This window comes from Hesperophylax consimilis, chromosome 9 (assembly GCF_061612785.1).
Source record: "Hesperophylax consimilis isolate HC1 chromosome 9, BYU_Hcon_1.0, whole genome shotgun sequence".
NCBI lineage: Eukaryota > Metazoa > Arthropoda > Insecta > Trichoptera > Limnephilidae > Hesperophylax > Hesperophylax consimilis.
The window spans coordinates 39,701,845-39,773,933 of record NC_142844.1 but is presented as its reverse complement, the minus strand read 5'-3'; the positions used below and the strand labels follow the sequence as shown (position 1 = coordinate 39,773,933).

General features: G+C 33.6%; 3 protein-coding genes across 4 annotated transcripts; 1 reads left to right on the top strand and 2 right to left on the bottom strand.

The window, feature by feature from the left end:
* The first annotated feature begins 45,368 nt into the window (after nt 1–45,368).
* Nucleotides 45,369–48,536, top strand: LOC149421344 (uncharacterized). Its single transcript, XM_089635965.1, has 2 exons — nt 45,369–46,231; nt 48,082–48,536. Exons 1-2 carry the CDS (start codon nt 45,467–45,469, stop codon nt 48,520–48,522), a joined length of 1,206 nt encoding a protein of 401 aa, XP_089492091.1. The 5' UTR covers nt 45,369–45,466; the 3' UTR covers nt 48,523–48,536.
* Nucleotides 48,537–48,556: 20 nt separating this feature from the next.
* Nucleotides 48,557–57,897, bottom strand: LOC149421343 (esterase FE4-like). 2 transcript variants are annotated; one of them, XM_089635963.1, is made up of 4 exons: nt 57,620–57,897; nt 51,617–51,751; nt 50,216–51,510; nt 48,557–49,315 (listed from the first exon to the last, which is right to left on the bottom strand). In XM_089635963.1, the coding sequence occupies exons 1-4, from the start codon at nt 57,698–57,700 to the stop codon at nt 49,156–49,158; spliced, it is 1,671 nt and encodes a 556-aa protein (XP_089492089.1). In that variant the 5' UTR covers nt 57,701–57,897; the 3' UTR covers nt 48,557–49,155. The 2 variants fall into 2 exon arrangements, with proteins under 2 accessions (XP_089492089.1, XP_089492090.1); XM_089635964.1 differs by having other exon boundaries at nt 57,616–57,723.
* Nucleotides 57,898–61,829: 3,932 nt separating this feature from the next.
* LOC149421342 (esterase FE4-like) lies at nt 61,830–67,550 on the bottom strand. The gene is made up of 4 exons (XM_089635960.1): nt 67,426–67,550; nt 65,876–66,010; nt 64,026–65,314; nt 61,830–62,980 (listed from the first exon to the last, which is right to left on the bottom strand). Exons 2-4 carry the CDS (start codon nt 66,002–66,004, stop codon nt 62,779–62,781), a joined length of 1,620 nt encoding a protein of 539 aa, XP_089492086.1. The 5' UTR covers nt 66,005–66,010; nt 67,426–67,550; the 3' UTR covers nt 61,830–62,778.
* Nucleotides 67,551–72,089: the final 4,539 nt, after the last annotated feature.

Sequence of the window (72,089 nt, the reverse complement as noted above, 5' to 3'; positions counted from 1 at the left end):
AGATCGCAAACGTTTCGTTAGAATAATAATTAGTTATTTTGCTAAGCGAATACAAACGGCAAACAATGGGCCGGTATATCCCATACGGCATTTATCATAAACGCTTTGTGCCGTAATCATAATATAATTCGCGATTGCCTTTAGTAGGAATATGGTGGCAATTCTACGTAGTTGAGCATACACCAAAGTAAAACGATCCTTTGTAATCTATAATGTAGATATTAGAAATTCATAGGTCGGGATAGAGCGGTGGATTTGTATTTTCAGTATGCATCCTGAACAAAACAAGGTAAATATGTAATTTTTAATGAGAAAATAAGATCAAACAATCGTGTTTATCACAAGGAAAATAGGGGTGGGAAAAAGAGGCCTTTACCTCATAATTGAACTTGCTTCAATTGGAATTTCTGATGTTGGTCTTGAATGTTCTGTGGGCCCTATAGTTGCTTTCTATTTTTTCAAATCTTTTTGCTTGCTTTCTTCAAAGGTAAGAATGGAAAATGTTTCAGTATTTGTTGATATTATATTAAGACATAATTGGAATTTTATTTTTAGAGAATGATATACATTGACAAATGATGTCATTATTATTACAACACTCCTGTAAGCGATCAAGATAATATGGAAGAATGTTAGAATCATTGACGGAGGTAATAGTTTTCTAAATCTTCAGAAAGCCAATGAAATCAAATCATCGGTAAACAAAAATATTTTTACTCCTTCAAATATTGTTACAATATCGTTGATAAATATTAAAAATAATATAAGTCTCAAGTGAGAATCCCGTTGAACTCCACTGAAAGCCTCAATTGCTTAGAAATGCTATCCAAAGGAATTTTGAACGACTAGCAACTTTTGAACCAGTTTCACATACTACCAGAAAAACGAATTGTTATTGAAAATTGAATTGTTAATATAGATATTCACTTTAAAACAAAGATTGGAAATAAATAATCAGGGCCTGCGAATTTGTTTTGTTTTAAATAATTTTATTTTTTACATCGGCTTCATTAAACACACAATTGTAGAAATCAATTGAATCTTCAATTTTAACTTCATTTAATGAGTAATCACTTTTTGTTATAGACTTCACCAAAGCAATCCGAGAATAAGTTTACTATGTCTTTAGAATTGTCAGCTATTCTATGTTTATAATACACTGTGGAAGGAAATCCACATACCCTACTATTATATCTAACTATCTGAGAATTTGAAAACAGTTTAGGAATTCACAATTGTTCTAATTTACTAATACAGTTCATAAAACGTATTTTTGACATGTTTTATCTTGATCTTAGGTTACGTAATTTAATATAATCACTGATATTTCTAGATGTTTTACAAATTTATGAAAAATTTTATTTTTTGAAATTTCAATAAGTTCTTAACTAAGCCATTTGGGATATTTATGAACATTACTTTTTGACGTTGGGACATATTAATCAATTGTATTATATAAAATTCCATCGAATTTATCCACTAACAAATTAACATTAGCATTTAAGCTCCATTTAATTTCCAATCTGTCGATGATAGGAACTCATTCATTTTTACAAAATTATTTACATTTATCTCCCGACTTGCAGGACTAACTTGCCAATGGTTGTATGGTATGAAAAGCTCTCTTGTTGCTAAATAGTATCACTTTGGATATAGATTTATTTAACGAAATTTATTGAAAGAAGCAGAATTTAGACGGAATGCTTTGTATATACTGATAGTATAAAATCGGCTTTTCTATATATTTACCCCCCTTACTATTGATATGAATTAACAATTAAAGGTTTTTCATGTGTAGATTATTTGCGATGCATCCATTGGTATGATAAGTATAACATATGATTATTGAAAAGAGATATTCCTCTTCATCTTTACCCCGAAGTAAATCAACCGAAAAAAAATCACACGTAAATAGTTGCGCAAAAACTCGGGGCGAAATAAGAATGATATTAGATGGCATGTATTTTTGAGTTTACACAATTTTTTTTTCACAGCAATATTTATTAGTCTCTGTATTCTATAAATCTATATCACTTGTATCTAAATCAAGCGGCAGGCCTCTTCGATTTTTGTTCCAGATTTTACTCGTATTATTTACTCCTTCAATATTGAAGTCCGAAACTCTCACACACATCACCCTTCTGTTTTTGATTAAAAAAAAATAGTGGAACATTTCACTTGCAGCCCTCACCTTACGGGAAAGCTGCGCCGACGCGAAACCGATGACTGATAATTTAAGACGAGACAAAACCCTAAAATAAAGCTAGAATCTGAACGACGTAAGTTAAGCAGCCGTGCAAAAAAATATGAGACACGCGACCATGATGTATTGGACGGACCAACGGTTGACTTTGCCCTATCAGGGCTGGAAAATCGATCCTTTCGTGGGGTTTATTTTAATTATTTTTAATGATCGTATTACTAAAATCTCAAATTTTTCTAGAGGGATCCCTTGGGAAGTTACTAATTTACCGTCTAGAAATATAAAATCTGGTGCTTATTTTATAGCTGAGAAACTAAAATAGAATAAGCTAAAATATTTTAACGATAAGGTTCTGTTTTTATTAATCTTAAATTTAAATGACTTACATCCGTAGGGATCCTTCTAGAAACATTTTAGATTTTAGTAATAAGTTCATCAGAAATAATTAACATGTGAGCGTCGAGCGATCCCGCGCTATTAGATTCATATGCCTTAATGAATCTCACCGCAACTAGGTCCGTGTTGCGAACCGGAAAATTGATCCAGATTCGTACGGACACGGGACGAGGCTATTATGATCATTGGCTCTGAATTCGGATGAACAGTGACATTTTTAAACCAAATTTTGTTTATCACGTATTAGGTCAACCATAAATGCTCAGTTATGAATGTATATATTAACAAGCATTAAGGCTCAATATGGAATATTTTTTTATGTAAAACATCTTTTGGCGGGCCTAGGGGGGGGGGTAAAACCGATTCTTGCGTAGAAAGCGTGGCAAGACGCTTTTGCACCGAACGACGCTTCATTAGGCCAGCCTCATGACTTGTTGGTACTTTCTGACGGGCCGCCAAAACTCTGTTCGGGGAGGGCTGATCGTAGAGTAACTTTAACGGATGTTTGTCCTGGAGCTGAACTCAATTTTTTTTTGATTCCAAAGTAAAGTTTGATGTTGTGCAGAAGACTTTCTTGAAAATCATTGTTTTTTTTATTTAAAACATGAATATTTTCTTAAGTTATCTGTGGTATTTCTTTATTAGAAAATAATTCGTTAAGGGGGCGACATATTTTTTTTTGTTTATTTTATTTAATTACACGAAAAGAATCACGATTCCCCAACAGTTGTAAATGGTTGTTTTAATACATAGTGATAACAAAAATGATAAATATTTCAAAAATAGTAACAAAAGTAATTAGCTAAATATGCAAAAATAGTAACAAAAGTAATTAGCTATATATGCAAAAATAGTAACAATAGTAATTAGTTAAATATGTAAAAATAGTAACAAAAGTAATTAGCTATATATGCAAAAATATTAACAATAGTAATGAGCTAAATATGTAAAATTAGTAACATGAGTAATTAACTTAATATGCAAAAATTGTAACAAAAGTAATTAGCTAAATATGCAAAAGTAAATGACAAACAAGAATGGGAAAAAGATAACCTAATTGTATTAATGAATATGTCTTTAATTTACATTATATTTCTTTGTTTATATTTTAATAATGATCAAAGAATGGTTTTATCAAAAACATAAGGATTATTTGACTTCAATCTTGACAGTATATGATTTTAATTTGTAATATATTTCTTTGTTTAAATTTTAATAATGATCATAGAATGGTTTTATCAAAAATTAAACAACTAGTTGACGTCAATATTCACTTCCTTTAACAAAAATTTATTTTGATGTTCCACATCTGCTAGGCGTCATAATTTTAGTAATTGAGATGGATTTTGTCATCGAAAAAAACCGACAAAATTGTATCCCGAACTAAGGTTAAATAATTCCTTCCTTAGCTGAAATAGTTTTTTTTTAAATGCAGAAATACTTTTTAAAACAGCTAATCATTTTCGTCTGCCTATTAAGGGCCTAGGAGTTGAAACGTATTATTTATTTCAAAGTTTGTTTCAAAGTGCTTTCACAAAAACCAACCATTGAATTCCCTGAAGTCTAAGCCAACACATTTTTTTTTTCACTTTGTGGTTTGACATATTAATGATAATACAACAATTACTTTATTCATTTATATTGTTGTTTTGACTGACCAGTTTCGCTTACAACAAGCATCTTCAGGGTAAAAAATTAAAACCCCGAGCCAAACTGTCCAATACCTATAGATTTATTTTATTTATTTAGTTAAAATACCCTCAGGACTCACTGGTTAAAGCAACTCAAGTATGTCTTTTAACAACCTCTCTATGGATAGTAATAACACAACGGTTCGTAACCTTATAATTATTTATCATCAATATATCAATTCTATAAACAAAACAAATATAAGTATTTCAAATTTTCGGTAATAATTAAATAAAATCCAACCCCAATGAATAGATAAACGTGCGTCTACGTTTTCTCTACAGGGTTCACATTAAAAATAATTTGGGGTACTTACATGTCCGGAGCGTGTTGATCTCTAGAAACAGGGCAGGAAAACCTGTTCCTAGTACAGTGGAACGTATTTACTTCGATTAAAGGGCTGTGGGTTATTCAGAACTAGGTTGAAATAAATTAATCAAATCTTGTATAACACAACGGTCTGTTTTTAGAATGATAAAAATGTTAGTCACTAAATAAACACGTGTACATCGCTTGTCGGTGCATGGGTGAATTCGAGATTCACGTGTACTCGACGTCGCTCGACTTTTCTCTACCTTCTTTGAATATAGTATGCATATATTATATATATTATCCTCCCGGGAGAAATTCTCTAAATTTAAGAGAAAATCCTATCAAAATCAGTTGCGTAGTTTGGAGGAAATAAGCGCACAAACAAACAGACGCAAAAAACGACTTTCTCTTATACTATTTATAGATGTAATAAGCCCGGAGAAGACGGAATTTAGCACGCTATATCTGCTAAAAACACTTCATATTGCATGATTTACAGTTGCTATAATTATTGATCTTATTATATTTATTAGATAATTTTTCAACAAAAAATACAATTGTGTTATGAGGAAAAATGAAATTATACAAAAATCCTACAATTGTAAAATCCCCTGATTTTTTACGGGTGTGCACTAATAAACTATAAGATATTTAGCAAAGAAGCGTTAAAGGTTTGGAAGCTAGTGTGAATGTTTAAATAATTTTGTAATGTATGACTGATGGATAGAAAAAGGAATTTCAGGAAGACGTCGCGATCAATCGAACATATTTACACGCGGTAATTTCAGGTAAAATAGAAGAATTTGTATCTGACAAAGGGTGAATTTAAAACAAAGGCTGTGTGCTAAGAGAAAGTTGTGTTCCATCCTCTCTGTTGACTTCTGCAGGGAAATAACGTTATTATTTGTTGGTCGGTCACCCAGTAACTGTAAAACGTGTTAACCAAAAACATCAGATTCTTTACTTATGGCAGGTTAGTTTCGTCTAGTGTGCCTCCCACGACAACTCCTCTGTTTTTCTTTCACAATCGGTATCTACTTAGTCTTGATGTTCAAAATCCATTCGTTACGTGGTTATGTACAACACAGTGTTTACACGTACAAATTACGCTTTAATGTCCATGTCGGAACGTGGTTTTTCCAGGGTGCTCTTATGCCTTCTCACGCGCGTTCCCTATTACATTTCACAAATACATTACGGGCGAAATTACAAAATCATCCCTTAAAATCCTTCCCCGCCCCGATCCGCTTTTAAACCCTCTTCCAGAACATCTGTTGCAGCCGGAACATGGAGCTTATTTCAAAAAGGGTTTCCTTATACGATAATTTGTAATGTAAATTGTAACATTTGCATTAATAAAAGAGATCAATCGCGTAAAGGCGTATTTTTCTCAACCTTCGGTGAATATGTTGCGAATACATTATTTTCAAAATCAATATCATTTGTCAAAGATAAATAATAATGATGTTTGTCTCTTTAAATAATTTGAAGAATACGAACTTTAACTTTTTGAATGCTTTTGTATCTATCAAATAATAATAATTAATAATCTGCCCAACGTACAAGTTTCGACGACGCCAACGTAGCTGAGCGTTAATTTCACTTCCTCTGTCCCATGACAACCATATTATAGTTTATTTTAGGTTAAACTTAGACGATAAATGAATGGGTTTTTATGGGGATCGTAAATAGATCTTGCTATCCATATTTCTCCACCGTACCACATGAAAATCATATTTATACTTTATATTTGATTGAAGGCATTCACCAAAGCAACATATTTTGATAATTCACCTTGACTAATTAACAGATCTGAAGAAAGTTTATGAAAAAGGTCGAGAAATTAACGGAATGATAAAATCTCACGTCCACTATCGAAAGGACTTAACATAAGTTTGCACCTTTCTGACCATTGAACTACATGGGTTGAGGCAACAAATGTTACGTTCATGTTAAATGCCTACAAAATGTTGTATTGTAGACCCCATGAGATCGACACTTTTCTAAAAGGTTCAGATTGCCTTTTGAAAACCCATTTATATTTTTTGTGAACCGTTCAACATAGAGTTAGAATTCTTGTAGGTTTGACTGTTAGAACTTATAATCTGTATTCGTTTGACTTTTAACATTTGTATATTTTGTAGCTAGAAGCATTTTCTATACCACTTTGAAATCTGTTTGTGATTTTGATATCGGTTTTTGGTGACAGTTAAACCTTTTATTTTCTAAACATTCAAAGTAAACTTATTCAAAATATGGTTTGATATTAAAACATAATTTATATAAAATAACTAAATACCTCCTTATAATGTGATTTGGGTATTTTATCCATTGTTTAAAATAAATTATATTTTACACGACGTCAAGGGCCAAATTTCCAAAAGCTGACACTCGTATAACATTTTAGAATAACGAAACAGTAAAAATTCTCGAAGATTACCACTTACATTGAAACAGTATTTCTATGAGATTAGTCAAAGACGAAAAATCGCAAAAAAAAAAAAAAAAATATTTACAACATCGATGAACGAAAATATTTGTGAAAGCGTGTCTTGAGGAGATCCGGATTAAATGAAGAAGATAGACAAATGGTAGCAGTTCGTTTACGAATTATTTTTCATAGTCTTAAATGCTTACTATTTAAGGCCCAGGGCCTCGATTCTCGACGAAGTCATTCCACTCGAACAACGAGTGGTACGACCCACTCGTTGTTCGAGTGGATTGACTTTTGACGTTTGGCGTATGTAATTATGATCCTTCGAAGAGACTCGAGGATAAGAATGTCGACCAATATATGTACTTTTAATGGCGATTGCGAGCGGCCTGGATTGGAGAATCGGTCCCCTGGTCCAGGTACAGGTCCTGGCCTAATCTACAAAAACTATTTCTCCAGCATTTTGAAATTTTAGTAACGTACCTTTTACCTATTTGTTTAAAGATACAATGAAATATTCCGGCGTGATATTATTTATGATCAAAGATCTTATTATGAAATTATGAAGGATCGAAACACAAATTTACTTTGTAATTTTCAAAATTGGGACTGATAGTGTGAATTCATTAAATCGATAAAGGACGGACACGGAGAAAGCTTGATATAAAATATTGCCAATTTATTAAAAATAACTTCAAATTGTTCGTAATTCTGTTAAAAACGGGACTGCAGGTACTACGATTTTTTTAGGAAACCGTATGGTTTCCCGTTTTTAACGGGATTTTAATAAATCAGCAATATTATTTTTTTTCTGTGGACCTATCTGTAATCATACAATTATTTCATTTCTATTAATTAACAATTCTGTAACTGAAATTAAAATGGTGCCACGAAATAAGTTTGCTGTGTTAGAAGAAATTCTGTAACTACTTCAAGGTGTATTTCTTTTGTTTAAATTTTAACAGATTTCACAATTTTCAAGTTTACTAATAGTGCTGTAAATTTCTGATCGAATCTGACGAAATATTACAGACAATATTAGTGTATATTGAAGCATTTTTAAATAATAGAATGTTGATTTCACTTGATTTAATAATAATAGGGACGTCGATCACTCTTCTGGGATGTTGGTTGAAATTTATTTTCTGAATTTCAGCTTCCGGGAAGTCGACCTTTGGGATATTGTCCGGCACCTATTAAAAATAACAATTATATTTAAAGTATAATTGTAAATGGTTCTACATTACAATAAAATTAGTAAATGGCGGAATGAATGGCTTCAATTATAAACGTTGCATAATTGTTTTCGCGGGCTCGGGAAGCGTGGGATCGTTAAAATTTTTCACTCGGTTACCTTTTATGCGTGGCCTATAATTCGAAACTCCAGTTACGGAAAATTTTATAGCGTCAATAAAATCATTGAATGTTTCGGAAATGTTGAATTATTGATGGGCATTAACAGAGAATGGTTTTATGTAATTTTATTCATTTTCGTAATAACCAACTAAATACATGTTTTTACGAAAGGAATGAATAGTTAATATTTAAATTTATTAATTAGAATTTGTATGAATAACATTGAATGGTAGATGTAAAATTCATGATTTTAGGAAACCGGAGAAAGGCAGCAGGAGACCAGAATAAGCGGAGGCGTTTCCTGGATTTAATGAGGACACTAGCAACAGTTGTAGCCATTATTTTTTAATAATAAACTAATGTTTATAAGACAAGTTTTTATGCAAATCGTAAAGGATAACAAATTATAATAAGCAATAATTAGTCGCCCGAAATATCAATACAAATTAAAAATATTTCCCGAGTAAAAATAAATGCCGCCGACGGGAATTAAACCCGCACCTTCTGATGTACGGTGAGGTGCTCTGGATCACTGAGCTACGTCGGCTAATTTAAAATTCAATATGTACTAGTACTTCAATCAACAAGAACTGCTTATTATAGTTGTAGTATAGTTGTAGCCATGACGATATTTCTTAGAATAATACGTTTAATTTGTGAAGGTGAAATAATGTTTTTTTTCTCTCAAACAAGTTAAAAATCTCTTTCATAAAAATTTAGTAAAGGGGGTGATATATACGTAGAAAAAAGTGTTCGATGACATCATAAAATCATAATTAAAATAGTAAATTCGTTTATGATTGATTGATAACGACAGTTAAATGAACTCTAGAATGTTTACTTTGAATTAAGGGGCCATCTTTTTCAAATTTAGAAGTGTTTGTTAAAGTAGGTACCTAACTACCTACAGTGGCCAATTTCAAAATTATTGGAACTGATTTGTCGAAAATGAAGTCTCCTTCTCTCTTTACTTTTATAATAACTTTAAACAAAAAAAAAACTTTTTCTACTTATATATATTATACTTAGGTACTTGAAATATAGTAATGGTTTTATATTACCCACAGTCAGGCAGTGCCTTAGTGGGTTTTCATTTCTTGAGTATACAATTTGGTAATATATATTATGTTATTATTTACTGTCTATTAATATGTATAATATATGTAGAGAAATGAAAATAAATAAAGTAAAAAAAATAAATTAAAGTTAATATTTTCTTACAAACCTATCACGTAAATTAGATCCTGTTGAGGATAGAACTTTTAGAATTTTTAGAAAATACCGACTAGTATCGAATATAAATGCTATCAAAATATTTGATATTTACGGCCGGCCAAAAAGCTTGTGACTTCACTGCACATACGCAGCGGCATTTTAATAATACCATTCGAATTATGATTTGTATCTCTTGTGACGTCACGAGACATCGTTGCATACGTTTTACCCAAGTTCTCTTCCTAAGCTCATAATTTGGACAAGAAAAATCGGAATCTATATTATTGAATTATCCATACAACTCATATTTTGATGGGTACCTACTAGATTTGCTGATATATTTATTTATTTTCGCGTACGGAAGACGTGTGCCCTTAACATACAAATAGGAAAAGTTAAAGTTAGTAAAAAAAATTTGTTAGTGAGATAGGCACATATAAAAAAAAATTATATAAGATGACAATTTAGTATAAAAAATCAATAAGTACATAGGGCCAAGTATGGAAATAAACTTAAATTTAGATCGCAAATGGAACGTAAATACTCGTATTACCGACTATATCACAGATTGAATTTATATTTATAAATATTTAGCATATTCTACTTTAAAAAAATATATATTCAATCCACTAAGCTTATCTATAGTTGAATATGACATGTTAACATGGGGAGACACTGAAAAATACTCTATAAAAAATAAATATCACTCAAAAAGCAAATAATCGAAACCATTTTTGAAAATACAATACAAAAAGATACTAACTACTTTTTTGTGAAATTTGACGCACTTGTCTTAAAACAATTTGCATATGACGATTAATTTAAATCATTTTAGATATCTATACTTTTCCATAAATCCAGCTAAGCCATCAAACGCATTTTTGCATCCGTGTTCTAAAATGAATTACGAAAACATGACCGCATTTTGAGGATTGAAACAAAGTGGTGCCAGTTTAAAAAAAATGAATGAATATTATTTATTTATCAATATTAAGTTTTTTTACATAAATTTTTCGACGTCTGTCTCACTAGGGTACACCTGTGTCGAGACAGACATATTCAGGTACTTAAAGATTACTTTCAAAGGGGCTATTATAGAATTATTGAATCTATTATTTTATTTTGTATGTGAATTGTTGTTACTGTTCACGTGTAATTTGGTTTACATATGTTTGTGATAGTGGGACGCCCAATACTTGTTATCCATTTCTTTATTTCATTTTTTAATTTGGTCATTGACTCTGTTTGTCTTATAGTGGCTATGGGATTGCAAGCTATGTATTTAAAATGTCTTTGCCCCAAGGTGGTTTTAGCAAAAGGAGTTTGGAAAAGTTCTTTGTTTTGGCTCGGGTATTGTGTATAGTTTGAGTTGGTTTGTATAGTGTTTTGCTGTTTTGGTGTAAATTAATCAAGAGCTGTTTTATGTCCATAACGTTGATAGTATTGAAGATAGTATCTGTGCTGGTAGAAAGAGGAAGTTTGAGAGTTATTTTTATAATTAATTTTTGTGCATTTATAATGGGGTCGAGGGCACTAGTATTACTACTAAGTATTACCCCAAGCTAAAATTCCGTATTCTGTGTGTGATTGGCATAGTGAGAAAAACACTGATTTTAAAAGTTTGGGGTCAAGGAAATTACGTATTTGTTTGAAAAAGTAAATAGATTTATGAATTTTGTGAGACAGAAAAATTTATGTAAAAAAACTTTATATTGATAAATAAATAAATAAATTATTATGAGTAAATATTAACCCGAGCAGTTTATGGCCTTTTTCATCGTATACCTATACCAACGCTGCAGCAACGTATTAGGGAATCTATATAAGTAAGATTGTATAAATCTTCCTTATAATTCCTAAGGTTTAATAATAACCCGTAAATACCATTTAATAAGAATCGGAACAGGCGAGAACCATAGATATAAAGCATGTCTATGGTGGAAAATCTTATGCTTTTAAAGGTGGAAGTTACAGTTACTCTCTGGTTGGTAATAAAAATAATACAAAATAGGATTAATTTAAAATAGAAAATATTAGATGGTAATTTAAACCATTTAACTTGTATGCAAATAAACAAGAATTTTGCTGTGGGCGTGTGCGCGTATCCGATTTAAGATGTTTGTTTCTTGCGAAATACCTATTTTTCCGTTGAACAGATAATCAGTTTTCTTAACCCCTCTGGGTCCTCAAGACAAGAGTCGAAAAGTCTTATGAAATTGGCCACTTTTTATTTCAAATCGGTATTGATCACACTTCCCATGGTTTATCTGTTCAATGGACTTCTCGCTTCTACGTCCTTCCCTTTTTACGTCTACGTTAATCCGCCTCACAAGCCTGCACAACCGGGTGGCGATGAAGTTCCCTTGTATTTGCACTTTGCAGACAGAGGCGTTATTGTGTGGTATAGAAAATATGTCTTTTTTAAAAGTGGGTAGGCAACTGCAGAAGAGAAGTGGAAAAACTAGATCTGACACCAAAATTTTGAAACTATTTTTGAAAACAGGTTTCCAAATGTATACAAGAGCTGGTCTCATTTGTACTGCACAGTAGCTTGTAAAATCAGCTTATTGAAAATTTAAACAACTTGCAAAATACAACCTTATAAATAAAATGAATTTATCCGCCGTATAAACGTTAATATTTTATGAATGAATCGTAAAGTGCACGCGTGGGGTTGTACGGCACGTTGTGTACGTGGCCGCCGCTGCCGTGATGTTTGATTTGACGTGATGAACAGAAATCACAGGAAATAGAACTCCAATATTCATATCGGTTATTTCCGGAGAAGGGGTTGAATTGCCGGCGAACTATGAATAAACAATCGTTATTGATGTCTTGCCTCTTCCACTCGCAATAAACATGTGTTCCGCTAAGGATGTAGTTCCTTATACCGGATAAGTTATGTTGTTATACGATGGTATTTAAAGGGGTAGTAATACTTGCCGTGTTTACATGATATTAAATCACGTCAGGTAATACTCGTAGGTATATCAATTTGACAAGTATATATTTACACCCGTATCTATTCACGTGTAAGACAGGATTGTAAATACAATTAAGGCAATTCATTACGGAAGTCATAAAAAATCACGCGGTTCTTTCTTAAACATTTTGAACGCTTAAAATTATTAAAGTAACTACGAGTATAATTAAATACTGCAAGTAAAATAGTACTTTTTGATAAGGCTTTTTAAAAACAAATAAATAATCTCGCCTAAAAAAATTATCTCCTCGAAACAATCCTCACCTTACCTCTTTTCGGATAAGGTTTTATTGTATAGCGTGGAAAATTAAGTTATTTACATTATGATCAGAAATATATTATGTATATTTTTTTTAAACCTGAGCGATAACTTCTACCAAATCATCATCTTAATAAATGAGCGAGTGATTTATTTTTTATTAATGTTTAAAAATGGTTGTGTCAAAAGTTTTCGTAAACATATATAAATACTTAATATTTTCTAATACACGTTTTAGTAGACAACTTCTTTCAATAGCTATTTAATTCGTATTAAATATTTATGAAAATACACTATTCACCAACGAAAACGCTAAAATTCAATCAAAAACTAACAAAATCATAATACACAAAATGCAAGTCTGTCAGACTCAGCAGAATGAAAAGAAAAAAGTCACTCAGTCTTCTCAGTGGAAGAGGGTTAAAAAAGCTGCTAGCTTTATGCATCAAGCAATATTATTTCTATATCAGTGAAGATTCTACACTAAGCACTTCTCGTTTACCGGAATGGAGGCGATAGACAATAAAGGCAAGATTTTGTATTGGGAGAGCATATCAGCAGAAGAGAAGAGCTGTCTGAGCAGTCCCAAGCTGGAAGTGGATAAGCAATCATAGTGTGATAGGTTCATTCGGTTATCTAACTGAAAACTATCTAACTGCCCGGACCAAATAAGTCTGCTATATTATCTGTTACGTCTTTATCCGTAGAGACAGTAGAAAAGGCTGACCTCAATAATGGCATTAAGTACTGACTATTATTTATTAGGGTGGAGTTGAAAGAATGATTTTTAAAAATATATATATTTTAAATATAATAAAAACATTGTTCTAGCTATTACACAATGTATTCCAGGGTGTTGAACATATTCGAGAGGTGGAAGAAATGTTTGTAAATATATATTTGTAATATCTGATAAGACGGTAATATTTACCAAAACTTCGTTTTTCAAAAATTTATTACCAAAATAGTGATTGGCATTTTACCCATGGCATTCCAAAGGTTAACTACTTACCACCGAACACATTCAAACCTATCCCTAACGCCCTAACAAACAATGAGGTTATTTTTCACAAAAAACGGCGTTGTAAAAGTTATCCAATTATTATTTAAATATAAAAATTCTCGGATTACGAATAACCTGCCAATATTTAGTTCAAATCAATTCAATTTCAATTCATTTTTGTTTATTTATTTCAAAAACATTACAAAATTGTTAATTTCACTGCGTTTTTTAAATATTTTTGTTAAAATAATTCTTAGATTAATATTAAAAGTTCGAATATAAACTATACCAGTGATAATAGAGCTTGCCTTTTAAAGGAAGCTTCATTGATGCTAAAAAAGTCGATATCTGAATTAATTCTGTTCAACAGCAAGATTGTTCTCCCCACAGGCACGACCATTGGCAAGTTAGTTCTGCAGGCCGGGAGATAAAATAGTCTATGCTGTCGGTGACGTAGATAACCATCGGGAACATAAAAATGAATGATCTTCATGATGACCGAGTTTTCAAACCATCAACGAATCAGTCTAAAGAAATGTGTAGCAATGCGCACATCCCTCCTGACCCGTAGATAGTTCATTCTGAGCATACCCAAAAGAAAGTCAGTGGGATAGAGCCATGGGTAGTAGCCATACTCCCTCATGTAGAGAAATCTCGAGAATTTCTACTTAACTCTCTCCAACATGAGAGAATACTTTACCTGGCGTGGACTCCAAATCACCGACCTACTTTCAAGTCTACTCCTTACTAAGGAATTAAATAAAATTATTGAAGACAATATTAGCGATTTCTAAACGAAAATCTGAAACAGAAAAATCAGAAAAGGATACGGTCACATCTAGGACTCGAACCCAGGACCCTTGTCTTTCCGGGACACCGCTCTACCACTGAGCTAATGAGCTAATAAAAAAATGCGCGGTATAAAAAATGTGCTGTGAAAAAATGAATACAATGTTGGTAGTTCGTATTCGAAGTATGATACAGTTAAAAGTGACCGAGGGGGATAGGTTCCCATTAGCTCAGTGGTAGAGCGGTGTCCCGGCAAGACAAGGGTCCTGGGTTCGAGTCCTAGACGTGACCGTATCCTTTTCTGATTTTTTTGTTTCAGATTTTCGTTTAGAAATCGCTAATATTGTCTTCAATAATTAAATATTACAATTTGAGGTTTTACTCAATAAAGTTATTCCGAAAAATAAAAATTAAATAAAACTATAAGCACCCGGTTATCTCTAAAATTCCTTTCAGTGCGTTACTTCCACTACCATCAATATAAGCGGAAAAGGGTAGCCTATGCGACGATTAATAACTTTTTGCTCCCAACCGTCTGAAGCCAGTGAGACTATGGCATCTCCAATTGGTAAATGTTGGGACGCTGAAGGTAGTGGAGAAATAAAGAAGGTGGGGATGCACCTGGCTATTCAGATTTGGTTATCAAAAACGGCTAAAGCCATTTAAAATAATGTTGTGAATGAAGATGAAACCCGGAATGCTGGTCTTTTCCTGCGGCTATACTGAAAGTATCTACCACAACAGAACGTGCCGCAAATGTACTATAATGTAGTATTATTTATTTATTTATTGTGAAATAACACAAATTATTAACATTTATTTGCTGACCTCCGGATTCATAGCCAAAGATCGTAACCGCACGACCATCGTGTCTCTGTGAGGATTAATTTCTCTCATGTACTACGTCGACTTTAGGGATGCTACGTGGAACGTCTTTTTAAGGAAAGGAAGAAGTGAACCTGGGTCTTGAAGAGATCTTTTTGTAGGAGGGAGGGAAGACAGAGACCGGAAAATCATCCCACAGTCGAGCTTTTGAAGACGTGAACGAGTAGTACAAGAGACTTCTCATGTGACAAAAATCAACGGTGTAGCCTGGTTAGGAATCCGACGCCAACGCTTGGAACCATTGGGAAAGAAATTTAATCAAATTGTATGTACATGTTAATATTCTCCCCTGAGGACGTTGAAGTACAAGCGAAACCCAATTTGGGAGCGGTTACGGGTACCTCCGCCCCGGAAACCATTTATTGGTTCGCTACGTTTAGTGACTTAGCAAGGGTTCCGGGTTCAAGGGGTAAGGTTTTTCCGGGTCTTGGCGATAGATACGTCTGCCCGCAACTGCGTGGTAGGCCAGATCGAGAGATACCTGTCGAGGGAATCCTTGTAATCTCTCCAGCAGGTATCTCAGAACATCGCCTTGCATTGTAGTGCGAGTGGTGGATTCGTACATCCGTCACACGAGATTCCTGGACGGAGCCCTACATTCCTACCCAACCCTCATACCTTTTTCTTCCCAGAACGTCCTCCCGACGATGGCATACACCCAGAGGGGAATTATTTTCTTCATGTGGAGCTAATATAAAAAAATAAACCGGTAAGCTTCACTTATTACAATAAAAACAGAATAATTCAGTTATGAAATTTAAGAAAATAAGTAAGAGAATGTCGTTATTTTTACGATAACGATAATTTCAAATTGCTATGTAATTACATTCAAGAAATATTCCAAAAAATATTTTGCAGTAATCTGAGACAAGCTGAAGCTATTTATATTTGTACGAAAGAAAGCTAATTTAGGGTGGATTAAAAATAAGACTCTTTTAATGCATACTCAGAATTTTAATTTAATAAAGAGCTAAAATTGGGATTTAAGTATTTTTTTGTTATTGGTGCCCTTTTTTACTCATTTAAAGTACGCTCTAGCGTGTTTAAATCGCACTTTATGGAACGCGCGTTTTTTAAAGTTACCATGGCAACATCAACAAATCAACAAAATGTGAGGTCTAAATGTCAATTGTGTTTTTCATTTCCATGACAACAAGATATTGTGATGTCACATCACGAATTCATTAATAGTTCTTATTTCCAAATTTTTAATAATAATATCAATACTTATGTTTTCAAAGTGTACCAATAAAAAAAATAGCGTAAAGTATTCGTGGATAACTGGTCTTTTAAAACACTTGCTTTATTTCGAGCACTCGGCTACGCCGTCGTGCTCGAAAAATCGCGCGTGTTTTAAAGACCTGTTTGTCCACTTTAATTAACTATTTTAGTATTGGAATAGTTATTCTCGTGGGGATTGAATTCCCAAGAGTTGAAAAAATTCTCAGTTACGTTTTGGCGAAAAACAAATATTTAGCCGAATTATGTCGCTGTCCAATTTGGGAGGCGGGTACGGGTACCGCCGCCTGGGAATCAATTATTGGATAACCAAAACCTCTGCCACCGGAAACCGCAAGTGGTTCGCTAAGTTCGGTGAATTAACAGGGGTGCCCTGATTCATAGGGTGAGGTTTTTGTTAGCCTTGGCGGCGGATGCATTTGCCCACCTACTATGTGGTGGGCCGGGTTCGGACAAACTGATTGAGGAAGACCTTTTAGATCTCTCCAGCCGGACTCTCTTGATCCTTCATTCAATTTTTCAGGGCATCCTGTGGAGCAAATGCAAAAAAAATAACTCCGTCGCATCTAGGAACCGAACCCAGTATCAAAATCAAATGGAAGGGCGTTACATATTTTCTGACTTAGAGGGGAATAATAAATTAAATGCATCATAAATTTTTTTGAATTTATCACATAAATATTATGTGACGAGTGCAGTTCTTGCCTATTTGGATATTTTGTTTATGGTGTTTTTTTGGAGTTTGGCAATTTTTTTGGGGAAGACAAATTGTTTTTTGTTTATGGTCACTTCCTTCCGGACAGCTATGGGTGTGCGGAAATTAGTCACTCACCATGAAGGTGTTTTAATCTCAGTAAATCATGTGAATCCATGTTGTTTTTATCTTTAAAAAGGGCGGGGGTGTTTTTTCCAAACACGAATAGTTCGTGTACGGTTTTATTTTTAGTGGATGTGATGTGAATCCCACTTTTTCGGTGTTGGCAGTTGGCCATTTTTGTGGAAATTGTTTTTTGGACTTGAAATTGTAAAGTGATTGGTCCTGGATGTGGCTAGAATATTATGCCTGTTTAACCCCCGCGTCGCGAAGTCACGGATTGCTGTTGGTTCTTCCGAAGTCCGTAAGTCTTGGAGACTGGTTGGACCACGTGCTTCTCGGATGGAGATTCTTGAGACGCTCCTTGGAGGTGTAGCGCCCTCCTTCCCAAAGAGAAGGATGACCTAAGTTCTCTGGATTCCACGCCGACCGCCGTTGACCCGTGGTCCCATCCCGGGTCCGTTCCCCTCTACCAGAACCAGCCTGAGGCTAGAGTCGCTCCTTGGAGGTGTAGCGCCCTACCCCCGAAAGAGAAGGATTACCTAGGATCCCTGGATTCCACGCCGTCCCCGGTTGATCCGCGGTCCCGTCCCGGGTCCGTTCCCCTCTACCAGAATCAAGTTTTCGTTCGTCATCCGTTGTTTTCCTACAATGTTCGGCTTCGTTTAGTTAGCTTAGTGTGTTCAGGAGTCCATCTGGTATGTTTATGTTTTGTATTCTTAATGTTACATTGGTATAACTTTGCACTCCCATGTTTTGTTCTTTTGATGGTTACATTATAGTTTTATAAAGTTCATCCTCTTTTATTTACTGATTTCCTACCTACTTGACAGAAAACTAATCCCATAATCCTGAGCTGTGGTCTCTGCTCTGCCGTATAAATTCCACTACTTTGATCCTGAATATATTTAACCTTTACAAATTACAAAATTTTTCTGGTATCCTGAACTTTTGTAAAAGCTCACCACTACACGACACACCACTAGCGACATTTCATTTCGTTTTAAAATAAATTGTTTTGCTGTATACTCTTCCAAACCCCTGCAGTCACACCGCGCAGACCACAGTAAACACCCGTGGCTGAGTCAGTTCACAGTCTACAAAGTTTTATGGCTGATTGTTTAAGGCCGGGGATTTGCATACTGAAAAGCCCGTGCAGAACCTGGTCAACGCGGCCGTGATATCTCTCCATTTAAATAAATACACATGTTTTTCGGATCTATTTCATGCAGGCGTCAACGGAATTTTTTTATAATACGGCATCGGATATAGGACGGCCTCCGTAGTCGATGGATATGGCTCTCGACTAGCAAGCCGAAGCTCGCGGGCTCAAATTCCGGCATGTTGATTGATTGGTTTTATTTCGCAATTTATTCAATAAAAATAATATAAAGTATACTTGTACACAGTGGAAGATACTGTCCAGCTAAGATAAGACCACATGAAAAAGGGCCTCCCGTGGAGTTGTTAAAAGAGATATTTATCATCCCACATGCCACATTTTCCGCTTATAATGATGGTAACGGAAGTAGCCAAAATGGTTCCCGGGGCGCTGGCGGTACCTATACCCGTCTCCCAAATGAATAACTAGAATGTTTTTCTTATTATTATTATTATTGTAAAATATTATAGCCCCGTTTAGTTAAAAATATTACCGAAAAGATTTATGTTTGATATTAATAATTTAATCGTTGTTCCAAATTAAAAATAATAGTATAAAACTTTTATAGCACCGTTTTGAGCTATTCCTGTTAAAATGCGTTTTACTATAATAAATTAGTATTCAGTGGTCATATTCATAAAATCACTCCTACAGTGGTTAGATATCAATAACTTGGTGTGATTAATAATTTTCGACACTGACATCTGAATTGAAACAATACAAGTCAATAAAAAGCACAGAATAAAATACTAATAATCAGCAAAAATTTCAACACTTTTGACTTATATAAATTCATACAATTATTTCACTGAAAAAGATATGTTTAAAATTCCACCATTCCATCACAATTTCCGCCAAAACCGAAAATGTATGAACATTGATAAATGTTTTTCGTAGTAACAGAGCGCATAACAACTCTTTTTCTTCTTCTTTCGTATTCTTCTTCTACTTATTGAAAGGTACCTACGTTTGTGCATTATTTCTATCCTTCAATTGTCTGTTTTTATCTACAGGTAAAAGTTATGTATACTTATGTCTTTTTGATCGCCTTTTTATTCTGGTATAAAGGAAAGCAGGACCATAAACAGAAGTGGCTTGTGGAGCATGGATTGAAAAGGGCAAATTATCTGGACGAAACGAAATCTGGATGTGGTAAGTAATATCTAATAAAATCACTCCACTAAAAAAAAACCTAAAAAACATCCGTAAATTCTATATAGCTTCCTTAATACAACCTAAGCGTCGAGGGAAATCTCACTACCTCCCGGGAAGAGTTAACAATTATCAATTTATTCCATAGGAGCTGTCAATGAAAGAATATTATAAATATTTTTAATGCTGTTACTGAAAGTACAGCTTTGATTGGACACTTTCGTGAAGCGTTTTAGAGAGCAAATCCGTGTGATGCTTGAATTGCGAGTACTCACCACGCATTGTCATGTAAAGATAACTAGAAACTGTTTTGAATTTGTTCCAGTAATTATATTTTTGCTGGTATGGGGCTCAAACAACAGAAGCGCTTTCTAGTTTTAAGAGTATAACGCAGTTAAACATCAACGTCATTGCTTGGAATATTGTTGAATGAAACAATTATAATAATATTATATTATTTAAGTCCGAGTAATAAATCTTCTTCTTCTCTAGGTGATAGGAACGTACAGTTTATACAACACTCTTCATGGTCACAGTATACAGAGGAGAGTTCTAATGAGATGTGACATAATTTATTTATTTTTTATTAGAAATGTGAATGATTCTATTAAACATAGCTGGTTGATTTTCTTAATTCGTCTAAATCGGTTCCATGATAACTCAACACAGTGACAATTCAACACACTTTTAAAAAGTGATATTAAGTCATTGGGAACGATAAAAAAAATTAAACCTAACATAACCTAACCTGATCTAACCTAGTTAACCCAGTTAATAAGGTTTTTGTTTCATCACTTGACATGACTTTATATAACTTTATAAAGATGTGATGAATTATCATTTAGATGGTTTATCCAGTCACCGTCTAAATCACATCATTGGAATTGGGACACGCATCCAAATGTGACCGGAAACAGCGGAAGTAAGAATCTCCTTTAGTAGTTTATTTATAGGCCTCTCTGGGACCCCTAAAGTGCCGCCGCCGCCGCTACTGCGAGGAGATATGACGCATGTAACTGCACGCGAAAATAACTCGTTCGGCATCGTGAACCCTGCAGCATTTTTTCCTTTTACGAAAACATTTTTTATATTAAATTTTCTGAACGTTTTTTTTATTTTATTTAGTACTTTGTAAACGTAACTACGCGTTTTCGTTCAAATTTGGTATGGAAAATGTGAAACATTCCAAACAATATACTCATAGCATCTTGTCTTACGTTTGATAGTTACGTGGGCATTTCGAAACCTATCATAGAAATGACATTACGAATTCAAAATAGCTGCGCTGACCTAGAATTTTTAGATCGTCCAACTTCATAAAGACAAAACTTACCGTTGTTGGCGTATTGAAAGTTTCAAAGTAATACCTACCCACGAAGAGTCATTCTGTTTTACGGAGATGTATTCATGAATAAGAAATATCCCTAGAATATGAGCACAGGGGTGAAATAGATAAAATAAGATTAGCCCAATAATGCATTTATTTAATCGTTATAAAGCAAGGCTTTTCTATTCATAGCCCATGATGACATAAAATATAATGTACATGTTTTCCATATTTTCACGAGCTTATGCATGAGATCATCGCCTTGAAGGTGGGGCCAATTCAGTCCTCAGATCGAGAGAGTTCATCGATAAACATGTAAGGATGGGGTGGATTATATAAAAGACACAAACAACCGCTTTACATAGCACGAAAATCAATATTAACATTTATACTTCAACCTTAAACATATTCATCAGAACTATTGATTGAAGAATTTAAAGTCAGAAAATTAAATGCTTTATACTTCTACCATTGAACATTACAAATATTTTAAACACAATTTTTTTAATTACTTTCATTTTCCAATGTACATTTCGTTTATTTTATTTTAAGCAAAATGTGAGTAACATATGTACATTGGAAAATAAAACTCAACAAAACATAAATGTCTAGAAATTGTTACATACTATGCCCAATAAATACAAATATTTTTAGTAATTTTTGGATAGGGCCTGACACGCTTATTACGAATATTTTTTAGAAAAAAACTTTATATTTGCCTTAATTACTATAAAAGAAAACTTTTTGCATTTCGGGCGGCGGAAAGTTAAATCGCGAATCGATGCGGCGGCAATCAGCTGCCATTAGGTACGTCACTGTTATGTTGGTATCCCTGATACATTGCGTAGATACGACTATGGCTAACTTCGTGGAATACAAATGGATTGGCGCGAAATTATGAAAACACAACAGAATTATAATGTTAACAAACTTTAATTTTTCTTAATTTGAGGGAGATACAGCCCTTTCTTTTGTATAACAAACCATGTTACACAAACCTAGCGTAGCCGGTAAACTACTTGAAAACTGGGATGTTTTTCTTGCCTTGACGCGAGTAGGCGTTATAAAGGGGCACTTTCTTTTGTATCACAAACCATGTTACACAAACCTAGCGTAGCCGTTAAACTACTTGAAAACTGGGATGTTTTTCTTGCCTTGACGCGAGCAGGCGTTATAAAGGGGCACTTTCTTGTGTATCACAAACCATGTTACACAAACCTCGAGTAGCCGCTAAATTACTTGAAAACTGGGATGTTTCTATTCTTCAATTATAATGACAACGAATACCAACACCTCCAACTATAACGAAGATGAAATCCAACATGATTCCAGTTCCTCAGCTTAACTCTGAAGTGATTTTGATTAGAGGTTCGTTTGCATTATATTATTAATTCTGTTTTTCATAATTAAGCGCCTTTCGTGTGTATTCCACGAAGATAGCAACGGTCGTATTTAGCTCTTGTTAATGCATCAGTGATACCAACATAACAGTGCGTTTCTAATGGCGGCGCATTGTCGCCACATCGATTCGCGAAGTGAATTTTGGTTTTACGCAATTGATAATCAAAATGCATAATTTTCCGCCGCCCGAAATGCAAAAGTTTTATTTTATAGTAATTAAGGCAAATATAAAGTTTTTTTCTAAAAATTATTCGTAATAAGCGCGTCAGGCCCTATCCAAAATTTACCACATTTTTTTAATAAACACACTAAAAAATAGGTTAATTATTTGAAAACACGACAAAAAATTATTTGATCTTGAAATGTAGAAATTAACTTATTAAAAAATTTAATTATTTTCTGTTGGTTATATAAAATATAATAATACTTAAATAATCGCTATAATAAAAACTAGGTAAGTATTTCGTAATAAAATTTTTAACCTTAAAAAAATTAAAAAACCGTGTTATCATAAAAAACAGACCCGTGAAAAATCATTGGATATTATAATTCTAGAATTTGTGAAGCTGAAAGTTTATGTAAAGAACAAATCCGAACAAGAACAATTTATTGACATGTTAATAAGCTCCGATTTCGAAAATGACAGATAAAATATTTTTTCTATGTGATATTAAAATATTAATATTGTGTGAAGGTACTTCGTCGCTTGTCTGAATTCTTAACTTTTTAGAATGACACATAAATTTAAAACAAATCCGAGTTCATTGAACCAGAGTTACAATTTCTCACAGACACACAACGGAAATTACTATGTTTGATGATGTATAAGATTTTTAATATTCATTTAGACAAAATAAGTTCTTTAGAATTTGTTATCTTTCAAAAAGATATGTGTACGTTTCCCGTTTTGGTTCAATATGTAGTGTACAGAATCCAAAACTTAAAATGTGAAAATTAAAATCATTTTGTGTTATTTATTATTCCTTTACCTGATGCAGACCTGGTTTAGCAAAAAAATGTTAGTTTGGTCACGGCTTTGTATTCAATTACAACAAAAACTCGGTAGCAAAATGAACGCTGTTCCTTGGTTTCGTTTACGAGTTTGAACGTTTGTACAAGGAGTTTAAACAGAGTTGGGTTGTTAAGTTCATCTCCATATTTGTGACGTACGCTATGTCGTGTCATTTTTAAAATGGATTTAACTAGACAGGGCTAGTCTAGTATAATACATCAATGGAAATATGAGATCGATAAAAATTGCGTATAATATTTAAGTCCTAATGGCCGGGTGGTTAGAGTTGTTCCGCTAAGACAAAAATCCTGGGTTCGATACCCAGTTGAGACCGTTACCTTTTTATTTTTTGTTTTGTTTCACGTTTCGTTGATTTTCAAAAGGAACAGTTGCGCGGCCTTTTCATACAAAACTTAAATTTGAATATGAGGTCAAAATATCCAACCAAACTGAATAAAAAATTTTTGATCAAATCATGTAGCAAAAATCTAGTACAAATATGTTCCACTTTATTTATTTGCAGTTTAAATTATTAAATATGGGCAGTTAAAGAAATCGATTTTCTCGATTTTAGATGCAAGTTACTATTGCAAAAAAAATAATTTAGCATTTTTACTGTTGTGGACATATAACATGAATTATTAAAAAAAACTATTTGATGGGTTTAAATTTAATTTTCAAACTACCGATTTACGTTTAAAAACAAATAAATCTGACACAAAAAAACGATTTTTTTTACAATGTATTTTTTTTCACTAGTGTACCTGGCGTTGCTCGGGGACTTATAAATGGTTTCAAGTAAATTTTTGAGGTTGTGAGACCTTTTAAAGATATATAATTACATTATTTTGATGTTTAGCCATAAGGTTTAGCCAGCGTTAGCATTGCAAGCGCCAGAAAATATTTTTTTACGACTTGATTACAAAACATCGACTTTTTTCTACTTTTTATAAATATAATATGCATGCATTATAAATATAAACCTTCCGGAAAAAAAATTCTAAGTGATAGTGAAAACCCTATCAAAATCTGTTGCGTAGTTATGCGCACCAACAGACTTTATACTATTTAGACAAGTTGCCTCTAAAATCGTGAATTGAATTCTTCAATGGTCTATATTTTCTAATTAAAAACAAAAAATAAAGCAGTTAATAAATGTACTAGATATTCGCTATCCCTTTTGATAAACAAAAATATTATTTCGTTAGGTCAAGTATTTTGGCCTCAAATTCATTTAAATTTCGTATGAAGAAAGCTGTGCAGCCATTCCTTTTCTTTTTGCTATTATCTTCTTCAATGATTTATTACGTTTTCAGTTTTTATATTAATAATTTTTCCTGGTGGGTAAATATCAAAGATATTAGAAGAACGAGATATGCTATGTTGGCCGCCGGACCGTAGCCGGAGTACTACCTAATTAGGGTACTTTGAACGGTATCGGGACGTGTACGCACAGAAATCTGTTCTATGTATTAGTGCGGATACCTTAGCGCAAGCGAAGGTGTGCAGTAGTATTGGTGAACAAAACCGGCGACACTCGGCAAAACAATTCCACTCAGTACGAACTGCGCATAGCACATCTCGTTCTTCTAATATCTTTGGTAAATATCATTATTGAATAGTCTTGCAAATCAATTTGCGGCCTTTCACAACTTTTGAAACTATCTGTAATTCACTTCAATATAGAATACCTCAAACGAATATCGAAAAAAAAAATCAAAAACTTTTCACGAGGAAAAGGAGTCTAAACTCTCGCCTGAATTGGACCTCGGGAGTTCCGAAGCAGGAGTTGTGGAACAGATTCGCAGCGATAACGCGACGTAAAGTCGGCCACACTTTATGGCCGGTTTATTGCGGGAGAGAAAACTGCCAATCCGGGGGAGATTGAAAAAAGGAGGCTAACCTACTGACTAGGTGTAGTGAGCAACTGAGGGACGTTATGTAGGACTGATAACGCTTTAAAACAGTTTGTTAGTTTGGTTGGAAATCGTATTACCAGCATTCTGATTTAGCCGGCTGCATCCAGTTTTTTAAAGACTTTTTATTCTTCTTTCAATAACTTTAAAGTATTCATTTTCCCATTTTTATTAATATAACATTTTGGTATGTTTTCAATTCAATTTTTATATTTAGTAGAATAGCATTAAGGTTATGTCCGTCACTGTAATGTTTAAGCATTACGATACGATTACGATTTTATCACCCCATCCAGGAGCACTCTTGTCCCGGTGAGACCAGTTCACCAGAGGGCACTGATTTTTAGGACTTCGGGAACAACTGCTCTGAGGATGATAAGGAAGTTGGATTTTAATCTACCTATATACATGGCAACCAAATAAGCCAATATTGGAATTTAGGATGTTCAGTAAATAGGAATTGATTGAGCGTTGTATTTTTTTCTTCATGTCTTCCTTCTTCTTGACTCTTCTTGTCTATTTTTGGGTATTCTTGGCTCTTCTTATTTCTTCTTGTTGTTTCTTCTTGTCTCTTCTTGGCTCTTCTTGTCTCTTCTTGCCACTCCTTATCTCTTCACGGCTTCTCTTCTTGTCTCTTATGTGTTCAATCGTCGAAGCAAAAAATTATACATAGTAATAAATTGAAATGAATCAGTATCATAGTCAAAAAATAAAAAGTGAACGGTTTCACATGCAGACCAAATCCAGAATATCTGTATTAACAGGATAACGCTTTTACCACTAAGCTATCAAGACCTGATTATTTTCCGTTATTTTTTTCGGTTTCTTTCTCAAAAAATATCTATAAATTAAAGTTTTATGTTCAAGACGCCATAGAATGTTTCACCTGAATACATTTGAAAAATAATATCAACAACTTTAGCCCTCTGACCCAAAAGTGTCGACTATATTATATAATAAAATGAAGGGTGCTGTAGTAGAGGTTTTCGTCGATAATTTATAAATAATTAAACTAAAATGTTCTGCTGTTGCCATATATATATATATATATATATTTATCCCCTCTCGTACTATGTTGATCTCGCGCGACGGTACGCCAGGTATATGTTGATCCGTTTGCATTTGTTGATCCACCCCGGATATGTTGATCCACTACCCAAGCTGGCATACATATGTAAATCCCTACAGATCAACTTGTGTCATCGAGATTTTGCTGTAAGCCACGCCCATTTTTCGGTCGCATATACATTTTACACGATTTATTTTGTTGATCTATATATTTCTGACAAACTTGACCGCTTGCATGTGTTGTAACTTGTAACCGCCAATTTCGCGCGCGTTGTGGTACTTTTTAGATTCCGTTAGAACATCCATATTCTATGAAATTGACTCTGTACTTAAAGAGGATAGACTGCCTCACGCGTATTTATATTGAAATGGAACTTTCAAAAACGTCAAATCCATGCTTAAAAAATCTTTTGAACTTGATTAAACAAAAATGTAATTTTAAAGCATCATTTACTACGTTTCGTGACTTAGCAGGGGTGCCCGGGTTCATGGGGTGAGATTTGTCTAAGTCATTTTATAAGAGAAATTTTGAACATTGATTGAATAAAATTTTATTTTAATGTATCTTTTACCATCTCTCCCGACGTAAGTTTCTTGTAATGATTAAGTTGAAACAAAGCGTAATATCCATAATATGTGCCTATTAAAATTGCGGTGATTAGATTGGTGAGAATTTAATTTTTCAAATTTTAAATTGAAATTGCTGAAAAATTTATTCCAATTTGTTTTTTACTAAACATGGCTAAAGTCATTTCAAGCACCGATTCCAACCAACGATGTTTTAGTATATGTTCGTCAATCAACAGGAGCCATAATGTCTGTACATCAGAGCCCTCGAGAATTATTACAATTATGTGTACCGCCGCCCCGGGAGCCATTTATTAGATAACCAATACACCTACCATTAGTCACCGCCAACGATTTAGCGAGATAGTTGTTTATTTTTTGTATTTTTTTACATCGTCTCCACACAGGAGGCCCTAAGGAAAATCGTAACCCTCAAGGTCTATGTCATCTTTGTGAATGCTGTGTTGGGGTATTTTGAAAGAAAGGAAGGTCAGTGAGTTCTGGGAAGGAAATAGGTATGGATGGGTGGGTAGTATTCTGGGGGTCAGTGTGTTCGAGTGATAAACATAAGATTCCAACTCTCCTACTGCGTTGTAAGGCGATGCGTTGAAAGAGGATTAATCGATCCGGCCCACCACGCATTTGGTAGGCAAGCGCATCCGCCGCCAAGAACCGAACAAACCTCACCCCATAAACCCGGGCACTCCTGCTAAGTCACCAAACATATCAAACTACTTGAGGTGGCTCTCGACTAGCAATCCTTAGGTCGCGGGTCCAAATAAATTTTATTAAAATTAATTTGCACTATTTTACAATTAGTGTTTGGTTATATCTGAAAAGCCAGGTACTCTCCCACCTTCCTCCTCGTCATCTCCTTTGAGGTCTCCTTTGAGGATGCCATAGTCTCACTGGCTCCAGACGGAAGTTTTTGTAAGTCTCCATATTCAAATTCGGCGGTATGATTTTTTTATGTGACACCTCTCACTAGAGCGCCCCTGTCTTTACACGTTAAATACATAGAAACTATGTCGCCAACCGGTTGGGCAGCGTTATGAGGCGGGTTAAAGTAGGGGCTGTAGGAATGAATTTATTAATGCGGGTCTTAAAGAGGCCCGGATTATATTGATAGCTCGTTCCACATGCGAGCCGACTTACGATAAAACGAGTCGGCGAAACGACCCGTTCATATATGTATAGATAACATCAACTTAACTGTGAACGTGTATTCCGCTCGGTCCGTCGAGTATCAAGCACGTGCACGGTGCACCGGGGATCAATGCTGCTAGCTCCTTTTAACAGGCTCTAATAAAATATCTGTAGAATAGACACAGCATACGCACATTTCGTCATACATGATTTTATCGCACATATGCCTCAGGGATCTCATTTCTACAGTATTCTGTCTACTTTCAGCCTTCTTCTGCCAATTCCATGCCTCATTTCCATATATTAGGGTAGGTACCAGCACTCCATTGTGGACTGCATTGTGATTGCCCCTTGATTGGTTCATTTAGTAAAACCATATATAGGGACACAGATCAACTTTGTCTAATAACTTCTTACCTGTATCAACATACTACGGGAATAGATCAATATATATGAGATCAACATAAGTATGCCAATTTGGGTAGATCAACATAAATTATGCATCCGATTTCCATACAAATTTTGAAAATTTTACTAACAGTATATCAAATGATTTTTCTGGCAAACTGGCAACATTGATAATTATTGTACCACTGTTGTCAATTCATTCAGATGTATTCCATAATAGCCAAGTTATATGGTGTTTAAGGTGGATCAACTTAGTCTAACAACTTCTTACTGGATCAACATAATACGGGAAGAGGACTATATATATATATATATATATATACAATTTGTATGTATATATAAGGAAAATATTTACAACATATGTACAATTTGTGAGCTTATTATAATAATAAATCTCATGTGTCTCTATTTGTGTCTCTTGTGTTCTTTGTGTCTCTCGTGTCTCTCGTGTCTCTCATGTCTCATGTGTCTCTTGTGTCTCTTATATTTCTTGTGTATCTTGTGTCTCTTTTGTCTCTTCGTATTTATTTGCCATTTGAGTGTGTTTTTAAAATATAATCGTGTTATGTTATATGTTATGTATCCTTTGACTGAGTAGGTTTTTATATACATTTTTTTAAATAAAAAAAACCAAATTTGTATCCTTCACTATTTAATCAAAAAGGATCGATATGTTTCAAAACTAATAGTTCCTTCGTCAGAATAAAGGTATAATGAAAATTAACCAATTAAGAACAGACTAACAAAGTTTTTTTAAATTTTATGTACCTTTTTGTATAAACTGGGTTTTTATAAAATAGATTTGTATCACGTGAGTGATAAATTGATCATGGAATAATTAAGTAACATCAATAAAAAAAAATTAATGATAAATTCTTCTGTCTGCATTGAATAAAACGCTGTGGCGTACTGCTTATTGCACATAGTGCTCGCTGCATATCGAGCGCAGTGTTTTGTTCAGCCAGAAATGACCACGTTGCGCTTTTCAAAAATGCATGGATACTGATATTTTAGTGCAGGACCTGAAAGGGATCTATCCAAAGTTTATGCATAACCCAGCCAGCTGTCGGCATGTAAGATTCGTAAATAATTCACTGGACATGGTGGCGCTAGTGCTCGTTCTTCGAACTAAGCTGCACCAATGTTTTGCACGTATTAACATGCACTCAGATAGTACAACATCAATGCATTTACCCATTGGCAGTTATTTTTATAGGCTAGTGATGTTAAGTAAAGCTTCGAATTCGTATCTTTTGTATACATTCATCGTCACATTAGAATTTTTACTTAGAATAGGTATATACTGAGGACGATGAATAATATTTTTTTTTTTAGAAATGAACTCACGTTTTGTCGCTTTTCAATCTTTTACGTACGATTTCCTTTTATAATTTTTGACCGAGCGTAGAAAGTCCTGTTTTAACTCAAAATTTTGGTATTCCGTCTGTCTTTCCGTTTCCGTTTTCGATTGGAAAAATTTTATCCAATTAATCCATTTTATTATTCAAGTCACCCTAACTTTGACCATTGTTCAGTAAAAAAACGTCTTTAAAATATAAAATCGTCGTGTTTATTAGGTTTTTCCTATTCGATGTTTTTTCAACAGTATGTACCTACCAATCTGAAGAAAGTTAAAAAAAACGAATAGTCATTGAGATGGTGACGTTTCTTTGGACAAATTTTAAATATATTTACAATTAAAAACATTACATTAAATATATGGTTTATATATTAATATATACTATTAAGTACCTACTTACAAAACATACGACTTCAGGGGAAATTTTGGTTTTGTTTTACTAAATAAGAAAAAAATGTTCTTTTTTTGAATTCGAGGTCTACTTAACTGTTCACAGAACTACTAGTAGTATAGGATCCCTTAAAGAACGACCGTCACCGAGATGTTCATTTGATGAAACGTATTTTATATTTAATTTAATATGTCAATTAATATATTGCATATCGGTTGCCTAACAAATTTTAGTCCAGGGTATGATAAATTAATAATTTAAAAAAATTAATTTTTTAAACATTTCACCGGTTTGATTATTATACAAATTCTATACCAATCGAAAGTATGAAACCCATAGAATATGCAAACGTTAGGTTGCTTACTCTTTTCCGGTCACAACTCTCAGGTTGCCATGTATAAACAGGTAAATCGAAAAAGCATTTTGCACCGGTCTGGTTATTGAATAAAAATTATATGAAATTAAAGATTATTTCATTATGAAGACGATGGTATAAGGTTGCCTGCTAAAAATCAGTCCCGAATTCCGGTTGTCGAATTTTGAAAACTAAAACTTTTTGAAAACATGCCGCGAATTCTCGTGTGCGACTGAGAGGTCCCAACCAACCATCCCATGCGATAGAAGAGGACAAAGCATAGCAGCTGTCCGTCCATTAAAACAAAGAGAGTGCGCATGCTATTTGTTCTTGAAAATGAAAAGGATAGCGATAGACTCGTGCACTCTGTGCACTCTAGACTAGATGGATGGTAGTATGGACGCCCTCGCTATACTTTATAATAATATTATGTCCACCTTAATACTAGAATTCACCACCTCTTAACTTCACTCCAAATCATTCATAACCCTGAGCAACCCCGGGTACACGTCAGCTCGGTGTCCAATAATAATGGATAACTATTATACTATTAAGGCGATGCACTACGTCGTGTAATATTTTAAATGGATCCGCTATCATTAACACCATCCGCCTGTTTTGATTTATGCAAGAAAAAAACATGGCCAAAAAGAGCCTTTTATTTTATTTTGTGGATGTTCAGGAATAAATATTTATTTTTTTCCGATCATTTTATAAATAACTTAATTTGCCACGTTATACAATAAAATCGTAACCGAAAAGGGGTTCGTAAGTAGGAGATTTTGAACTTTAAATCAGTTTTCATATGCCTGATACAATTTTTTTCTGGGCTTATAAAAAGACTCGATCATTTCAAAAACCAAGATGTGTTCTACTCGCAGTATTTAATTGAAGCATCTAAAAAATTTCTAGGCGATCAAAATGTCAAACCAAAAACACATGATTTTTCATTACTAAGTAGTGCATCGCCTTAACTATTCACCAAGTGCCTTGAAAAGATACAATACCCGTGCTACTTTGTCATACTGATACATTATTATTTCTACTGATTCACCACTCATCGGGTACATTGTAATATAAGTTATCGAAATGTAAAGCTTTATTTCATGTATTTTTGGCCGCAATCCCATTTCCGGCGCAATGTCGGCGTGAACAATAGAATAATATTTATGGCTGCAATTTTTGTTTATTACCATTTCTATACTAACAGGTACTTCTAAAAAGCTTATAAAGGAAGTTAAAATATAGAAAAAAATAATTAATTAAGTATTTCCTATGTTTTATTATAATGTATTATGTATCAAAACCGATAAAGTTTTGCTTGATGCCGTGCTTTGAAGATAAATTAACGATCAAAGGAGAGCATAATTAAAGTTATTAAATACTGAAATTTTATAAACTTTCAAAGAAGGACCTAAAGTTGTTTCGATATTTGACTTAATAATAATAGACCACTGCATTTGAAGTATTTTGAAATTATCGAATAATGCATTAAATCCGTTTTTCTCATGATAAATTATGGGATTGAATCAAGAAAATTGCCGTTTTTTATATTTTAAATAAGGGAAATTACCGGTGCGAATCAAAATTTAATTTTCATTCTCAATGACATAATGAATTTCTAGCTTCAGTATCTTGAATTGCCGGCGATATGTATGCATTATTTACATGTCACAACCAATATATTAATTTTGATATATTATAATAAAACAAATAAAAAACTTTATTCCACTTAATTTTATTTTGACCGTAACCGGTTTCAGCTCGGCAAAGCCATCTTCAGACTGTAAGATGGCTTTGACGGCTGGCTTTGTTACATATCGTAATTTTGTGAGTCAAGTATTTTAACTGTAATAATGATTAGAACTAGATGTCCAGTAACATCTAGCTAGCTAACACGTTCCAAAATGTCGTTACATAATGTCGTCTGGAGTTCACCCGACAATTCTTCCTAGTAGACCGCCTCCGATAGCTTCCCGTTGACAACTGGTTCGCTCCTTCACCGCGAGTCGCGCTGTTAGCTTCCCTTCCAAAATACGCGTCTATACAACCGATGGCTAGGCGATCCGTAGTTCCAACTATGGATAAGTCAACATTAAATTCCTGGGGTAAAATTGAAACTGTTCCATGTTAAGCAGCAATGAAGCAACTTAAATCCCAAATGCAATACCATTAATAATAATATTCAATAGCATTCGGAAATATTAATGCTTTGTGCATTTTATATTTTTACAGTGAAGCCTAGCAGTAACTAAAATCCATTTAAAAATAATAAACCATTAACGTTATGAACGTATGTCTACATATTGAAATAGGAGAATGTAGGCGTTGAAATGGAATAAAGCATTTTCCACACGGAGCCACATACACTGAGACAAGATTAACCGGGGCTTATTACATTTCGAGAAGAAATAATCTTTGAATGTGTTTAGTTGTAAATGTGATGTGTTGTACTTCTGTAGTACACAACCAATTTAATCTTAACTAATTCACGTTGCCATACAGATAATAATTGGGTGGTTTAAAAACTCACTTTAACTCATAAAAATCTCTATAAACTATAATGACTGTTTAAAACCTCAATAAACCATAATGAATGTATAAAACCTCAATAAACTATAATGAATGTTTAAAACCGCGATAACTATAATGAATTTGTAAAACCTCGATAAACTATAATGAATGTATAAAACCTCAATAAACTTTAATGAATGTATAAAAAATTGATAGCTATAATGAATGTGTAAAACCTCGATAAACTATAATGAATGTATAAAACCTCAATAAACCATAATGAATGTGTAAAACCTCGATAACTATAGTGAATGTTTAAAACCTCGATGAACTATAATGAATGTTTAAAACCACGATATTTATTATTGCTCAAGCCGTAGACCTTCTAATTAACAAATCAATTATTCGTTGTTGATATCGTCACTTGTGCAATGAGTTTTATAGGGTAGAAGGTACTTACTGAGGTTGAGAAACATTCACTTGTTGGGATGCTACTTTCACTATAGTTTTGGTTTAAGAACTTTTATTTATTGCGATGCGTTTGTGATGATTTTCTGATTGATATGCCATGCTTTATTGGTATAATGTTCACTTCTGATTTTGGAATGACTGCCCGGGCACAGGGGAGAGGTTTCGAGGAGAGTAGAAAGGGGGGTCGGGAACAAAATTCATTACCAGTAAACTAATTCTCTATGAATCACCAATAAGCCATTTTCAGCGTAAACTATAATGAATGTTTAAAGCCTCGACAACTATAATGTTCGAATAGAATTTTTGCTTTGAATTTTGACATCATTTTCTAAATTGAAACTGCTTATGGGAATGATTCAGACAAACGATAAAAACAGGTTTATTATTTTATTAAAAAAATATATTTTAATTGAAAAAAATAATTAATTCTGTAAAAGTTTTGTTTGAATTGTTGAGAGATGTAGTAATTTTTCATGTTTAATACGGTGGTTATTCGAAAGGTAAATTTCTAAAATTGAAAATATTTGTAAAGTAAGCATACTGGGGCAAATATTTTATTTATAAATACTTTCAGCTTTTAAAAATTTACAATTATATTATTATATACTTATATTATAATTGTAGTTTATACATTATACATGTAAGGCGTTTCTTTTGTGTGCTAAATTAGATTCAATAAATATCTCCAAGGTCGGGAAGTCGTATGGTTTCTAACGGACAATTTTAATAATTATTCTTTCAATTGTTATTATGGGCTGTACGGTACCTTTTGAGGCCCTCTGTACCTAATAATGCCATACTGCAATAGGAACTGTATTAATGCATGATAGACAATTTTGATAATTTTCTTGTTTAATATGTTTCGTATGTTATAGAAGACATAGTTACTGTAAAATAAACTATATATTAATAAACTATATATTAGGACGATTTACCCGATGTAGGTGCACAAGGAATTAAATCGAGCTGCGTCTTGTGTAGGGGATAATCTGGTAAGATTGAAGCTCGTTTTCACTGCAGTCTTCACAAATGAGTGATATATAGTCACAACCATTGAAGGCATAGATGAAAAGGAAAGTCTCCGGTTTTATGTGTACTTTGAGGAGTGGATTCTGGAATAGATTAAAATTATTAGCTTTACAGAGAAGGTTCTGGGCTCAAATTGTAGCAAATTTAGTTTGAAAACGTATACATAGCTATACTATAAAACTAGTCCTTAAAGTTTTGGATTTTTGACAATTTTGCGTTCGGCGCTTGAGGTAGGAAACTTGGATTATTCATTGGGCCAATATCATGAACAATTCACCAAAAAATCAGAACTACCGAATTTGACGCAAGGCACCCCTTCCTTTCAGGCGACAAGGTTTCTGGAAATTTAAGTACTTTCCTCCTTACGAATCTTATGATTTCAGAGAAATTTTTGTTTTGATTAATTAAAAGAGAAAATTAGAAACACGTTTTGTGAATTACTAATTACAGTAGCACGTTAACTAAGTTAGATTTTAACCCTAGCATGCGCTCAGTATCAAAAGTAGTTTCGGGTCCAGTCAAAATTTCAAGTAAATAGGTCAAGCCAAGCTTTCGTTTCAACGTTTCAACCTTAAAGCTCGGGTACGAACTGTGTACCCTATCAAGCTATTATTAGCGCCCCGATTGGGTTAACATGCACCCCGGGCTCTTCGAGGCAAGGAACCCAACACAGAAATCTATTTATATAAAGTATCGTGTCTGTGGCGGGCAGCGTGGAGTTTTATTTCGAGATTGCACAATTGAATTTCAAAACAGGAGAAAGTTCACATTGTACATGATATTTCAAACCATCCCTATCCTCTTTTCCCACCTCATAATGCAGAATGGTAATACTTTTTGTTGAAATTTTGGAAGTCTGACATCAAGTAAGAGACAAATTACTGTCTGAATCTAATTTAGAAAAATCCGAGGACTTCAGGTATATTAAACAAAGTTACAGATGAAATTTTGTACACTTGACTTTCGATAAAAGCGGAAGGTCACTGCCATAAGATTTCGAAAAACCAACAGAATCTTTTTTCCCACCCCTAAAGTAGAATTTTGAAGGTACTTACTTCTTGATGAAATTTTTGTTTCACATTAAAAATGAGAGGAAACTTACTGTCTACATCCAAACTCTGGTATATTGTAGAGATCGTTAGCAGCGCTTCCAATCCAGAAAGAATGATTCGGATGGAAATCGTCCTATTATTCACTAATGGACCCGGGACGTCTGCCACTGAAGTCGGGCTCATTCTTCTTTCAATACTGTGTTTATCAAACTGCTCTCTATTCCCGCTATACTACAAAGGCCCAATCGTTTTATTATTTCGGTTCATGTATTTTGTATAAAACACTCCATTTTTCGATGAATTCCGAGATTTTAACCATATTTTTGTCGTCTCGTCAAATAATTGATTCGCGTAAATGCCAACCTTATCAACGAAAGACGAAATCGCCAATACAATATTTTCAGAGAAAAACAACCAATAAAAATAGAATCTAAGGAAAATATATGCCCTTTTACCATTCAAATATTAACCCATCGGGCGCAACAGCTCATATGGTTTCATGAAAATCATTGTGTTTGCCTTACTGTCATGGTGTGAAATATGATCTAAACGGTGTTAGAAAGAGTAAACACCACGCTTTATATTCAAATCTAGAATTTAGGCCCAGAAGTATTAAAAGGTACACCTCTCTGAAACCAAATGTCCAACCCCGCAATTTGATAAAAAACTATGAAACATATTTTTTTTTACATGAAAAGACATACAAGACATACAGAAACAATGACTAATAATATGTGTGTTTTTATTTTTTTATTGTTGGGAGTATTTTTTGTTACAAAAAGTTTATATTTAAAAAAAATGTTTATTTCCAATTATAAAATTTAAAAGCGTCTTTCAAAAACAGTTTTTAGTTTTCGGATACGTTCAGTAATGTTACATTTATTTGAATTTTGTTCTAACAGAATATGCCAGAGGCCTGATGGGTTCACAGATTAGAAATATAGCACTGATATTATTGTAATAATGTAGAAAGGGACGCTTAGATGGTTCGGCATGTAGAGCGAATGAATGAAGAAAGGAGTGTAAGGAGAATGTATGCAGCGAATGTGAATACTAAATTAAGTAAAATAGTGTCGTCCGAAGAAGATATGCAAACCAAATCCTTGAGTCGAGTCAGGATAACAGAAGGGTGTGTATGGGACGATGTATAAATGTGAATGAAGCAAGAAGAAGACCAAGTTGTTAAGCGGGCTGTCTTATCTAAGTTAATAATTGCATTTAATTATGTAAACCTAATATTGGAATGTGATTAAAGGAGTATAAAAGGGTAAATGCTCTATGTGATGTAGATTCACCAGTTTTCGGTTCGTACTTCGTTTTTTTGTATAATGCATAATGAATTTACAATTACGATTTACTTCAACTTTTTTTAACAGTGTTAAAACTCTAAGGATGTATTATTTAAAAAACTCGTCCCCTTTCAAATGTCCAATATTGAACACGAATAATAAAAAGGAATATAGTGTGATTTGATTCTGTATCGGTGCTTAATGCATTGTATATTTTAAAAGCGATGAACCAGAATTGTCGTTGAGCGAATTTGGTTCTAGTTTTAGGGAACACGGTTTAATGAAAAGCGTTAAAATTTAAAAAAATAAACTTTAAATTGATCTCACTTCAGACACATTGGGCGTACGCCCACAATGTACTTCTATTTGTTGATCTCTTTATTGATCTGACATCTACCACATTATATAAAGTTAAAGTCTGTTTCGTAAGTCCATTAATTGGAGTCAATATGCATGGTCGACTGCCATCGCAGCCCTACAGAAATAATTAAAAAAAATTCATCCCCTGCGGATATTTACGCCGTGGACACACAAGGTTGGCCTTAATCACTACCTACGTCGTCGTATTATATCTTCCCCGGATATTGTGTGAAAGCTCGCTGCGTTCCCACCGGAAAGTGTCTTGGTATCCAACCGCGAACTGATTTACTTGCCCCAAAGTGCACCATTTGTTGGTCTGTTTATTTGAACGCGGGGTGGATTTTTAAAAATGCAGATCCTTTATCATTCGACTGGAAAGAAAACCTAGTAAAAGTGGAAGATAAACAACTTTACTCCAACTTTCGAGATTAAAATTATTATTTTAATGTATTATTATCATTGTTAAGAATTGAACGAAAATATTTTAATTTCTACCCCTCACTCTCCGGTAATAATCTCTCCGACCTAGGTACCACCCATTAAAATAAAAGCTATTCTTATGTTTCATTAAAAAGTAAATAAATTAGATATATTTTGTAGCAATTACTATATTTTGTAGCGCGCTGGCTTGCTACAATAATCGTGCTTTCCAATTCGCTTTCAGTCATTCGCCTTTGTTTTTGGTGCTTCGACGTGTAACATACGGAATCCGGTGAAATCACGCAGATTACGCAAGGGCGGAAAGATTTAAATTCGAGCCAGCCTGTTTTGATTTGTGTAAAAAAATTCATTGCCAATGTGTTCACAGCTAATATAAAAACAAAAAAAAAAGTTCCGGAACAAATATTTATAAAAAGGTTCGATGATTATCTAAAGAACTTACTTTGCCACATTACACAATACAACAATATCCAGAAAGGCGTTCGTAAGTAGGAGAAATATATATTATATATTGTACATTATTTTTTTGTTTAAGGCGTATAAAGAGACCAAAAATGCTCTATTGCAGCAAATATCAAGATGAAAAGAATCTATAATATTTTTAGGCGATTGCCAAAATACAAAATCTATTTATAAATCAAACAATCTGGAAAATAAGCGAAAGGAATATATAACACGTTTCAAAAAGGTTGCGAAAAGTATCATTGAGCAAACACAAAGAAATTTTCAAACAAAGCCGGATTTTCCATTATTCCAGAGTTGTTTAACATGTAAATTCTTTTTATTTGCGCCGTTTTCATTGGGGTGACCACTGGCCCAGTGTCTCCAGCACATTAACCCAATCATCGGCTTACAACACAACAACACCTGTAATAGATTGTTACCCCATCTGACATGGAACAGATAAAATCGACCAACAAAACAAGCAAAACGAGACACTTTTTAAAAAAATTCATAAAATACAACAAAAAGGTCTGATTTAATCATTGATCTGAAAATCCTGCTGATATGAGTCCATTGTTTTGAATTCCTACATAATTTCAAGGATTTCAACGCTCTAAAGGCGGAACTTATTCAAAATTGATACGAGCAATTTTGCATTTAGTAAAACCGTCGAGACTACAATAAGGATGCCTTATGAAGATGCTTAAAATCTTGTAACTTTTTTATGAATTTGGTCCGCTTTAGCTCGCCTTTGAAGTGATATTGTTTAGACAAAGCAAAGTGACCACAGCACGCTAACAAGTGCGTTATTTCCTGCCCAATGGCGCCAATGCTTCCGTCCCAATCATTTACACGCATCCGCTCTGCCGGAAATATATCTGTTTCCCGATGGGGAATAGTACTCCAGGATTTCCCCAAGTATAAGTACTATTTATCACCTCTTAAATTTCATTTCGCTGTGCGTACGGTGAATATTTTACAATGAAATGCTTAGAGAATGCTTTCTTGTCTGCTTGGGTACAAATTAATGATACATATATTAGATTAAGTAACCATTACTAGGGATCTGAAAATTTCGAGTTACTTTACGCCGAAATTAGTTTTATTTTTGGCAGAATTTGCGTTAAATTTTTTTGGGAAAAGTGATGGTACTTTGCAGCAAAGGTGAAAAACCGACTGTTTTATTAGTTTTGTAAAAAAAAGGAACGACATTGTTTTTTAACAGAAAAATGAAAGACAAAACCCTTTCATTTTATGGTAGCTAAAGTTTCTCAAAACCATAGACAAAGAAATATTAATTGAGAATTTATAATATTACTTTGTTCTTTTAAAATACCAGATGGTCAAAAATTGCAAATTTCGCGTTATTGTGGAAAAAATGGCAAAATGACGATGTTCTTCGTTTTCAATCTGTATGTTTCTTATTAGAGAAATGATAATGCAAAAATATATAAAACTTTGGATTGTTAAGTTTCAATAAAAATCATTGAAAGATAATGCTCTCACATAACATTTTTTTTTAAATTACAATTCGACCAATTAACATTTGTCATCATTTCGCCTCGTTTAAATTGAAATTACAATTTGTCCAATAAATTAACTATTGTCACCTTTTCGCCTTGCTTAAGTTGATATTCATATTCTGCTTCTTTTTAAAATCTTTCAACTCTCCTCCGTCCTCTTTTGTAAATTCTTAAAACTTTTCAAAACGTTGAATTTTACAATCCGCAGGATATACTTCCCTTCGTTCTTTATTCGGAAGTGGGCATTATTATAAAGGCAGAGTATAAGGGCCAACTGGTCCACAAATGAATGGGAGAAAGACTAAACTAATGAGGCGGACAAGCGGTTCTCTTTGAACCCCAACAACAGAGAACCTATTTAAGATTGCCTTCAAACTTTTTGCATGGGTACTCTATCCAACAATGTAATGGGTTGCGCACTTGACCTGGATTTTAGTGGTTGTGGGATCGATCCCGTCAAAGCACAGGGAAAATTGAACTGGTGATTGAATTGAAGGTGGAGGTTTGTACCGCAATGACTTCAAACAGTGATTTTCAAAATCAAAAAAATTCATTGGTTTGTCTGAAGCGAAGGAATCGAAAGATTTTTTGTAAAATGGTGTAAAAAAGTTTTCTTTCAAAATGGTGTAGATCGCACTTCTAAGGATAATATGTTCAGTGGCTTCTAACCTTAGATTAGGTATACATTTGCGAGCCAAACCGTTCGGATATTAATCCGGTAGTTCTCGTGATTAGGACGGGGTTTCGCAGCGTCGAATGGAATGCTCGATGCTCGTAAACCTCTAGTGGCGATCCACCTCCTGTCGTTTTTCTGACGACACACAAAGGCTTCCTCAGTTCTCACTGGGACGGCGTCGTTTGTAGTTCGTTGTTTTTCTTTCTGCTCGCGAACCTCCAGGCTTCATCCACTACTTTGTTTAGTTGCACCTTTTTATTTAATTAGTGAGTGAGGGGGGGGGGAATGCAGAAATTGAATCTTTATAAAATTAAATCTTTACTCTGAGGTCTCCAACAAAAGTACAATGAAAATTAGATGCCAGGAGGGAAATAGGTGCTCAGATTGATATATCTCCAAGAATCTAGTGTGAGAAGAAGATTAGGTATATGTTTGTTGACTTATAACTGGCGGCGTGGGAAAAACAAAATTAAAAGCAGTTTCCTCTTCTTGCACAAACTATCCGAAACAACACTAAACCGCATCACTCATCACAAAAATCGAGTAATCTCGCTCGAAGACATGATTGCAAGTATACGCACAGGTAGTTTGTACAAATCACTGCTAGTAGTTCATGGTATGATTCTGTATTCATATACCTATTGACTCGAAAATTTTATACTGAAAAATTTTGACAGGGGAAACTTTTTATACATTACTACATAAACTGATTACTGAATATTAAATACATACATAAAATGATTATTGAATAGTAGGTACAAACATACATAAACTGATTATTGAATAGTAAGTACCAACATACATAAACTGATTATTGAATAGTAAGTACCAACATACATAAACTGATTATTGAATAGTAAGTACCTACATACATAAACTGATTATCGAATAGTAAGTACCTACATACATAAACTGTTTTTTGAATAGTAAGAACCATCATTTTATACCATATCTGCGATGCCCATAACTAGGAAACCTAAAGTGCCCTCCGTCAATAAACATCAACGATAAATAAATAAAGTTTATGATAAAACCATTCCTTCATGAACCCAGTCAAAGCGTATTTTTGCTAAGATTACTTGTGTTTTATAGACTTATCCACTTGGTGAATTTACCATAAAACGACCCCACCTGTTCGATCTAATTGAATTCCATTACAATTAAACGTGCCAATTGGAAACGCGATTTTATTCGCTTCCGGAAGGACGACTGCACTTCTGATCAGCATCCGGCATGAATACTAAGGCGCCAGCTGGACATTCAAATGAGCCACCAGATTGGTGACACTGAGTAAAAAAGGCAAGAGAAGAAAGGGTTAGATAAACCCACCGTAAGGGATGTTTAATATATTTTTTGGTTGAGGCTGGTCATTTCGAACATTGGGGTTTGCGGAGGGAACGAACCTAAACTTATTCCACCCATGCAAGTATTTTCTAATAACGACTGCTGAATAGTGCTCTAAAATTCTAAGGCATTCGTTGAATTGAGAGAACTCGAGCAAGAGTAGTCTAACATTAAATTAGCAAAAATGAGGTTAGAGCCATTTAATTACACGTTTTTTAAAGTTTAATGTGTTATTTTGTGGTAAACCTAGTTTTTTTGTAGTTTTCACTAGAGAAGAAGTTAACCGATTTTAAAATAAAACTTTAAGCGTGTTTTGATGGTTAACCATTATTTCAAAGGCAGTATTTTTGACGCCAAACCTTTTCCTTGTCGAAATTAGGGTTGGTAATTTTTCTTCCTACAGTGTCATTCTTACACATAATCGATAATACGGGGGTATAAGGACGGGTTAGTAGAAAACGTTACTCATAATCAAGCGCATGCGTATTTCGTACACCTACCGGCTGTAATACAGCAGTAGCCAGATTTTTAAGCCGCCCGACCCGTATTTGTTATATTTGGTAACAATTAAAAACAGACCGGCATAATGACATTACAAATGTCATCTGAAGAAATGAAGTTAGCAAAAATACTCGAAATGCGAAAATTACCGTGTTAATGAGGTTGGAACAAAGTGATACCAGTCTAAAAAAATCTTACATGAATATTATTTTGAACAATGATTTTAACCCGAGCAGTATACGTCACTGTTCACAGTAAACGAATACCACCGCTGCACCGGCGTATTAGGGAATCTTTGTAAGTAAGAATGGATAGGATTAAATTATAGTTCAATCACTAAATTTCTCAAAAAGTTAGGGTTAGACAATTCTCGCGCTAGTGGCCTCAAATGATCTCAAAACCAATCCCCGCTGTAGAAGATACCAAAGACCATTAATACAACTTTACCAAATACATAAGCAATATCTTTCACTTGCCTTAAAAGAGGTTGCACTTTTTGCTAGTTCGAGCTTAGATGAAAGTTCGCAGAATGCATATCGAGTTTAAGCGAAGTTTTGAGTGTGATGAGAGCAGGGGAGTTTAAAGTTCCAACAAGCCCGTATCACGTACACCGCTCGCAAGAATGGTGGAGATATTGAAACGAATCTCACACGAGGTGTCGGTTTACCCGTTACAGTTTAGCGCTCTGTCGGGCTTGCTGCTTAAGTTTTAGAACAAATATAACACCTTGCATTTTGTTGAGGCTTCGAATTGTATTTGTTTGCTTTTGTAATGTAAATAATAATTCTATATAGTGAGGTAAAATCGTAGAATTTTTAATGTTTTAATTCTTTGCGACTTTGGATGTCAATTAGATTTTTTGGGAAGACAGCCTCTTCACGTCATGTATATTCTCATTACACGCCTTTCTTTGTTCATCTGCCCTCTATGTCCAAACTTGAACTTATTCATTTTTATATCAGTCTGTCTCACCACATTTGTAATACGGTCATATGTCAAAAGGCGGGGGAGTACCTGGATATTCAGATCTGGTCCACCAAACACGACTAAAGCCATTTCAAGCAACGTTTCAATTCTGAATGGTAGTCTTACACCAGGGTGATACTGAGATTGTCTTCCACACTGGAACTTTCCGCAAGTATTCTACATATTATTTCACATAAATAAATTGTGAATAAAATTTAACTTATTTACTGTTAATAAAATTTACATTCTCGCGCTGGGCATTTGAAGTTTGAACCCGTGACCTTTGAGAGCCTTACCACTCGAACACATTACAAAACTTACCTTCTTCTTATTGTTCTAGAGCCTTCTGACGTCCCGCTGCGCACATAGGCATCCCTTTATATATTTCATATTTGCCGATGCATGGCTTCTCTTTCCTCTACCAAAACCGGCAGTTGCCGTTAAATAGTCAACCCATCTCATATTCGGTCGACCTCTGCTTCTATTTCTCAACCAAGGACGCCATCCGATGATACCTACTGTGATGCCAACGGTCATCCGTAATTCGTGACACTTGCCCGGAATAGTTCCACTTGAGATTGGATGTAATAATAATAACAGCAGCCACTTAACAAATGCTCTCTTTTTTCTTGTTTCAATGCTCTCGCAAGGTGTATTCATCTCCCGGAGCGGTAAACTTTCTCAGTATCACCCTGGTGACAGACCGCCATTCAGAATCGAATCGAGGGAAATGGGGAAAAAGATAAATATTCAGATCCGGTTAGCTATTTAGTAGTGACACAAATCGAAGAATTAAGCTGTTTAAAAGTTTACTAACTAACTAACTAACCATCACGCTGTTTCCACAAAGGGGTAGACAGAGAGGACAGACCGCCAAAGAACTCTGTCTTAGAACACACTTCTTTTCTCATTTACATTCATACATCGTCTAATACATACTCTTCTTTTATTTTGACTATTTACATGGCACGACTCAAGGATTTGGATTACTCAATCTTGTCATGTCTTCCTCGGGCTTCCCCGTTTCCCCGACTATTCAAATTCGCGTCATATATTCTCCTTACACTCCTTTCTTAGTTTTGCCCTACATGCAAAAACCATCGAAGCGTCCCTTTCTTTATCTTACTGATTACGCTTACACCAGCCTTGCATTCTTTGCGAATCTCCGCATTTCTCACACAATCATTTTTAGGTTATGGTTTGGTCACATTGGTTTTACCACACACACGCCTCAGGCATCTGATTTACACAGCATTCAGCCTACTTGCATTCTTCCTCTGCCAATCTCATGCCTCACGGCCATACATCAGGATAGGTATCAGCTCATTATGGACTGCTACTTCTTTCGACTGTTTGTTAACGCGAACCTCGTTCAGTCCTCCATTAATAGAGTTACCTGCATTTACCCATCTTTCAATGTCTCTTTCAGCCAGTACATCTGTCGTAAACATATTTCCCAAATACACAAACTCGTTTTACTTTAAAAAACGTTTATCTACATAAATATTTGCCTACTGCAATATATAAGAACTTGAAATAATTATTCATGCTGCATAAATTCTTCAATTATTATTAACGGCCCTCATCACTACCGAATATGTTATTGCAAAAGTGTTACGAATTATTCTAATATTAAATCTAACTAAATGGTTTGAATATCTAAGATCTAAACACCAACACTAAAAAAATCTCTCAGATCTTCAAATTCACAAGTGAGAAGAATCAGGTCGCAAAAAATATTACAATAATGGTGTTCAAAAGCAGTACAATGCCAACGATAGAAAAAATATCACAGGGGACTAGAGAGACTGGTGCGATGTTTTTCCTCTCTTTTACTCTCCTTTACTCTAGGGGCCAAGTTCTCAGTTGTCAGATATCAGTCATATCTCATATCAGTCACTGTATAGTGTGTCGTGAGGTGCGAATCTGTTTGGTTGTGTTTGTTTTTGTTCCCGATAAGTGTGTTTTTTTATTTTTGATAAGTGTGTTTACCGTGTGCCGACATTTGCTTAACATGAATCAAGAAAAAGCAAGAATGGAAGATGTTAAAAGCACTATTGAAAAAGTCATAGACGAATACATTATAGAACAGGAATATAAAACAGCCAAGGTTTCATATGCCGCCACCGCGAGAAATTTCAGCAGCGTTGCCAAACGTATCACCATTGAAGGAATCAAAGATGGCTGCCAAGTTACAGAATTCCTGTTTGTCAAAACTTTAACAGACTCGGAGGCCAGAAATGAAAGGTTGAAATTATCAAGCAAATTTGAACGCGAAACGATTATGTACAAGTACGTATTCAAAGAATTTAAAAAATTACAAAAAGAGTTGCCCAACTACCAAAAGTTTCCGTTTATTAACTGTGTAAAGTTGGAGAGCAATTTTTTGATACTTGAAGACTTGATGAAAAGGGGTTACGAGGATGTGAGTTATAATAAAAATACTTTGGACGTAGATCTCATTTCAATGATGGTACAAGAGTTAGCCAAGTTCCACGCTTTCTCCTTTGCGTTGAAACAGAAGAATCCTAAAAGATTTGAAGAGCTTATAAAAGAGCTTGATGATATATTTGTAGCTCCGCATAGAGCTAAGATTGTATTTGAAAGGTCTCTGCAATTTGCGGTGGATGCAATGACGAACGAGGAAGTTAAGGCACAATTGATTGAAAATGGTAAAAACATAATAGAAAGTGCAATGCAACAGTCTTTGCCGCCAAAATACGGCGTTATTTGTCATGGTGATTACAATCTACGAAATGCTGTCTTCAAATATAATGAGGTTAGAACTTTTTAATTACCCGTAAATAAATTTTAACTGCTTCTAACCGTCTGGAGCCAGTGAGACTATGGCATCCCCAATTGAGGTATGTTGTAAGGTTGAAGGAAGTAGCGAGGGGTAATCTTAGAGGAAGGTGGGGAAGTGGAAGGCGGGAAGATCTGGTCACCAAATACAGCCAAACCCATTTCAAGCAATGTTTTAAATTCTGAATAGTGGTCTTACACCAGGGCGATACTGAGAATATCTTCAACTCTGGAATGTGCCGCAAGTATACTACATATTTTTTTAAATGAGTCAATTGTAAAATAACACAAATTACTCATTTGCACATCGCGATTTGAACCCGCTACCTCTAGCTTGCTAGTCGTGAGCCTTACCCCTCGACCACGGAGGCCGTCAATTATATAAAAAATATTCGTATACATTTCAATCGGGAGGCTGGTATTGGTACCGCCGGTCCCTCTCGACCCATCGCCTTGCACCACAGTGGGAGGAATGGATTCATACGTCCGTCATTCTTGGACACATTGATCCCCTGATTCATACCCATCCCTCGTTACTTTGTCCTTCCCAGAACTACATTTCCTTAAAAAGACCCTCCACACAGCATCCCCAAAGATGGCATAGACACTGAGGGAATTTTTTTCAGGGCCTCCTCTGTGGAGCTAATATACATAAAAATATGTAGCTCAGCATTGTTTGTAACAATTTATGGTAGATATGCAGAAAATAGGGACACGCTTAATACGCATATTATGTCATTATAAAATTCTTAGGACGGGTTGTTTCACAGAATTTTAACAATTCAAATTTCAAAGTTGATTTTCGGGTTTCGTGAAAGTTTTATTCAAGTTCTGTTTCATTTCAGATCTTAGACACAACTGGCCAATAATGAAATAATAACAGCACTTGATTTTTAACTTTGAAATTTGATGAATTGTTCAAATCCTTAGTAGTAGTAAGATAACAATAAGAATAAGTATTTTAGCTAGAATATCCTATCGTTTTCCATTTTCGGAAACTGAAATACTCATTTCTCAATGTTATCTAACTCTAGTCTCATACACAGTAGTTTTTTTTCTATTAAAAGTGCCCAATAACCTTGTCCGGATTTTTTGTATTATCCCAAGTTATTAAATGAAAGTTTGTTTGGATTTTTCTTTGGCTAAATTAAAAATATTTTTTAAAGTTGCAGAATTCCACTTCACGCTTAAATACCTAAATCTTTTGAATAAAAACACTTGGTTTTAGTTTAATTACTACAAGAAACTACAAACTATTTAAATCGAAGAAGACGAAAAAAGATACTAAAGATCCATTTTTTTACAATCAAAATTATAAATTGTTTCGACAGTTACGGCCAGGTTTTTTTCTTATAATTATTTGAATAGCCCAAACTAAGAACCTCATAACTTATTTTGTTCATGTTTTTCGTATATATATTTCGATTATGAGTCTGTTTGTGAGTAATAACTCTAATTTAATGACCTCGGATTTTTTTTAAATTGATGTCATTTTCGAAATTGTGTTAAGAAATTAGACAAGCGATAAAGTACCTACCTATAATTATATATTTAATATTTTAACAGAAACTTATTTCGATTATCATTTTCAAAATTGGAATCGATGTGTAAAGTACCTACCTAAAATATAATACTTTTTACCAGAACATCATTTCAATTCTGTATTTGAAATGTGTATTTATTTTGTTTAAATTTCCTAGGGTTAATTTTGAAATGCAATCAGATTTTTCCAATTTGAAAATATTTTTCGAAAATGGTATTTACTTAACTAACAAGATTTACTATCACGTGATTTTTCACTAATTATCGTCTTCGTTACCATTCCAGGTCAGAAAACCAGCTAGAATGGTCATGATAGACTTCCAGCTGTCTCATTACTCTTCACCTGTGAGGGACATCTTCTTCTTGGTGGCTTCTTCGATGTCAACTCAGCTGCGAGATCAACACTATGCCAACCTGCTGGAACTGTACTACGATTCCCTTTCTAAATATCTGGAACTTCTGCAGATTGACGTGAGTCATTGCTACCCCAAGAAAGAATTCGTGGAGGATTTCAAACACAATTTCCCAGCAGCGTTTTCACAAAGTTTAATTGTTTTACGAGTCTTATGTAGCCCAGATAAAAGCGACGATGATTTGGATAAGATGTATGAAGGTCCAAAGGGCGGAGGCTCTATCTTCGACTATAATTGCAGTGCGGCAGAAAAGGATTACAAGGAAAGGATCAACGGACTTATGAGTCATTACGTTAGTTTAAATTTAATTTAAAGAAAATACATTTTTTTAACAGGATAAATTAAATGAAATATTAAAGTAGTAATAAGGTTAACTTACACGGAGAAAAATGAGTATTTCTGATTTATTAAAATCCTGTTAAAAAGGTGAGGTCAAGCCATTTTCTAATAAACTATCAATAGGTTCTTTCATAACAAATGTTCAGCACCTGCATTTGTCCTGATAATATACAATGACAAAATGCGAAAATATTTGAATTTTTATGAACATCTGTTCCGAGATCGCCATTACTTATAGTGTATATAGAAAATCTGTCAAATCAAACGTTAAAGGCCTGCAGTCGGGAATACGAATAAGTCAAATCAAACGTTAACGGGAATATGAATAATTTGAAGACATTTAAAATAAATTAGAAATATTTTATATCAATTAGTTTTCTCCGTGTATTAATATATTTTACATCTGTAACGGATTATTATAACTGTAATACACAAAAAATAAATAAATGCAATAAATCAGCCAGTATGTTTTTATAAGTAGATAGAACCTACGAAGTCGTATTTGTTCAGCGCTTTCACAAAAATGGCGCTTTACAATTATCAAATTAAACAAAAATAATATCCATGTTTACTGATTAAATACTTCTGTTTAAATATATTTAGAAAATTATACATTTTCATGTAATTTCATCCAAAACTCGTATCGCTCTTTCTCTGGGTCCTTTCCTAGTTTGAGGTCGAAGTCAATTTGAAGGAAATTACATTCCTCTTTTGTAACAGGTTTCCAAATTATTGGAAGTTTTTCATCAACGGCAGGAGTAGGGTTTCTGGAAAAAAAGTTCACTTTAGTACTTTGTGGCGCTGACAAATTGCCATCTAAAGCCGATACCTAAAATAAATGCATTTTCTTTTTGTCAATTCGTGAGAATTTAAAAAAAAAAATTTCATTGTTGTATTTAATAAGTGGTTTTCAGCCTAATGTACAAAACTAACGCGAATCTGATTCTAACACATTTAGAAAAAAATATTAAATTCACAGAAACTAAAAACAAAATCAAGACATACTGAATTCCGTTGAAAACGGAAGCCCTAACATTGTCAGAATAAAAAGATGTACATACTAAAGAAATGAGGTCATTAAATTAATTCATTCCGTCGTCATCGTCGGAAAGAAAAAATCATCCGGTCAAACAATATATTATGTTACCTAAAAATATCGAGCACATCGGATCAAATGTTAAAAAAGTATAATGCAACAATTGGGTAGTCACAACCCGTGGAATGCTAAATAAAATAATAAAATAGCATAATTGCCACTGCTTTATACTGGACTATGGCAAAGGACAAACAGCGGAGGAAGAATGCACGCAAATGCTCACAACAGAAGTAAACTTCTAATTAATATAAAGTACTATTTTAAAATATTAAAATGGATTTCAAATGCATCAAAGTTTTGCCGCTAACAAAATAAAACCGACTTCAAAGATGGACTAAAGCAATCTTTAAAAATAAAAGTGAAATAGAAAAAAACTTTGTTTAAAATTTCAACACAGGAACCATGTTAAGTGATATGTCGATATATAAGATATACCCGTTGTTTTGAACCCACGACCTTCGAATACGCAACTAAGGATCGGAACCACTCAACCACGGAGTGAATGAATTAAGTATAAAAATAGTTATTGTTATTGTATAAAATGAATAAGTAAATAATCGTAGTAACGTACCCAAGCTTTGCAAAGTTGGTCCACATTTTAGTCATCCGTCTTAGTGCTTGCATGGCTTTGGATCCTTCTTCAACTTCATATCCAGATTTGAATAAGTAAAAAATATCATCCGCGTGACAGGCACCTTTCTGTCCAGAAAACCCTAAGGTGGCTCTCATCAAATTCAGTTCACCATCGACATCAAAACGATATAAAAACACCGGTTCAGGCGAAATCTCTGCGATTGTTTTAGCAAACCTCAAAATATCCATTGAAAAATTGTAGTCAGACTCCAAATGTAAAATGCTCGTTGCGGTTTCTTTGCTCACATCTTTTCCATTCAAATAAAACTGTTTTATTTTATCAGCGATGATAAATTGTTGCTCCTTGGATAATTTGTCGGCTATCTTCCTAGGAACTTTTCTTGTAAAATCTGTATTTAATGCATCCTTCTTTTTAATGCAGTCTTTAACGGCAAATGCTCCTTCAAGAATATTATAACCTACTATCAAAGGACGTTTTTGGAAAGAACCTTCACGCATAATTTGGTCGGGAGGTGCTGGCATAAAACATTCCTGGCCTGGGAATTTCTTTTCAACGTTTGGTACGTATCGTATGGGCAAGCCACGAACGTGTTCCTCGCCGACCTGAGTTTCCCGCGTAATAGAGGCTAATTGAGTCGCTGGAACGCTTCGAAGGAACTTGAGTAACTCATCGGTGTTGTTAAGGTCTTTCCCAAGGTGTTTTGCAAGTCTAAAAGCACGCGCCTTGGGGTCTACCGATATGGACCACTCGTTGAAAAAGGAGCCGCTTTGTGCAATGAACTTGTGACCTAGGCCTTGGCTCATGGGGGAAACCATGTGAAGCGTAGCGCAGGAGGCGCCAGCACTTTCACCAAAGATGGTCACATTATTCGGGTCTCCGCCGAATTGTAAAATGTTTTCCTTCACCCACCTGAGTGCCAAAACTTGATCCTTCATACCAGCGTTTCCGGGAACTTCTTCAGTGTCCAAGCACAGAAATCCTAAAGCCTCTAACCGATAATTCAAAGTTACGACTACAACTCCTTCCTCTACCAGGAAGTCAGGTCCGTGAAGAGTGGCATCTCCAGATCCGCAGAAAAAGGCCCCTCCGTGTAACCACACCATCACAGGTAAGAGTGGGCCCTTCTTTTTGTACGGGGAATAGACATTGAGAAACAGGCAATCTTCGCTTCCATCCAAAAGACCCCCGGAGAACAGATCAAACTGCGGGCTCACTTCTCCGTGCTCTTTGGCGCTGCGAACGCCATTCCACTTATCTGCAGGTAAGGGAGCCTAAAAAATAATCGTCATGAAAAACCTCAAAAGTACATTTTAAAGACTGAAGAATATTGTGGGTATACATAATTAAATTAAAAAATACGATTTGCAAAATGTTTACCTTGAATCGAAGATCTCCGATTGGTGGCTTGGCATAAGGTATTCCCTTGAAACTGGCGTAAGTATCACCTGACGGCAGATCCTCTATGGTACCCTCGAGTTCACCCTGCTTCACCTGGACTCGGGCATTTGAACTCTATAAAATTATCAAATTAGTTTTAATTAAAATTTTATAATCACCGACGATCACCACATTATAAATTGTAATTATTTATTATCGACCGTCATAATTAACGCACGTGCCTAGTCTAGTCTGTTGGTCGAAAGTTCCTAATATAAAGTATTAAAAATAAAAATCATACATACTCTAATATGATGTACATATAAAAGTAGTATGTATATAGGTATAAAAATATGATGTATTTTTTTCCTACATAATATTATTATTCTAGTTTACATTATAATATAACATTTACATAGAAAAGAACCTGGGTAAAATGTATGCCCACATAAGAGATGTATGGAATATATTGCTGTTACAATATAGATACTCGATGTACTCACGAACTCATAAGGAAGTTCTATCGTAAATTTATTGAACTTCTTCGACTAAAATACTATAGGGGTCGGCAACCTGCGGCTCGCGACCCACATGAGGCTCTTTGGATGTGAAGCTACGGCTCTTTAGTTCCATACGCAATCGTTCTGAATCGATGAACGACGATTAGGCGCCATTTCTATCTCTCAGCCACTTGTACTCTCTTTTCACCGCATCTCTTTCCCGTGAGGGCCTGTTCAAACTTCCGTTTTAAAAACGGAGGCGGGTCCCGTTTTAAAATCGGATGCCCTAGCGGCTGTAGGGATGTATGGAGCTGTTCACACTTGTCCGACACGATTTTAAAACGGATCCGGCATTTTTTGAGGGATGGATCGCCAGCGCAGTGTGCCCGTTTTAAAATCGTGTCGGAACTCGCTCGCTCATAGTTTTGTATGGAGCTGTTCACACTTGCCGCCTAATCGTTCCGGCAGTCCCCGCCACACCCCGACCCCTCACCGCCCGCTCCCAGTCGCAAGGAAGCAGGCACGCTGCGTGGTTGTATTTGGTTATTTTGTTAAGTAAATAAATTAAAACTATAATAATGGATAATGAAATAAATCCCGAAAATTTAATCCCACTGGTCGAAGAAAGAGTTGTGCTGTGGGATAAAACGACAGAAAGGTTTAAAAATAATTTATTAAAATTATTGGCTTGGCGAGAAGTTTGCTGTTTATTCATGCCGGATTTTGAGAAATTATAAGAAAAACAAAGAAAAGATTATGGTAAATTATCAACTTGTTTCAAAACATATATTTTTATTTTCAAAAGTTTAAATAAGATGCACGGAAGAGCGTATTAGTTTAATTAATGCAGAATAAAAAATATTTGAGTTGTTATTGTCTTCTTACCTTAAAAATATCGATAGAATTTCTTTAGGACAAAGCACTCTCTCAATTTTGTATTTTGATTTGTTAAGCTCTCTGAAACTCGTTCCAGTAGATGGTTAAAGGAAGTGATAGACATTCTAAAATAATTAACGAACTTTAGTTCATCACATCTTAACTCACCAATTAACACTTGGAAAGTTCCTACAGAAAATCTTTCAGCTATGATTGGGTGAACCCAAAATTTTCTTTTCACTTTTTTCCTTATTTTTAATAAGTACCACATGACAACAAGAGCTTCATCATCGTCCATTGCGCACGATCGTCTACTGAAGAATGAGCAAATAAAATGTTTTGGTTGAATCGAGAATTATTTTTTTTCGTAGAGTAGGATCCGATTTTAAAACGGATCCATTTTTTAAAAGGAGATGTGAAGAGGGGCCAAAGGGCATCCGATTTTAAAACGGTACCCGCCTCCGATTTGAAAACGGAAGTGGGAACGGGCCTTGACACTCGTCAAAAATGTCGTTAGTCCGTCGGAAGCTCTCAAATAACGCCGTCGTCGGATGTTTCTGTGTAGGTTTTACTTCGCTTTCGACGCAAGACAGTTTGGTGTAGATATAGCGAATGCCGTGCAAAAATTCTTCGAAGACAATAAAATCGTTTTAATAACTGATGGAGCCAGAAGTATGACAGGAAAAAATAAAGGGGCAACAACGATTCTTCAGAGCAAAATAAACCACGAAATTCTTACCTTTCACTGCATAATACACCAAGAAGCGCTTTGTGCCCAAACATTTCCGGCCGAAATAGTTGAGGTCATGAATTTGGTAATCAAGATTGTTAATAGCATCTTATCAAAAGCACTCTACCATCGTCAGTTTGTTTAAAGAATTCTTTAACGAAATGGAAACTAAGTATTCCGACCTCCTTCTTCACAATAAAGTGCGATGGCTTTCCAAAGATAAGGTGTTGAAACGTTTTGCTTTGTGCTTGAATGAAATAAATACATTCCTCAACGAAAAAGGCATTAATCACCCTGAATTAGAGAACGACAAATGGTTGCAAAAATTTTACTTTATGGTAGATATCATAGCGAAATTAAATGAGATGAATCTAAAACAGCGAGGAAAAGGAAACCCAACCTATGTTTTGGTAGAATGGTTTGTTTTGAAGAAAAATAATTATTTTTGCAGAATATATTCAGCACTCTAGCATTCATAGTAAATCTTCTCAACACAAATAGTAACGAAATCCAAATTGAGCCATTTGGAGTTGATACTGGTTCTCTACAAATGCAATTGATCGATTTGAAAAGAAAAGCTTTGTGGAGAGGAAAATTTACAGAGTTGAAAAGCAAGTTGGAAGAGTTGGAGATCCAGAAATGTATGCAAGCAACGCCTTAGACATGTTTTTCTATGCCCAAAACTAAATACGTCTTTTGCACAAACAACATTATACTTACCAGGGAAGAACTTTTTTCAATCGTCTACCAGAAGAAATCAGAAGCATTAATGATAAAACCCGAATACTGCTCTCTGTCAAGAGACACTTTAAAAATATTCGGAAAAAAAAACTACTGTCACTTAATTAATCTCACAAATATCCTTAGTTTTCCATAACTTCCTTTCTTTTTTTAAATTTATTATATTAATATATTATCCTTCACTACTATCAAAAAAATACTAGAGCAAACATACATTTATGTATTAACAATAAAATGTACAATGAATTATTTAAGTACTAACTAACAACAACATTTATGTACACTCCCCTTCCATACACAAGCAAATGCTTTCAATGGAAGAGTAGTAAAAAGACCCAAGATGTAAAATGAATTATGTACCATGTAAACATATTATTAAAAATAAAAAATATACAAAAAAAAACGCAACTTAAGTGGACTGCTTTCAAAGAACTGCCACGAGTTGAGGCACTTATATTAGACGTATGGAATTCCAGATTGCTACAGTGAGGTGAAGAAGTTGGCATTTGGAGTGCTGACTATCTTTGGATCGACATATTCGTGCGAGCAAGCGTTCTCTTGCATGAATATAATTAAAAATAAAGTGTGAAACCAACTAACAAATGAAAATTTAGAGTCGTGTTTGAAACTTAACACAACAAGTTAGGAGCCAAATTTATCCAAACCTTCAAAAACCATGCAAAGCCAACGCTCCCATTGAATTGGTTTGCTCAATTGTATGTTATTGTGTTTTTTTATTTTTAAGTACAAGTTAAATTGTTTAGTAAAGTTTAAATTTTCTACTTGAATAACCATGCAAAGACATCGCTCCCATTAAATTTGTTTGCTCAATTGTTTGTTATGGAAATTCAAGTTAGCGTTGTAAGTAAATGTTTAATTGTTTTAATTTTTTCCTTAAATAATAAGTAATTACATAAAAATACCATATACTATCAAATTTGTTGTGAAAAACACTACTTATATATGAATAAATAGATATTTTTTCTTACGAATAAATAGATTAGTTTTTTATCAAAAAACTTTATCTACGCAATGCTATGTATTATTGGCAAGAAAAATTTTTGTGGCTCTTTAAAAACTTTTAAATTTTGTAACTTGTAATTTTGGACTCTTCCGACTAAAGGTTGCCGACCCCTGCTATATGTACATTTCTCTTCCTTCAGTGATTATGTATTTTAGTTATTAAATTTATGATTAAAGAAAAAATATAATCCCGTAATATTATACATTTATTTTAATAACATTTTTAACTTTCTTCATTTTTCAAGTTCAATATTTTATACAGGTCTACCTAAGAGGCTATTCTTGCTTTGCTATTTACAGATATTCTTAAATTTATCTTTGGAATTTTACTTGTTCATAATTGTTTCATTAGAAATTAGGTTTTTTATCTTGTTATATACCCTTAAGCATTTACTATGTACCTCTTTATTTTGTTACATATTTTAAATTATACAAATATATTTTTTTTATGATTGCAATACTGTATTAATTTTAGAATAGAGAATACACTACACATATGTTTTGATATTCCAATATTCTATTTCTTAACAGGATCTCATTTTGCTTTCTTATTAACACATGTTATTAACTTCTATTTACTATCCTTTGCTATTTTACCCCCTCATAAGGGCTCTGGTTTCACGTCATTTTGTTATATTATGTAAAAGCCAAAAGGCTAATATAAATAAATAACCTATGTACCACTACCATTATAGTCGAGAGAACACAAATAAATTGTAATTCGTAAGAAATATGTATTAAATCACACAAAAAATCTCTTCTAAGTGATATCTATATTATGTAACTGAAAAAAGAAACATGAAATAAAAACAAAGAAAAGCAGTATTTTTCGATCATAAGATGCATACACGTAAGTACGTGGTTTCGCCATGTTTATCGCTATCGATATGACGTCCTCAAATAATTAGTACCGATTTAGAATATATATGTGAACGTTGCATGACTATGCACAATGTAAAACAGACTGTAACCATGACAAGCAAAAACGGGTTTTATATAATACATGGCGCCCTTGAGGTGATTTTTCACAAAAATATCTATTTTAATCGATATTAACAGCAAATGTAAAAATACAAATTATGGAATAAAGAATATTTATTATTGTACCTACACTTTATTAAACAATGAATATTTTTAATAATAATACACTATCGTTAATTTCGTAGAATTAAGTCCATTGAAATATAATTCATATTTTTCAATATAAAACACATAAATTTGTTTTTGATCACATTAATTTTATTTAAACTTCACCGATTTAGGAAGAACACTTACATCATCAGAAGAATATTAAAAACAGTTTTTAATATTCTCCCGATGAAGGAAGGCTTCTTGAGAAACCGGTAGAGTTTAAATAAAATGAAAGTGGTCAAAAACAAATTTATGTCTTTTTTTATTGTAAATTATGACGAGCCATAAAGTTAATGCTTTTTACAAATACGTATAAATCTTTTTTATTAAGTTGTCATTTTATTGTGGAGATTTAAATAAAATATTGGTTAATAATCAAAAAGATTTTCTTTCATAATACGCACAAATTATTTGTAAAAAAACTTTATTAACTAATTACAGTTAAATATAACTATTTGAATCATCGGAGAAGCAAAATAACGCATTTAAATAGATATTTCATTAAAAATATATACGGATAATTTCATTTTTATATACGTATTTTGTGCATGAAAATTTTTTTTTTAGGAAAGTGTTATTTTTAATTAAACTCAAACTAAGATCCTAAGAAGCAATTCTATAAAATAGGTAACTATTTTGAAAAATTGGTTTTTAATTTGGGATTAAAATTTTTAACACAATTTACTGTAAATAACCTTGTAAAAATGTAGGAAAACTTTAACCGCAGTTTATTTCTATAAATAAAAAAAAATATTTCACCCAAAAGCCAGTTATGCGCCAATCTTTTTCAAGCATAAAAATAATAATATATATTTTCTTCGGTTTGGCAACCCTATCTATCCAATCTACAATGATAAGGCAAGGCGGTAATACATTTACACACCAACCAGGCAATGGTTTCTATTTACACCTTATATTTTTGTAATATACTCAATGTATACAAATATATTGAGTATATTACAAAAATTATGCCACTTAAATCACAAAACAATATTTACCCACATTACGTTTTATAAGGCATTCCGTCAATTTCCGAAAACATCTCTCTTGGTAGAGTTGGGAAACTGCTCGAAGTGAATACATTCCTAACCTCTTTTCAAGCAAAACACTTAATAAATAAACGGGAATATGTTAAACGAACATAACTTGATTAATCTCAACACGCAAACACGCGTATTATTGAAAAACACTAAGGTATACACTTATATTGAAAGTTTAAAGGAAATATTTATATAAATAGCGGGTTATTATCATTAGATTGTACCAAATATTGACAAAATGACAGCTGACAGAGTTAAGCGATGTGAACTTTGTCCGGATGATATTTCACACTACTGCGCAACCTTCTGCGCACAAATGAGGATTACACTGACGTTTGCTTCGTATTATTCATTTAATAATGAACAAAAACGTTATTTACCTTAGTCATTGGGATTATTTATTTATTGATAATTATTATTTATGCCCTTCGAGCTTTTACATAAAACAAGTATTAATTACTTTACGTAGTGTATTTCAATTAGCATAATAATAAAATAAATTATCATATTTTCATTCCCAGCTGCATGAATGGGATTTGCGATTCAATTTATTCATATAAGCAGTATAGAAACAATTGAATATAAAAATAATAATAAACGAACAAAATGAATCAACATAATACACGTAAGTACCTACGACAAACACGAAGAAGAAAGAAAAGAGAAACAAGGTATTTGATACTGCCTAGGCTGCAGTGTTTCCCAGCATTCTTTATGCCATGCCCTACCGTAGTCTTTTCAAAAGTCAGATGCCCCACCGGCATCTTTTTTAATTAAACAGCAGATAATTTTTCAAATCATATTGTAATATTATATTTGTAAACATATGAATCCCCAATTAAATTAAATAAAACCTATTCTTATACACATTATAACTGAAATTAAATTCAGTTACGCTTGCTACAAAGAAATTTTATGTCCGAATCTAACTTAGTTAATTTCAGTCTTTGGTCCCCTCTATTAGTTATATCCAAAGTAAATCGCTTATGGCGCTAAATCCACATTCCACCAAATAAGTTGAGGGAAAGGGTAATAATAATTTTCTGGCATGCAAAGTAATATTAGGATATTTTGTGTAAGTTTCTTCGCAAATCCTTAGTGTAAATTTATTTTTTACACACTAAGCAAAGCTACATTGTATTGTGCTACATCCTGCACAGTTTCTGTGTTTTTAGATAATTATTGAAATTGTAACGGGTTTCATTCTATTTTAAGTATAATTTGGCGTTTATTTCAATTTTGTACATCTCAGGCATTTGTTTGTATGACCGATGAGTATTCCCCTTTATATGTGGAATGCCTACCTGTCTCATCTCTGAAGTGTGGTGCCCCACCTCTGAGGTGTTATGCCCCACCGGAAACATTGGCCTACGGGAAACACTGGCCTAGAGTAAATAACAAAAATCAACATTAAAAGAAAGCGTAAGATGTATGCTATATATTTACATAAAAAGAAACTTACATACCTACTTATAATAAATGTTAACGAAACAAATGTTAGAAATTTCTGATTTAAATTTAAGTATGGAATAAATAAAAATATAAAGGGAACTGAATTTATTTCCAAGCCTGTGAAGCCTTTGGACAGGGAAATGAATAAAATAGTTTAGATGAATAAACAAAGAACAACTCAGGAAGTCTCGTGTTACAATTTGGTACTCGGGACATTACTTAGTTAAGTCAGATGCATCCAAAGCCGTTAACTAATTTGTATAAAAGTACCAAATCGCTCTTGGTTCTTCTGCAAGATTAGTCCGTTTAATCCATTAAATTAACATCATTATTTTGGGCATAGATTGTTTTAAATTGACGAACCTTGAGAAATTGTGTTGAACTCTCTCAATTGTAATTTGGTGTGCTTTATAGTAGGTATGAGGACCAAATAGTGGAATTGTATTCCTCTTACGAAGGCATTGAAGATAATCTCAACAGAATAGAGTGACAAAAAAAAATTGCACTTGAAAATAATCCCAAATATTTCGTAGCCTTATTTGTTACTTCATTGATGTGTGGGAATGAACTATATTGTGAAGCCGCGTAGCTTTTATAGAAGAAAAACACTTTGGTCAGAAGGCACTTAGATGAAGAAATAAAAATAAAATATCACACTAAAAATAATATTTTTTAAAAAACAGTCATAAATAAAACGAAATTAAGACTTACCTCAGGTCCTGAATAATAATTATTATGCTGTAATAAATATATTCTAATGTTTTTTGCGGTCATGTGAAAACGTTGCTGCGTAAAAATGTTTTTTTCTAAATATTATTATACTTATAGTAAAATAAGGTTGTTAAATGTCATGTAGGTAATTATAAAGGTCATAAAAAATAGTTTGTGGTCAAATATTATGTTAATTTTACTTTTAATAATGTTATTGTGAATACTTCCAGTTTGGTGTTATGGGAACCTACGTAAGTGGTTTATTGCCTATTACAAAACTACTAACAGCTTGTAATGAAAATTGTTTGAATAAAATGTGGAAACTCACAATATTAAAAGTATTTCTTAAAATGGGATACCGAAGAACTTCTCTTTAAAAATCAACTCAACATATTACATATAAAGATAGAAATTGTTAGAAAATAAAATCAACCTAATATATTAAACAGTTTTTTTTTAGAAAATTTGTTTAGACATTTCCGTTTTTTTTTTCAATTTAAATATTATTGTTTGTTAATTTTATTTTAGCCATTTGTTCTTTTAAAGTTTGCAAATTTCCGATTTATTATTACTTGCATACATACATACAAGTTTTTACTATACCAATTATATTTTCTATTGATTAATATGGCTCTTACAAAATTATGTGTGTACATATTATTAATTAAGTCGACATTGTTATTATTATTACTGAAGGGATAAGGTTTTACCGGTTATAGGTAAAATGCTCGTAAATAAAATGTAAGGATACAAAATGATCGTAATCAATTGTCTTAACTCTCTAATGATCGTAAGCAAAATGATCACTAGCAAACAATAGGCAAATAATTCGATCAAATGGTAATTTAGGGTCAAATGTGTTAAAATGTGTGTTCAAATGATAACTGTGATCTTTTACATATGATTTTTTTTTTAATTTTTTTTTATTTGTGTATTACAGACTTGTGTCCATTTACAATACACATGTAACATTAACTACACAATGTAAAGAATAATAAGTAAATGATACGAAACAATAAAAGAAAAAGAATAGAAATAACAAGTTATAAATAGTGATTTTTTACATTCATATGCCTCTTGAATTCTTCAAGGCTACTATTAAAAATATCGATAGTCTTGGAGGCGTTGTTTAACAGCGCCATTCCTCGTGTCATGCTATGCCGAGCCAGTACGTCCGTTCTGCCACGTGGGATACATAGCAGATCATGGTGCCGTCCCTGGCTGTAGTATGATGTGTTTGCTTACGATCTTTTTAGTTACGATCATTTGATTACGATCAAAACATCAGTTACCGGTTTTACAGGGGGTTATGGTGAGAAAGTTAGTAATAAATAATTTTTGTTTAATGTATTTTTCCGATTTAAAAAAAATTTGTTCATCAACATTCTAATTTTCATAAAACCTAAAGAGGGTCTCTTTAAGACCCATTTTCACTCCTTCCTCTCTCAAAAAGACCTTTCCCACAGCTTCCCCGAAGATAATATAGGCTCTGAGGGAAATTATTTACTTTAGGGCCTCCTGTATGGGGTTTTATGAAAAATTAGAATGTTTTAAAAAATATATCAAACTTTTTTTTAATCGGAAAAATACGTTAAACAAAAATTATTTATTCTCAACTTTCTCACCATAAAACCCCCTGTAAAACCGGTAACCGATGTTTTGATCGTAATCAAATGATCGATTGTAGGAGGGAGGAAATACAGACAAATAAAAACAAATGGTTCCTCCGCCAAACTGTTGAACTTAAAAACGAATCGTAGAAGCAACCCGTTCTCATGTGAAAAATGTAAATATCTATAGTGTATATCGAGAATACTGTAGCTTCTACGCCCTAGGCATATAATTTTTTGTACTTTCTATGCACTAGGCATATAATTGTTTGTACTTTCTATGCACTAGGCACATATTTTTTGTACTTTCTACGCACTACGCATATAATTTGATCGGCTTAAATAGTAAGGATACAGAAAAACAAAAAAATATATCACATAATTATGTTTATTTCATACAAATTGAATTAAAAACACTCAACATGCATATAAAATTGGTACCTAATCACAAAACAAACCCACGTATAAAAAAATAAATAAAAAAATAATCGGTGCCACAATGCTCTCATAAAACAAACCAACAAACGAAGTAAATTCACTTTTTAAGATGTCTTCTTTAAAAACTAGTATTTACCTTATTGTTTGTGTTATTTTAAAACTTTTACATATTTCATGATTTATTTTCTTGTATTGCATCTCTACAGTAACTCTTTTAAAATAACTTAAATTTATATTTGATATTGTATCTCCACACCATGAAAATAAGATAAAAAATACTTATAATACCCACACTCAGGCTTCGCCTTCGTGGGATTTTTTTTTTAATTATGTTCATTTATATAAATTTTTTTTTTAATTTTTCAATATTTTATGTAACTATATCCATGTATGTATAAAAAAAACAATAATAAATAAAAAAATAATAACGGCTTGTCTCAAAAATAAAAGCAAATAAGAGGTTTTATTTTGGAATGTTTATGGCTCTCATACATATTACAATGTACTTAAACATATTATATCATTGATGTAGATTAGTCTATGCATTATATAGAACATCTATTAGTCGATTTTAAAAGTGATTTGAATTCTTTTGTATATTATTCATTTCAGTTCTCTGTAAAAAAACACACAACACTAATCACGTCAACAAATGTTTCGAAACCCTATGATTCTTGTAGATGAATAGGAAACATAAGAATTATTTTTTTATAACTGCGTTTTTGAAAAAAGATTATATATATATATATACCAAAGCGGAATGGCTAACATTTAAATTCTTTCCCCGATCTAAATATACCAGTTAGAAAATATTGTGCAAATTTCACGACGCCAGACTCAGGCTTGTGCGATGTTCTAATTAACAGGTATTTGGTTGCCATCACATTTCTACACAGTAGTGTCAATAGTTCTACAAGTTACTTTTTGCTTTTTCATTATTATTAATATTATACACTGAATCTACAATGCTCATCCACAATTCAAATCTCTCTCTGTCAGGATCTTGTCCGGGGGTTAATTTGTCTATACAAATATCCAGGAAATTAATCCTCGTCTTCGTAACTGGTTCCCAGGTGATTTGTATCAATTCGTCTGTTTTCGGAGTTGGATTGCTGAAAAAAACATGTATTTGCGTAAGATTTCTCATAAACATTAAAATATACTAGCAAACATATAAAAAATAAAAATGAAGCTCTCAGAGAAACCGGGCTATTTTTACTTTAATTGAAACAACCATTACAGCTCGGCTTCACTGATACTTAAGTATCATTACAACCCGGTTGCACCGAGATTTAAAAACTATCATTACAACCCGGCTTCACTGAGATTTAAAGACTATCATTACAACCCGGCTTTACTGAGATTTAAAGACTATCATTACAAATTACAACCCGGCTTCACTGAGATTTAAAGACTATCATTACAACCCGGCTTTACTGAGATTTAAAGACTATCATTACAAATTACAACCCGGCTTCACTGAGATTTAAAGACTATCATTACAACCCGGCTTCACTGAGATTTAAAGACTATCATTACAACCCGGCTTCACTGAGATTTAAAGACTATCATTACAACCCGGCTTCACTGAGATTTAAAGACTATCATTACAACCCGGCTTCACTGAGATTTAAAGACTATCATTACAACCCGGCTTCACTGAGATTTAAAGACTATCATTACAACCCGGCTTCACTGAGATTTAAAGACTATCATTACAACCCGGCTTCACTGAGATTTAAAGACTATCATTACAACCCGGCTTCACTGAGATTTAAAGACTATCATTACAACCCGGCTTCACTGAGATTTAAAGACTATCATTACAACCCGGCTTCACTGAGATTTAAAGACTATCATTACAACCCGGCTTCACTGAGATTTAAAAGCTATCATTGCAACTTACAACCAGTCTTCTCTGAAAGTAACAAAATGGAAACACGCAAACTGGCATATTGTCTTTAGTTTGAGTAGTTGTAAAGCTATTTAAAATCTTTATAGTTCGTTATGGAAAAGACGTAGCAAGCTAACAATAGCTGCGTTGATCTATAAATTATAAACAGAAAAGGCTATGAAAATTTCGTATAACCCGAGTTTGTTCAAGAGATACAAGTTATTTTTATTAAATATTGATAAATAATGTTAATTACGCCTTACCTATATTTCGCAAAGTTAGTCCACATTCTGACCATTTTTTTGACGGTTTTCCACTCCTTGGAACCTTCTTCAATATCTACAAATGTTTTGAAGAGATAAAATAAGTCGTCAGCGTGACAGGCCCCCTCGTACTCAGTCAGGCCCATATTATGCTTGAAAACATTTAATTCGCTAACAGCCGAAAATCTGTACAAATAAACTGGATTTGTGGAACGAAGACTCAACTTTTGAGCAAACTCCATAATTCCAACCAAAAAATTGTAATCTGTTTCCAATTCAACAATCTCTGGAATCGTCTCAGCACTCATTTCCCTATCTCCAAAATAAAATTTCTTTACTCTAGATGTTATTTCTTTTAGTTGGTCTTCTGTCACTCGTTCAACGATGTGGTTATGAACTTTTCTATGAAAATTTGCATTTATTCCTTTGGCTTTTTTTAAAGTATCTTTAATGTTAACTAAGCCCTCTTTACTTGTGTAGCCAACCAGTGTTGGAATATTGACGCAATGTCCTTCTTCCAGTAATTGATTTCCTAGCTTAGGAAGAAAGCACTCCTGCCCTTTGAAAATCTTTTCAAGAGTCGGACCAAAATGCATTGGATAACCTCGATCTTTTTCTTCTTGCGTCATGGTGATTCGAGTTACTTTGGTCAGTCTTTGGGCAGGCACGCTTTGCAAGAACTCGATCAATTCGTTTTCATCTTGAGTTTCTTTGCCTAATACTTTTGCAAGGGTGAAAGCGCGCTGCCTCGATTTGCCACAAATAGCCCATTCGTTTAAAAAGCAACCACTTTGAGCAATAACTTTATGAAAAAGTCCTTTGCTCATTGGTGAGATCATATGATAAGTAGCTGAAGCAGCTCCAGCGCTTTCACCAAATAATGTTATGTTGTTAGGATCCCCTCCAAACTGAGCGATGTTTTGTTTAACCCATTTGAGGGCGGCCACTTGATCCTTCATACCGGCGTTACCCGGGAAATCCGGAGTATCCAAACAAAGGAACCCTAGAGCCTCTAATCTGTAGTTGACCGTGACTACGATAACATTTTCTTCCATGAAATGATCCGGACCGTACAATTCAGAGTCTCCGGAGCCAGAATAGAAACCTCCTCCATGGAGCCAGACCATAACAGGAAGTGAGCCTTTTAGATTGGGTGTGTAAACGTTCAGAAAGAGACAGTCTTCGTCACCGTCTATCATAACTCCAGAAGCCATTTCCACTTGGGGGCAGATTCCTCCGTGTTCGGTTGAATCTCGGATGCCTGACCAATTTGCTGGTGGAATGGGAGCCTAAAAACATGATAATTATTTAGATCAGTTATTACCAAAGTGGGTTACCCCTTTCTAGAGAGGCATTGGAGAAGTCCAGGTGGCGGCGGTTGCCATTATTTGGCTCAAAGACGCCGTAAAAATTCAAGTATTGAATATTGAATATGCATATGATTATTGTTATATTTGAATATATGATGGTACCTATAGTTATTGGTCATGCACTGTCTTGTCACATTCGCATATTATTTACATATTATTATCTTTTTCACGGAATGCTTTGTTTTCAAAGGAATCATCCAAAATGATACATGCCTATAGTAATGCAAATTGAGGGAATGGGAATAAGAAATAGTTACAAGAGAGTGAGAAATTTTTTTAGTTTATTAAGGTTTAATTAATCATTTTATTGCTTGTGTAGTGGTGTATTAATTAGATGGATCAAATACTTGACTTTTGACACCTGTTCGATTTCGTCAAAACATACTTAGAAAAACGTAGGCATATTATTTTATACGCTTCCACTTTAACCAAACAAGAATCTCGCGATAGTAAAATATGTAAAATATGATAAGGTCTAACCTTAAACCGCAGTTTTCCAACGGGTGGCGCCGCGTAAGGAATTCCTTTGAAACTTGCGAAAGTATGTCCGGAAGTCAACTTTTCCACTTTTCCTCGCAGCTCCCCCTGTCTCACTACAACGCGAGCCATCGTACTCTGGAATCACAAAACACGGGCTTATTCATCATATTTCTTTAAATACCACCTAGCCCTTAGTTATATGTAAATTGTACCAGAAAAATCTCTAAAAAACATTCAATGAAACGAATTAGTCACACTTCACAAAAATGAACACAACATCTTGTATGAAAAATGTATTAAAATCACAATGGCTATATAAAGATTAAAAAGATAATTAAATAATATATTACAATCTAAGTAGTCGGTTACCAATTATTATAATGCGAGCAATCATTACAATCAGATTAGAGCGATTCTTGAGCATATTTTGAGTAAGAGTGTGGATATTATTTTGCTGACTGACGATATACATATTTATTTTTTTGTATTTGAAAAAAGAGTCCCAACTGCTTCCAACTGTCTGGTTCCAATGACACTATGGCCAATTGAGGTAATTGGGGTAATTAAAAAAATATTCATTATATGCAAGCCACCACTCATCACACTAGTACGCGAAAACAAAATAACGTCTTTATTTTTATTTCAAATATGCTCAGAAATCGCGGGTTAAAATCCTTCTGATATGTGCTGTTACACCTGTATACAGGTTTGACTGTCGTAAAACATCTTTTCAAACCGGTACGTATATTAGCAATATTTATAGCACTTTATTTTTAGAGAACCTGAGTCTTTTTGAGTTTTTCTCTGTATGATGTAAATTTACCGGTTTCCCGCTTGTATAATATAGTTTCTGGATACCATGTACATACATAAAATAAATATAATGTTATCGTCATTGTCGGGATTCTTACATTTTTAAAATTCTTGGTAAATAAATATTTGTTAAATAATTTATGAAAATTTATTTATGACTGTTATAAAAAGTTATTACAAAGGTAAAGTTTAATTGAAAAAAGTGTTTAATTAAAGGCAATTTAAAGAATTATCATCAATCATTAAACTGTGTAGTGATTTTGGTTTTATTTGCTGTGCGTTAGTTAATCCTCTGTGAAATCTGGTTTAATATACTCAAAATGGCTTTGAATTTATTTTTCATTTTCATGATTGGATTGTGTGAAGTTTTGATTGTTTATTCGAACTGATTAGTGAAGAATTCAGACTATCCCGTCATTTTTCACGGGTCTGCGCCGGTATTTACTAGATTGATTAAAAAAAATGTTATCTCTACCAGAAATTATTTATTATTATTATGATTTAAAAAACGTTTAAAAATAACTACTACACTGACGTCCCTACTAGCGGTAGGAGTAGTGCTGTACGAAACGAATAGCGCTCTCTAGCGACCGCGTCATAAAACTATCGGCGCTGACTTGTTTATTTGCTCAAGGTTTGTTTTAACTTATTCATTATGAACTATTTAATCGTCAAACTATGTTATTTATTAAGTTACGCAATTAAATAAGTTATGCACATAACTTATGATAGCTCACCTGCGGTCGAAGTTTTCTCTACGGTCAAAACAACGTGCACATTCCGAGGCAGACTTTAGGAGTTTGGCGTTTGGCAGATAAACCAAAGTTTCTAACCTAAATTCGACGTTCACACTGACAGTAGGTACTGGCCGATACCCGATACGAATGTTGAGTCGGTACAAAGTCCAATGTTTTAGAAAAGCACGCGAGACATCGTGCCGTCCTTGTTTTTTTCCGTCTCTTTCGCTCGAGATATTTTAGTGCGGCTGAAAAATAATGCGATTTTTAAAATACATATGCATTTTAAAAATCGCAGGCGCATTTTAGTGAACATATTACGAATTTGCGTACAAATGATGTTTCTAAAAGAGGTGATAATATTATAATAAAGTGCTTTGTACACATGTTAATATTATTATTATTTGTACATGGTATTTGGAAACTGATGGTTGGTAAGAAAACTAAAAATTATCTTTACCTACCTAATAAAATTATATTTTATTTATTTATTAAAAAAACAGTTTTGAATATTAAAAACACACTCTGCACATCTTACTAGGGCATTCCTGTATCAAGATGTGCAGCTTTACAATTACATCATTAAAAAAATACATATATGTAAACTTAAAACAATAATAACATTAAATGTAAACCCAAAAAAGAAAAGTTAATGACACGCTTGTTTCGAGAACGGTAGACAAAAGACATTTGTTACAAAAATAAACCAAATTTTAGTAACAAATGAACGAAAAATAAAACAAAAATGTCAACAAAAGAAGCATTGGTAAGTAAGTTGGCAACAATAATATTCTTCTGTTAACTAAAGTAGGTACAAGGTACCTGTGCTGGCTTATCAGACACAAGCATAGGGTAACCATACTAACAATTACAACATGGATAGTATGAATAATAAATTATAAGAAAAAATAAAATAAGTAAATAAAAGTAGGTAAATAATTACCGATAGGTAAGTAAATAATAATAATAAAGAGAAAGTAAGTAAATAAATTATAATAATTGAAATAAATGTTTAAAAATTGCGTACATATACGTTCAACCCGATACAATAATTATATAATTTTCAAATACATGTATTTGAATTTCTTTTCTCTTTTGTTTAGTTTGTTTTCCGGGAACTAATAAATGAAAGCAAATCTTGAAAGCTGAAACTAACGCACTTCCCGACAACCGATCCCGTTTTCGATGACAATTCATCCTTTCATTTTCTTTTGGAACATTACAATTACAGCATTAAACATGCGAAATAAATATCGTTCCTACCCGATCGGCATTTAGCAAGATTGGTAGAGTTTTCGACTCCAGTTCCATAGGAAAGTTCAATATAATTTTTAAAAAAATTCTTTTTTAAAGTTTAAAAAGATTACCAAGGCAAATGCAGGTGCACGAACACGTGTTCTGAATTATTTATAATTTACTAAAAGTTTATTACTAAACGGCCTACAATCCTGTCTTCAACCGGATTTCCAATAATCTGAAGAGATTCTTAATAACTCATTTTATATTTATATGTATATGTGTTACTTAATTAAATAACCATCACGCCGTTCTCCACAAGAGTAGGCAGAGAAGCTGAAGCGGCAAACGGCACTCGGTCTTTACATCTCTTTGTTTCGTTCACATTCATACATCGTCTCATACAAACCCTTCTGTTATTCTGACATAAGTTCACTCGACCCATGTATTCGGTACACTGGTAGTATCATGTATTCCTCTGGCATCCTCGACTATTTCTAACATTTACATTCGCGTCATGTATATTCTCCTTCCACTTATTTAAATACAGATAACAAATCCGGACTATCATTGAAAGACAATTCAATCAATTATTTCTAAATAATAATAATCCAACTGTGTAATTAATCACACTCTTAACAGTAAAAAAAATCCAACTAAATCAGCTTTGACGGCATACAGAAATTTAATTAATTCTCTCATAAAACGATGTTGCTAGTTCACTGTATAGATAATACACACTAGAAATGCCTTCTATGTAGATTAGAAATGAATTCGATGTCGCCACATCTTACACTTGCCTGAAATCGTATATCGCCATTACAGTACAATGCAGAATATCAGTATGACGTTGAAAGGCAGTTCTGTATTTAAAATTTAAGTCCGATTGGTCAGACTTTTAGCTCATGAAACACGACCCTATCGAATCTTTTAGGTTTTTCTTTATTCTGTGTAATCATTGAAAAAGATAATATTAACAGATAAATCTCTATGAATTATTATGAAACAGAAAAGATACACAAAATAAAAATAAAAATATGTAACGGTACAACTTGGAATCCAACCCAAAAAATCTCTCTTACCGGGACAACACTTTAATAATTGAGGTCTGCATTTTTTAGTATTGATTAGTAAAGATTCATAAAATAATAATACATAGGTTCACAATTCTCCCCGCGGACTGTAAGGTTGTTGTGTTGGTATCAATTCACATTTTTTTAATGATTTTCTCAGTGTATTTGCAGACCTCATCTTAATGTTTGCTGATTTTCTCGTCTTCGTGTTTGTAGACCTCCTCTTAATGTTTGTTGATTTCCTCATATTCGTGCTTGTGTTGACGAAGTTTGTTGATTTTGACATGTTCATGTTTAGTGACTGACTTTATTGATTTCCTCATTTTCATGTTTGTAGACATAATCTCAATGTTTTTTGATTTTCTGATCCTCATGTTTGTTGACTGTGGGTATGGGCTATTGTGATGATGTTAAATCATATATTTTATGATTTCCTCGTTTTTCGTGTTTGCAGACCTCATCTTAATGTTTGTTGATTTCCTCATATTCATGTTTGTTGATTTCATCGTCTACGGTTCCACGATAACTCCTCAAAATGACAATTCAACACACCTATAAAAAGTGCTATAAAGTTATGAAAAGTGATGAAACAAAAACTAGGTTGAATAGTTAAATATGTAACCTTTTTAACTTAGTTTTTATTTTATCACTTTTCATAACTTTATAGCACTTTTTATAGGTGTGTTGAATTGTCATTTTGATGGGTTATCCGGCCACCCAAGCCACTGTATTATGCAACTGCTTATCAATAAGAGTTATAGATACTGTCTGTTTCATCTTTGTAGAAGACCTTGAAATGGTTTTTTGCCATGTTTGGTGTTCATGTCTGAAAAATTGGATCAATACTACTTGATTAGTTTCATCTTTTTGTTTCACGTCTTGCAACACTCAGTAATTAATGATGCTATGTATAAAACGAGAATATTTATTTAGGTAGGAATAGTGTTTTGTGCATTTTTAAATTAATAAAAAGTAGGGAAGAGATGGTGAAAGCATTTTTAGTGCTCACAATAAATCAAGTAAAACATATCGTTTCAGGAAGTTCCGTTCCTTTTTTATGTGACAAAGCAATAATTAAGTATTGATTTTACATAAGGAGGAAAATGCTGTGTCATTTGATACAACTCTTATAAATATTTTGATCTATAACTACGCCTATTTAGAAGGTTTAGTAAATACGGAGGAATACGATAAGAGATTCCAAAGACAGGTGTAATCTTAGATCTTGTGATATCAAATGTCTTCGTTAGTAGAACAAAATATCGACGAAGGGGGTGTCGGAAACATAAAGATTGAGAAAAGTTTGATGTTTGCTTTCGGTTAAATGTACCTACCTCTTTAGCAAACATTAAAAACCATCCGAAAACTTATGATTACTTATGGCAATAGTGCTCCACAAAGCCCTTGAAGTTGTATTTTATATAAAAATCATTAAAACAAATGTTTTTACAAAAATTATTATTAAAAATAATACCAATGTCTTAACCAACACGTACCAAGCCTACAATATGTTTAACATTATTATAGAACCTACCGTATTTGGTGACGAAGTGATATCCAAACCGCCTTTAAAAATATGCTTACTCCGCACATAAATATTTTAAAGCTAAATTTACATTTATTATCAATGTGACCAATGTGACCATTCTGCTAAAAAAAAAGAAAATTCTTTGTGTGTCAATTCACGAAATAGGATTTTTTTGTAAATTTCTAACCGATCCTAATTTCATAAATGTATTTCAGATGGGAAACAATTATATATCATGCTGTGAAAATAACATCAAGGGGTAAAAATACGCCTTTTTACTGGCAATACAAGTAATTGCTTTATTTAAGTTCCTACCACATAATCTAATAATGTCGTGACTAGACGGTACATAGTAGGTTAAAGTGGGTAAAATTTTGTCGGCCAAAGTGGGCAGTGCGGAGGTAAATGTGTCCACCTATTTCCTGCCGTTATTCCTTGAAATATGTAGATACAATACTTTCCAATAAATCTTTTGTCGAATGACAAATGTTTTGTTCAAGATTACCAATGGACAGCAATCTTGCTATATATTATATGATCCTAAATGCGAACGAACCCGGTAGAAGTTGTGGGTATATTCTTGTGCTCAAAGTTATTTATCTTATTTCTGGGAAAGTTGATCACACATGTTCAAACATCGAAATTATTTCTCGAGTAGATAAGCAGTGCACACAACGGAGTAAAGATACGCTCAGTATCGCTCTGGTGTAATTCCACAATTCAGAATTGAACGTTGCTTGAAATGGCTTTAGCCGTGTTTAGTGACCAAATTTTGAAAAGCCAGGTACTCCCTCATCTTCCATTTACCCTTCTCAATTCCTTCTTCT

Coding starts and splice junctions, on each gene's coding strand:
- LOC149421344 (XM_089635965.1), top strand. CDS start 45,467: ATGAATCAAGAAAAAGCAAGAATGGAAGATGTTAAAAGCACTATTGAA. Junction 46,232..48,081: donor CTGTCTTCAAATATAATGAG/GTTAGAACTTTT, acceptor TTACCATTCCAG/GTCAGAAAACCAGCTAGAAT.
- LOC149421343 (XM_089635963.1), bottom strand. CDS start 57,700: ATGTATTCACTTCGAGCAGTTTCCCAACTCTACCAAGAGAGATGTTTT. Junction 51,511..51,616: donor TCGGAGATCTTCGATTCAAG/GTAAACATTTTG, acceptor ATTATTTTTTAG/GCTCCCTTACCTGCAGATAA. Junction 49,316..50,215: donor ACCAACTTTGCAAAGCTTGG/GTACGTTACTAC, acceptor CTTTTTTTCCAG/AAACCCTACTCCTGCCGTTG.
- LOC149421342 (XM_089635960.1), bottom strand. CDS start 66,004: ATGGCTCGCGTTGTAGTGAGACAGGGGGAGCTGCGAGGAAAAGTGGAA. Junction 65,315..65,875: donor TTGGAAAACTGCGGTTTAAG/GTTAGACCTTAT, acceptor TCATGTTTTTAG/GCTCCCATTCCACCAGCAAA. Junction 62,981..64,025: donor ACTAACTTTGCGAAATATAG/GTAAGGCGTAAT, acceptor TGTTTTTTTCAG/CAATCCAACTCCGAAAACAG.